This window comes from Ornithorhynchus anatinus, chromosome 13 (genome assembly GCF_004115215.2).
Source record: "Ornithorhynchus anatinus isolate Pmale09 chromosome 13, mOrnAna1.pri.v4, whole genome shotgun sequence".
NCBI classification, from domain to species: domain Eukaryota; kingdom Metazoa; phylum Chordata; class Mammalia; order Monotremata; family Ornithorhynchidae; genus Ornithorhynchus; species Ornithorhynchus anatinus.
In genome coordinates this window covers 866,894-920,668 of record NC_041740.1, presented here as the reverse complement: position 1 = coordinate 920,668, position 53,775 = coordinate 866,894, and the positions used below count along the sequence as shown (strand labels likewise).

The following is a 53,775-nucleotide window of genomic DNA, read 5'->3' as shown; positions in this document are numbered from 1 at the left end:
TGAGCCTCGGGTTGCTCATCTGTAAAATGGGGATTAAGACTGCGAGCCCTATGTCCAACCTGATTATTTTGCATCTACCCCAGCGCTTAGAACAGTGCCTGGTACATAATCAGTGTTTAACAAATGCAACTGTTGTTATCACAGAGGGCCACTATAGCTCTATACCTAGAGAGAGAGAGAGACAGAGAGACAGAAAGAGATAGAGACAATTGTCCCTCCTGCAGCCACTGGCCATATGCGATTCAGAAGCCGCAAACGCTGTTCTTATCCGGCCCCTCTCTGGATGGACTTTCTTGGCCTCAGGCCTCCAGACATCCTCTAGAATCACATTTTCTACATTTCCCAGCGTGGTCAATGGGACAACATATGGGGTTGACAGGAGACCCAGCTTCTAGTCCCAGATCTGCCCCTGGCCTGCTGGCGACCTTGAGCAAGTCAGTCACTTGATCTCACTATGCCTCAGTTTCCTCATCCGTAGAATGGAAAGAAGTTAGACTCTGAGCCCAATGTGGGACAGGGATTGAGTCAGATCTGATTATCTTGTATCAGTAACAATAATAATAATAATTGTGGCATTTTTTAAGCGCTTACTGTGTGACAAGCACGGTTCTAAGTGCTATCAAGTCAGATACAGTCTCCATTCCACATGGGGCTTATGATTATCTGTCAAGCTGTTAGATCCTCGAGGGCAGGGATCATGTCTACTAAATCCATTTTATTCTCCCAGACCCTTTGTAGGATGCTCCTGCCTTGACTAGCGCATCAGCCTCCTTGCTGACCTCCCTGCCTCCCCACTCCTCTCTTTACATCGCTCTGCTGCCCAGGTCATTCTAAAATAAGTTCAGTCCACATCACCCCACTCCTCAAGAAGCTCCAGTGCTTTCCCATTCACCTCTGCATCAAACAGAAACTCCTTACCATTACAATCTGCTCACCCCCTCCTCTTTTACCTCCCTGATTTAATAATAATAATGATAATGGTGTCTGTTAAGAGCTTACTATGGCCAAGAACTGTTCTAAGTGCTGAGGTTTCCTACCGTAACCCAATCCTCATATATTACTCCTCCTATACCGACCTACTCACAGTGTCTCGATCTTGTCTACTTCGCCACTGACAATTTATTAGTCCCATCTTCTCCAAGAGACCTATCCTGACCAACGTCTCATTTTTCCTAATTCTCCCTTCTGCATCACCTATGTATGCATCCTTTACCACCTCTGTTGTCCTGTACTCTCCCAAAAGCTCTGCACACAATAAGTTCTCGGTAGATACCATTGATTGCTCAGCACAGAATAAGTGCTCAGTAAATACTATTGATTGACCATATCTACATAAGTGCTTAGCAGGTGATAAGCACTCAATAAATGCCGTAATTGCTCTGGGTTCCCTGGATCAACCCAAATCACACAGATCCACATTTTCTGGAGGGACTGAGCCATCCATAAATACAGCGTGGCTCAGTGGAAAGAGCACGGGCTTTGGAGTCAGGGCTCATGAGTTCAAATCCCAGCTCTGCCACTTGTTGGCTGTGTGACTGTGGGCAAGTCACTTAACTTCTCTGTGCCTCAGTTCCCTCATCTGTAAAATGGGGATTAAGACTGTGAGCCCCAGGTGGGACAACCTGATTCCCCTATGTCTACCCCAGCGCTTAGAACAGTGCTCGGCATATAGTAAGCGCTTAACAAATACCAACATTATTATTATTATTTCCTGGGTCACCCCCGGGGCCCGGTCCTTCATGGGCAACATTTTCTGAATTGACCCCAATGCCTGAGCAATCCAGAACAGTGTTTTCTGAAGAGGCCCCAGGTCCTGAACTACCCAGAGAGGAATTTTCTGGGTCTCCCTTTCTTCCCCATCTCCCCCTGCCCGCTTAGTGCCTGAGCCTTGATGTTTTCTGGATCTCCCTGGCTCTTGTATCAGCCTCTCTGACTTAGCTGGTGGGGATGGTGCGGGGTGACCAGAGAAGCAGTGTTGCTTAGTGCATAGAATATGGACCTTTTCCCAGTTCTGCCCTATGCCTGCTATGTGACCTTCGGCAAATCCCTTCACTTCTCTGGGCCTCAGTTACCTCATCTGTAAAATGGGGAGGAGGACTCTGAGCCCCATGTGGGACAGGGACTCTGTCCAACTTGATTAACTTGTATCTACCCCAGCACTGAGCACAAACTGACACATAGTTTGTGCTTAACAAGAACCATTATCATTATTATTATTATTATTATTGTTAATAAAAGGACAGGACCCCATCCATTACAGCCTGCCTGGCCTTCCTCCAGCATGAGGCAGTGGGTCTGGAGAAAAGCATTGACCACCACCACGTGCTCCTGACCCATCCTCCTTTTGGGACCCTGCCACCAGCCCTTCCACCTGATTGCTAAGTGGCATCAACTAATCAATCAATCAGTGGTATTTATTGAGCACTTCCTGTGTGCAGAGCACTGTATTCAGTGCTTGGTAGACTCGATGCCTGCCCACAAGGAGCGTAGAGCCGCCACTGTCGGGCACGGCCCCAGCCGACTGGGAACCTCGAGCAGGGAACGATAGTGGGGATGGTCTGCCCCATTTGCTCCAGCCCACCCGAGGCCTCTCTGGCTCCACCGGGCTCCATGGTGATGGAGCAGGGCGCTTCCTGCCACCCCCCCCCTCCCCAGGGCGAGCAAGTCCTTGCCCACTTAGCTCTCCACCTGGGGGTGGCTCTGCCAGGCAGAGGGGAGGAACCCCGTGCCCCGGGGGTAAAGCGTGGGAACGGTCCCGGGGACCAGCTGAACTGCCAGGGCAGCCCCGCCGAGTGCCAGGGCGGCTCTGCGACTCCCACAAGAAATAAACGCGGGCTTCCTGAGTTTTCCTCACGTACAAACAATGGGGGCACCGGCTTCCCTTCGGAAAGATGAGATCATGTCTGTGGGGGGGTGGGCTAGGGGCCCCCGGGCCTTGCGAGGGCCGATACAGCTCAAGTCCAGTCCAGGGTCCCCGAGCCCCCCAACTACCCAGGCCTCCGCCACCAACCGACCTGGGCCAATCAGCTCGAGGGAAAAGGTCTAAATTATCCTGCGGATTAATTGTGGCATTCATTAAGCACTTACTACACGCCAAGAAGGTACTAGGTGCCGGGATAGATGCAACATCAACCGGTCCCGCGTGGGGCTCATATTCTAAGTTGGAGGGAGAACAGGTATTGAATCCCCATTTTATAGATGAGGGAACTGAGTTCCAGAGAAATGAAGTGACTTGCCCAAGGTCACATAACAGGCAAGTGGCGAAGGTGGGATTAGAACCCCAGTCCTCTGACTCCCAGGCCCGGCTCCTTCCACTAAGTCACGCTGCTTTTCCGAGCGTGGCTCAGTGGAAAGAGGCTGGGCTTCGGAGTCAGAGGTCATGAGTTCGACTCCCGGCTCTGCCACTTGTCAGCTGTGTGACTGTGGGCGAGTCACTTCGCTTCTCTGTGCCTCAGTTACCTCATCTGTAAAATGGGAATTAACTGTGAGCCTCACGGGGGACAACCTGATTACCCTGTATCTACCCCAGCGCTTAGAAGAGTGCTCTACACATAGTAAGCGCTTAACAAATACCAACATTATTATTATTATTATTGTTGACTTTCTTTTGGCCCAATTGGATGCTGTCTCCATATCCAGGCAGCCACCTCTCTTCCTCTGCTTCAGCAGAGTCTACATCACTGAAAAGCAGAATGGCATAGTGGATGGATCACAGGTTCTAATCCTGGCTCCACCACACGTCTGCTGTGTGACCTTGCGCAAGTCACTTCACTCCTCTGAGCCTCAGTTACCTCATCTATAAAATGGGGATTGAGACTGTGAGCCCCACGTGGGACAGGAACTGTGTCCAACCCCGCTTTGCTTGTATTTCCTCCCCCAGCGCTTAGTACGGTGCCTGACACATAGGAAGCGCGTGAAAGATACTACAATTATTATTATTATTATTACTACTGTGGGGTAGTGTGGAGGAAGCAGCCGCCAGTCAAAAGATACAAGGATCTGAATTAAAGGGATGCATCGGGCGGAAACACCCTCATATGCAAAGGCCCCAGGCGGAGCCTGACTCTCCCCACCATGGTTGGAAACTCATTCCATCATATTTATTGAGCACTGCGTGCACAGCCCTGTATTAAGCACTTGGGAGAATATAGTATAACAATGTTGGTATTTGTTAAGCGCTTACCATGTGCAGAGCACTGTTCTAAGCGCTGGGGGAGATACAGGTCATCAGGTTGTCCCACGTGAGGCTCCCAGTCTTCATCCCCATTTTACAGATGAGGTCACAGAGGCCCAGAGAAGTGGAGTGACTCGCCCACGGTCACACAGCTGACAAGTGGCAGAGCCGGGATTCGAACCCATGACCTCTGACTCCCAAGCCCGGGTTCTTTCCACCGAGCCACGTTGCCTGGCCACCACCACCCCCGAACCTCCACCCCGGAATTCAGACCTGAGTCCTCTGGCGACGGCCGCAGAGGCTGTCGGCTGGTCTCTGTGGCTTCCGGGATCCTGAGGGAAGCCCCCTGTGTGACCTTGGGAAAGTCACTAGGCTTCGCTGGGCCTCGGTTTCCTCATCTGTAAAATGGGAGTTCAATGCCTGTTCCTTCCTCTTCCTTAGGCTGCGAGCCCCGTGTGAGCTAGGGGCGGTGTCCACTCTGTACTGGATTTACCAGAGTGTTGGGGCACATGGGAAGCGTTGAACAAATACCACAGTTATTGTTATTACTGGGGATAATCATGCTAGAGGCAGCAGGACGTTGTCTCCCAAGCCATATTTCCCCCACCTCAGGGTGGGGTGGTCACGTTGAGAGGGAGGGGACCTGGACGGCCCTGGGTAGGGAAGAGCTGGACCAAAAAGAACTGGATCTGATTTCTTCCCCACTTTCCCATCCTCCCATCTTTATTCCATCCCTCTGCCCACCCTTCTCTTAATCCCTCTATCCAGCCCTGCCTCCATCCACCCCTCTCTGAATCCCTCTGTCCATCCCTCCCTCCATCCAGCCCTCCCTCAGTCCATCCATCCATTCAGACTCGGAAGGAGGAACGAAGTGGAGTCACAGCCTGTGACCCGAGATTCCCAGTCACGGCCTGTGCCGTCAGACGGTCGACCTCCAGAAGACCGATAGTAACCTGCAGCATGGCGTAGCGTGTAGAGCATGGAGCTGGGAGTCAGAAGATCACGGGTTCTAATCCTGACTCCGCCATTTGTCTGCTGTGTGGCCTTGGGCAAGTCGCTTCACTTCTCTCTGCCTCGGTTCCCTCATCCGTAAAATGGGGATTAAGACTGCGAGCTCCGTGCAGAACAGGGACTGTGTCCAACCTGATTTGCTTGACGCTTACTACTGTGCTTGGCACATAGTAAGTGCTTGACAAATCACTCATATATAAGGAAAGTTTGCCGTGTGCAGGGCACTATACTTTTCCAAGGGCACTTGGGAAAGCACAACGCAACAATCCAATCAATCAGGACACATTCCCTGCCCCCAGTTTGCGGTCTGTCCAAAACCCTGGTTTTAGGCCTGCCCTTCGGCAGCCTCTCCCCGAGTCCCGTGGATCTGGTCTGGAGCCCTCTCACCCTCCCTGCCTCCTCCGATGGAGTGAGGGCAGAAGCCGGGGGAACGGGCCGAGGAAATGGTCTCAAATGAGGAGGAGCCACCCGGAAAACTGGATAATCCAACCCCCGTGCGATTGGGGGTTGGGGTTGGCGCTCCCTGCCTGGCACTCAGCACCCCGCTCCCTGTTGGGGGGTGGAGGGGGCACGGTGCCCCGGGAATGGTCCCGCAGGAGGCCTGGAAGCCGGTAGGTTTAATAACCTAGAGAGGGGACGGGGGCACCGTGGGTCACTGGTTTCTCATTAGCCAGGACAGCGATACCGTTGTGTGAGAGACTCCACGGGCCCCGGCCTGCCAGGAACGCTGGCTCGGGCCCAGGGGGTGGGACCGCAGTCGGAGAGGAAGGGGAGAGCAGGGCAGGGGCAGCTAGGCGGCACCAGGGGTGGGACTGGGACAGGGGCAAGACTGGTGGAAGGAGAGGAGACAAACTGAAAATCCCTCCAGGACAGGGACAACATCTGTGACTTTCACGGTGCGTTCCTAAGAGGGTCGGGACACGCACACACACACTCACCCCATCACCCCCCGCCCCAATTCCTGCCTTCCGTGAGCTCCCAGAAACCAAGCGGCTGAAGAGCTTCGCCGTTCCCCGCTCCGTCGACGAGGCCGCGGGCAATCCCGCAGGGCCTCCTGGAGGAGGCGCGTCTCGGAGCTTTGTAACGCTCCGAGGGGTGGGGTTTGGGAAAGACGAGCGGGCGAGGCATTTCGGGTGGAAAGAACGACGGGGCCAGCGGCTTGCGGGGCCGGGCAAATGCTAGCCTGGCTCGGGAGGGGCGAGCCGCAGAGGGAAGGCAGGGGACGGGGGGAGGCCCAGTGCAGATCCTGGCGTGCTGCTGTCGGCGGGGCGGACTCTGCCCGCACCCTCCTCCGCCCTGGGATCCCCCGAGACCCCCAGCCCCCGCCCCAGGGACTCCCCGGGGAGCCCAGAGCCGTGCGGGGGCGGGGAGCCCGAGAACCCGACTCCACATCTGGAGAAACGTTTAGCGGGCTGGGCCGCTCCCTCCGGGGGCTGAGCTCGCTCAGTCGGTTCCCCGCGGCCCCGGGCCCAGGCAGGACTCGGAGCCTGCCCTTATTTAGCTCTGTTCCCGCTCACGGCCCCCCTCACGGCCCCCACCGGCGTCCACCGAGGCTGAGGTTGGGGGCTGGAGGCTGGGACTCAACTGGGGGCTGCGACTGAGTTGGGGGCCGGGTGGGAAACTGAGGCCAGGGGCTCCCAGACTAACCCCCACTTTTCCTCATCTCCCACTCCTGTCCGCGTCACCCGGACTCGCTCCCTTTCTTCTCCCCCCCCCCTTCACCTCCCCACAGCACTTATGCATATATTTGTAATTTTATTTATTGATATTCAACGTCTGTGTACTTGCGCTGATGTCCGCCTCCCCCCGCATCTAGACCGAGAGCTCGTTGTGGACAGGGATCGTCTCTCCTCGCTACTATATTGTACTTTCCCAAGCGCTTCATATAGTGCTCTGCACACCGTAAACCCTCAATAAATAAATATGGTATTTTTTAAGCTCTTACTGTGTGCCGAGCACTGTTCTAAGCACAGGAATAGATACAAGGTGATCGGGTTGTTCCACGTGGGGCTCAGAGTTTTAATCCCCAATTTAAAGATCAGGTAACTGAGACACAGAGAAGTTAAGTGACTTGCCCAAGGTCACATAGCCAAATGCGATTGATTGAAATGAATGAATGGGGATTAGGACCGGGGCTGGGGGCTGGGCTGGGAGCCGAGAGTGGTCTCAGCTGGGACTGAGACTGAAGCTGGGGCCAAGGCTGGGCCTGGGATTGAGCTGCAGGAATCTCTGTTGTATTGTACTCTCCCATGCTCTTAGTACAGTGCTCCACGTATGATGATAATAATAATAGTATTTGTAAAGCGCTTATTATGTGCCGGACACTGTACTAAGCGCTGGGGTGGATACAAGCAAATCAGGTTGAACACAATCCCTGTCCCACACGGGGCTCACGGTCCTAACCCCCATTTTACACATGAGGAAACTGAGGCACAGAGAAGTGAAGAGATTTACCCAAGGCCACACAGCAGAGAAGTGATGGAGGCAGGATTAAAACACATGACCTTATGACTCCCAGGCCCATGTTTTATCCACTTCACCAATCTCAATAGACACCGGTGATTAGGACGTTGAACAGGGGCCATTGGCTTTTTTAAATAATTGCCGAGAATGCCCTCCCTTCCCACCCAGGAACCTCCCCGCCGGTCCTGGTCCAGCAGGGGCCGATGGTCCGATTCTGGGTCTGGGCCCGTCCTACCCCGGGATCCACTGGTGAACCTATGGGGGTGTCAGGGCAGATCTATAGGGGCTCCATCAATCCATGGTCCTCCAACACCCCATGGAGGAACCACGGGATAACGGAGAGCAGGCCCGTTCCAGCAGGAGATGGGACGGACTCCTAGGCCCTGCATCGTTGAGGTGCAGGTGAGAACAATCTACTGGAAAGATGGGGAAGGCCGAAAGTCAAGGTACGAAGCAACCGGGGAAGGTTTCCTGGAGGAGATGGCCTTGGGCTGAGGGAGAAAGGAGGACGGTGGGGCTGGTGGACAGGTGCCGAGAGATAGCTCTAAGCATGTAATGGCGTGGGAGGGTGGGATCTGGTTGTGATTCTCTTCAGATGCTGAGAGAAGGGCAGAGGCAGATAGAGACAGAGAGAAGCACAGAGGGAGAAAGAGGGAAACGGGGTGAAGCAGAGAGAGAAAGTCCTCTCACTGTTAACATGACTGCACTCAAGTGTCCGAGTGGAGGGGGGCATAGGTGCATGTGTGTGTTTGTTTGTGTGTAAGAGGGTGTGGTTGTGTGAATGTGCGTTAGTATGTGCATGTTAGTATGTACCATTGGGGATTTGTTTGTGAGCCTGTGAATGCTTGTTTGTAGGAGTATGTATGTAAGGGTGTGTGCGTCAGTATGTGAAAGTGTGTTCTCCCCGCTCAGGCATAGGCCGGGACGCTTTCCCGCCTCAGCCGCTCCCCTCACCCTAATCCTGTCTTTCCCCTAACCCTGACCCTGCCCGGTCCCTAATAATAATAATAATAATAGTTATTATTATTACTGTGGTATTTGTTAAGCCCTTACCAGGCACTGGACTAAACACAGGGGTGGACACAAGCAAATCAAGTCGGACATAGTCCCTGTCCCACATGGGACTCAAAGTCTCAATCCCCATTTTACAGATGAGGTAACATTGAGGCTCAGAGAAGTAAAGTGACATACACAAGGTCACACGGACAAGTGGCGGAGTCGGGATTAGAACCCATGACCTGACTTTCATTCATTCAATAGTATTTATTGAGCACTTACTATGTGAAGAGCACTATACTAAGCGCTTGGAATGTCCAATTCGGCAACAGATAGAGACAATCCCTGCCCATCGACTGGCTTACAGTCCAATCGGGGGAGGCAGATGGACAAAAACGAAACAACTTAATCACGATAAATAGAATCAAGGGGATGGACACCTCATTAACAAAATAAATAGGGTAATGAAAATATATACAAATGAGCACGGTGCTGAGGGGAGGGGAAGGGAGAGGAGGAGGAGCAGAGGGAAAGGGGGGAAAGGGGGTTTAGCTGAGGAGAGGTGAAGGGGGAGCCGAGAGGGAGCAGAGGGAAAAGACTGTAAACCCGTCAAAGGGCAGGGACCGTCTCTGTTACCGGTTTGTACATCTCAAGCGCTTAGTACAGTGCTCTGTACATAGTAAGCGCTCCATAAACACTATTGAATGAAGGAAAAGGGGAAGCTCAGTCTGAGAAGGCCCAAGACTTCCTGAAGACTTCCTCTTCCTGAAGACTTCCAGGCTCTAGCTCTGTCCACTGGGCCTAACTGCTGAGGTCCCTGCCCCTGCTCCACCACTGCCCCCTGGCCGTCCGCGGTCGCTGCTGGGCAGCTGCCCCCGGGGGGAGAACGGTCGAGGTGAGAACACGTGTTCGGACGCGGGAACCGGCGGGGCCCTTCGGTCTGGTCCTTCCTTCCTGCCTGCCTGCCTCTCTCCCTCCCTTTCCCCCATCCTTCCCTTTTCCTCTCCCTCCCTCCGGGAAGGATTTCCTCAAAGTCCAGCGGCACCCCCTGGAGGTGCAGGCGGAGGCTATAACGCGGTCGGGAAGGAGACCCGGCCTCCGGGGGTCGGCGGGGAGGGGGGGCCTCACCTCTTTCGCCCGTGCCGCCCCTCCCCGCCCGGGTGGGGGTCCTGTCTCTCCCAACAGACTAGCAGCCCCTTGAGGGAGGGACCGTGTCTCCTCCCGGGGACTCAGCCCTTGGCCAAGGCTGTACCTCGACGTGCCGGGTGTGCAGTACATCGAGCCGTGCTGTGCCGAACCGTGCTGGGCGGTTAATAGGGGATCCGATTAACCAGGCCGAGGGCGGAGAAGGGCCGCTTCGGCTCCGGAGGCTCATTCCTTCCTCCTTCCCCGCCGACCCCGACAGCTCGTCGACCGGTCGTTGGGCGGAAGGTCAATTCGCGGCCCGCAGGGGGTGAGTCAGGGGGTCCCCCCACATTCCCTCGGGCCTCCAAATCAAGGAGCGGGGGGCCGCTTGGAAAGAACTGGGGCCTTCAGAGCCTGGCCTAGGTTTTCCGGTTGGAGAGGGTGGAACCCTGCTCCCCCCTACCCCGGTCCCGCCCTACCCCGCCCCGGGTCTGCCCGGGGGACGGGGGGTGGGGAGGGAACCGGCCAAGGGCGGCGGTGCGGAAGGGGGGAACGGCTTAAAGGACTTCATTCGCAGCGCACGATCCTGCGGCGTCCCAGGACCTTACCGAGTGCAAAGACCAACGGCCGCTTCCCTCGGCCTCTCGGGGCCTAAGTCTCCCCCGTCTCACTGTCCGCTTCTGTCTCTCGATATCCCTCGGCCTCACTGGGTCTGTTCCTCTTTCTGTCACCCTACCTCTCTGTCGCCCTGTCTCTGTCTCCCTCTGCCTGAGTCTGTCTTTTCTGTCGTCCCACCTCTCTGTCTCCCATCGCTCTCTCTCTCTTTTTGTGCTTCTGTCTGTTTCCTCCTGCTTCTCTGACTCCTGTCTCTGTCTCTTTGTCTCCTGTCTCTGGTTGTCTCCTTGTATCTCTCTCTGCCTCTTTTTCTGTCCCCAACATGCTTTGCTCCTGCCTCTGTGGCATTCTGTCTTTTTAGCATTGCTCTATCCCTCTGTCTCTCTTAAACCTTATCCACAGCATTCGATGTCTGCAGAGCACTGTACCAGACGTCTCTTGTATGCAGAGCACTGTATCGGGCAGCCCTTGTGTGCAGACCGCTGCCCTGGGCTCTTAAGAACAATCGAAAGAGAGTGTTTGGCCCCCGGGCAGAAAAAGTCCCAGTTTCAAGGGTAGACAACGCGTCCATTACACCTGGACGCAAACGGTAAAAGCAACCTAACAAATAAATCAACAGCAACGACTCCACACACAGACAAGTCCAGGGGTACGGCGTGGCTGGAGGTGGCAGGCCGAATCCGGGAGGACGCCCTGGAGGGGAGGACTTTTCAAGAGGATTTGACAGGGACGGGGCGTGAGGGAGGGGTCGGAGATGGGAAAGTCTAGAAAGAGAGAGGACCAGGGAGCTGGGGAGGAGCAAATCTATTCATTTTCGTCTGTTTCTGTGTGTCTCTGACTTCCTGTGACTGAAATTCTGAATTTCTGAATCACTGTTTCTATATTCTCTGCATCTCTGTGTCTGTCGCTGTGGCTCGGGCGGCGGAGGGTTGAGCGGGGAGGGGAAAGGGTCCGAGCTCCAAGCCCCAAGCCAAAGGAGGAAGCAGCAAGCGCCGCCTCCTCCCCTCCCCTAGCCAGCCGGGAGGAGCGAGAAGCCGTCCAGGGGCGGTGGAGGCGAGGCGGGCCTGGGTCCGCGGCGGGGTGGGGGGGTGGGGGGCGGTCAGGGAGACTGTTGACGAGGCGGGACGGGGGGCGGGGGACGGACCCCCCTCCCTCTTTCTCTCCCATCCCTTCTCCCCTCCTCTTTTCTCCCTCCCTCCCTCCCTCCTTCCCTTCCTCCCTCCCTCCCTCCTTCCCTCCCTCCCTCCCTCCCTCCCTCCTCCGTCCTCGTCTCTATCCGTTCCCGCTCGAGTTTTTTCCTTTGAACCCGAGGCGGGGGATGGGGGTTGGGGGCGGGGACAGTCCGGGTTCAGATTACCCACAAGACTACCCTAAAGAGGTGGAGTAAAACCCTCCGGCCCCCCTGTGGGCCTGTTTATAAGAATTTCAGAAAAGCCTATTAAACCCTGGGCGGGGGGGGGGGGGGGGGGGGGGGGGGGTTGGAAGTGAGGGGAGAGCAAGTAAGGAGGGAAGGGGAGAGGAGGGCGAGAAGGAGGAAGGGAGGGAGGGAGAGAAGGAGGAAGGGAGGGAGAGAGGTTGGCGGCGGACGCCGAGTCTTACATCAATCTCGGCCGCCGTCCATGAGGACGTCCCCCCGCCCCCCGCCCCGACTCCACGTTACACCTCTTTCCTCCCCCAGACCACCCAGCGCCTTATAAAAGGGCCCGGCCGGTCGCAGGTCCTGCAGCCCGCTCGCAGCCTCGCCCCTCTCCCGGAGCCCCCGTCCAGCCCTTGTCCAGCCCCTGTCCAGCCGCAGCCCGGCCCGGCCCGGCCCGACCATGGCCAGCGAGTTCAAGAAGAAGCTCTTCTGGCGCGCCGTGGTGGCCGAGTTCCTGGCCATGACCCTGTTCGTGTTCATCAGCATCGGTTCCGCACTGGGCTTCCAGTACCCTCTGGCCAGGAACCGGACGAGCGGCGCCGTCCAGGACAACGTGAAGGTGTCCCTGGCCTTCGGTCTGAGCATCGCCACGATGGCCCAGAGCGTGGGGCACATCAGCGGGGCGCACCTGAACCCGGCCGTGACCCTGGGCCTGCTGCTCAGCTGCCAGATCAGCGTCCTGCGAGCCGTCTTCTACGTGGTGGCGCAGTGCATCGGGGCCATCGTGGCCACCGCCATCCTCTCGGGCATCACCTCCGCGCTCCCCGAGAACACCCTCGGCCGCAACGCGGTAACTGGGGGGCCACGGGGGGGAGGGGGGCAGAGTCGCGGGGCGGGTTTGTCCAGGTGGGTCGCAGCTGGGGGGGCAGGACCTCATCGCCACCACTCGGGCGGACCGCGGACCCCGAGGTGGACGGAGCCCCGGGGCGCTGTCCAGGATCCCGGCTCCTGCCGGACCACCGCCCACCCCGCCTCCCTTCCCCGCCCTCACTCGTTCACTGGGTCGTACTCATTGAGAGCTTACTGTGTGCACAGCACTGTACTAAGCGCTTGGGAGAGTCCACTAGAACAATATACAGACACATCCCCTGCCCGCGGGGAGCTGACAGTCTAGAGGAGAAGACGGACATGAATAGAAATAAATAAATGACAGTCTCCCCCACTCCTCCGAAGGGCTCGAATGGAAATATTAGGAGGAGGACGGGCGGGGAGGGGGAGCCCGAGGACCCGGCCGGATCCGCCCCGCGCCACGGAGCGGTAACGCTAAGCAGATGTTGGGCACGGAGACTTGGGGCACGCGATTGTCTGGAGCCGGCGGCGGCACTTACCATTTTCCAGTCGCTTTGCCAACTGCAAACCTGTGCACAGTTACAGTCCCTTCCCCTACCCCCCGGCCCTGGGCGCCGCTGACGGGCCCCACTGGGGACATGAGGACGGGGGCGAGGTGGGGGGGGTCTCTGTGAGCCCCCCCCCCCCGCCCCCGCAGAGGTTCGGACTGGGGAGACTCCAGTAGGGAGAGGGTAGGGAAAGAGGCAGCGTGGCCTAGTAGATAAAGCACGGGCCTAGGAGTAAGAAGGACTAGTCTGATCCCGGCTCCGTCGCTTGTCTGTCGGGTGACCTTAGGCGAGTCATTTCACTTCTCTGCGCCTCAGTTACCTCATCTCTAAAATGGGGATTAAGACTGTGAGCCCTATGTGGGACATGGATTGCGCCCAACTCGATTATCTCGTACCTACCTCAGGGTTTACTGCGGTGCCCGGACCATAATAAACGCTTAACAAATACCATATTTGAAAAAAAGAGGTGGGGACCTCCAATTCGGCCGTCTTCTCGGGTCCGGAAAGGCCTGATAATAATAACAATAATAATAATAATAATTGTGGTATTTGTTAAGCGCTTACTATGTGCCAGGCACTGTACTAAGTGCTGGGGTGGGTACAAGCAAGTTGGGTAGGACACAGTCCCTGTCCCACATGAGGCTCGCGGTCTTAATCACCATTTTACAGGTGAGGTGACTGAGGCCCAGAGAAGTGAAATGACTTGCCCAAGGCCACACAGCAGATAAGTGGCGGAGCCGAGATTAGAACCCACGACTTTCTGACTCTCAGCCATGTGCTTTATCCACGATGCCATGCTGCCGATCTCATCCCTTCCTCTCCCCACATGCGACAGCAGGGCGGATGGCGCAAGCGACCTTGGGGGGGGGGGGTGGACCGGCTTCCCCGAACCCCTTTAGAGAGGCGAAAGAGGAAGGGACAGGGACGAGGGGCGCCGAGAGGGTAACCCCTCCCCCGTTTCTTCTCGTCTGTTCTCGGGAGGACCAACCTCGTCGGGGACATCTCGTCCCCAAGGCTGCTAGGCCCCTGTCCCCTCCATCAAGAAATGATGGGAGGAGGTTGGGGGCTAAGGCTCAAGGAGCAAGCTGGGGGGCGGGGGGTGTCTTCCCAGCTCCCCGCCAGAGAGGAGAGTCTGGGATCCGAGATCTTCCATCCTGCTTCCTCCTCCCGACTCAAACTCGGGCTACGAAACTTCACTTCCCACGTCGCGCTCTGCGAGGGAGCTCAGAACAGGGCAAGGGGCGGCCGAGGAGGGGCGGGGGCATTAGAGGGGTCTGCCACCAGGTAGCCGGAGGGGGCATTTGGATATTTCTGACCTTCGGGGCAAGTATTTGGGTTCTGACAGTGAAGCCCCATCGCCGCGGGGCCGGGCGGTAGCGGGAGAACAGATTGAGATGAATAATGTCCGCTTCTAGGCCAGGGCTCAGTGCTCGCGGGTCCTGGCTGTGGCGACGTTAGAGCCGGTGTCCCCGGGTTCCGGCTGGGGAGAGATGGAGGGGGGGGGGGGTCCCCAGGTTCCTTCTGTGGGGGCTACGGGGGAGTCATTATTCTCCCAGGTTCAAGATTGGCTCTCCCAGGACCTGCCATCAGACCTGAGAGCTTCTGAGAGATGGGAAAGACCCCAAACTGGATGTCTCTTCTCTGTGAACCTTACTGGTGGCATCCGTTAAGCGCTTACTATGTGCCAAGCCCTGTTCTAAGGCCCGGGGTAGAGACAGGTGATCAGGTAAGACACATGGGGCTCAGAGTCTTAATCTCCATTTTACAGATGGAGATTGCGTTGCGTTGCTTATTTCCCCTTCCCCCTTTGCCCCCTGCACCCCCCGACCGCTTCCGGCTGCCTCCCGGGCGGGTCCGGCTTCCGGGCGTCATCTTAGTACAGTGCTCTGCACACAGTAAGCGCTCAATAAATACGACTGATGGATTGATTGATCTCCAAGGCGCCTGACTCGGGTAGAAAGCTCAGCGTTGAGTGGCAAATCAAGTCTCCTCCTCCCACCCCCTCAGCGCTTAGTACAGTGCCCGGCACATAGTAAGCGCTTAACAAATATTACTAGTAAGCCTCGCCACCCCGGAATATTTCTGCCGAGACTGTCGGGGTCCCTGACGCTTCGTTTGCGGGGGCGGGGGAGGAACGAGCGGGGAAGAAGGGAAGAGAAAAGTTGCTCGGGACAGAAGGGTTAAGTCCAACCGGGATGGACAGAGCAGGTGCCTCTGTCATCTCGGTTGGCATTCCTTCCCGACCCACCCGTCCTCCTCGGAGGGGACACTCAGACCGGGCTTGGGATGGTAGCGTCTCCGCCCTCCCGGGGAACCCACGACACGCGTGGGCTCGGACGAGTGGGGAGGTTGCCGTTGTTTTCCTTCCTTCTGTCTCTCTCCGTGTATTTCGCTGTTTGGCCCCTCTGGATTTGCGTCTCCTGCCTCCGTTTCTCCCTCTGCCCGTCTCTCCCTTTCTGCCCTGCCTCTCCGTAGGTGTCTCTCTCCTCCTCGATGGGTCTCTCTGTCTCTTCTCCGCCTTGTCTCTGTTTCTATTTCTGTTTGCGTTTGCTTCTTCCTCTCTGTCGGTCTCTCTGTGTCTGCCTCTGTTTCTCTCTCTCTCGTACCCTTTGGCCCGTGGTCCCAGGAGGCTGCAGGAACGGAAAGAGAAGGCGCGGAGTCCCGGTTTGTCAATGATTGTCCCGATTCCCGATGGAGACGGTTAGCCAAGGTCCCTCCCTTCTGTCCGAGCCACACCCGACCATGACATGCCGCCCGGGAGAGTGGCCAGCGGGCGGGGAGTGGGCAGAGGGTGGGTAGAGGGTGCTCCCCGAGTCCGCGCCCACCGTGCCCTAGGCTGGGATGGAGCCCCCGAAGCGGAGGGCGCCCTCCCGGGATCCCCGGGCTCTCCTGGGGACGATCAGATCCAGGGTCCCAGGCTTCGGGAATCTCGCTCTTCGTACTGGGACGGCCGCCCGTGGGCTTGGTGAAGGGCATCCTCTTGGATGCCCCAACCCGCCGCTACGGTGCGGGGGCTCCACCAATTTACGATCAGTAATAATTGCTTTCAGAACTGAAACAGCAAACCCGGAGCTGCCCGGGTTGGGGCCCTGTGGGGTCAGCGTGGCTCTGGGAAAGTCGGATTTGGGGGCGGGGGAATCGTCGGGCCTCTTTCTCCAGGCGGGGTGTGTTTGGTGGGGTTTGGAAGAAGCCTGCGAGGTGTTGGGGGGTCTTGGGGATCCGTCCAGTACCCCAGCCCCGGGCTCCAGGCATACAGGACAACGAGACTCCTGGGGCCCCGGGGGCGACTCTGCCAGATTAGGGGTGACTCATTCCTCCGAGGCCTGGAAGGGGTCCCCTCTGGCCCCTCGTCCGGGCGGGCGGGGGCAGGGAGCCAGGAGATTTCCAAGGGAAATCCAGGATGTGGCTTGGGCTGAGTCAGCTGGGAGTGGGGTCCTTTCACTGCCATGGCGGTGCCCCGCCCGGAGGAAGCTGCCAGGACACCCGGGCCCCTCCCCAAGGGCACCCCTCTCCCCCCTTCTCTGTCTGCACAGCGCGCTCCACCCCAGAACAGGCCACCTCCCTGGGTCTATCCGAGCTAACGGTCCTGGACCAGCCCGGAGGGGCCGAAAGGCTGCTCTCGCCAGAGTCAACCAGTCCATTATATTTATGGAGCACTTATTGTGTGCAGAGCACCGTACTAAGCGCTTGGGAGAGTACAGTATAACCCTGTAACAGATACATTCCCTGCCCATAACGAGTTTACGAGCCTAGAGGGAGGGTCCCCCGTCACCTGCTCTGAACATGGCACCGGTCGACTGTCCCCTCTCTTGTCCAGCAGCCCGAGGACGTTTGTGGGATCCCTTGGGTGACCTCATTCTGCCCCAGAGACAGGGATTTTCGGACCCTTGGAGGAACACGATCCCGAGGGGTAGTTGAGCCCCAGAATGGACAGCCGGAGGCCTGGTCCAGCAGGACCCCTCCTCCCGTGCCTCTCTCTTTCCCCTCCCCCGGTCCTTGCCTCCGGGAGCTCCAGAAGGGCCTGTCGGCGGAGGGAGAAGGGGAGCGGGGGCGGAGGGGGGGGACCACCGAGCGCCACCGCCTCAGCCTGTCTCCTGACGGTGAACGGGGGTCAGGAGGGGAGGGCTGCGAGTCCGAGGCCAGGGCGGACCGGCTCGGGCGGACCCCGCTTCCTCAACCGCGGGCAGGGAGGGGCTCTGGCTCCGGGGGCCGGGGAAGGCGATAATTAGGGTTTCCAGGCGGAAACGGAGGAGGGAACGTCAGGCTGGGGATGGGAAAGCCCTGAAGTGTCTCGCCAGGAACGCGCCGGGTTCCCCAGCTTTCACAGCCGCCATTCCCAGCCTGGGAGTGCGTAGCCTCTAAACCCACCCTTCGCTCGGGTCTCTCTCTCTCTCTCTCTCTCAGTGTGTGTGTGTGTGTTGTGTGTGTGAGCAAGCGCGTATCCATGCGCACAGATACACGTACCTAGTGCTTATGCATGTGCTTGTAGGGGCGCACATAGATAAACGCGCGAGCATGCGTGGGCTTGGGTTTTTCGTTGTTTTGACTGGAGGGGGGTGAGGAGGAGCTGGACCGGTTGGGGAGGGCTCCTGAGTCGGCTGGAGGGCCGGAGGGTGGAATTACAGGCTCAGGCTCCTTAGGCCCGGGGTTCGGTCCCACGCGGGGCCGTGGATCAACGCCGCCGCCGCCGTAGTCCCTTAACCGCGCGGGGTGACCTGCAAAGACCGGGAGCTCCACTTTCGGGGGCAGGGGGCTCTTCCAGCGGGGTGGGGGTCTCTCCCGCCGCAGCGGGTCTGCAGACAGGAAGGGTTCGGAAGGGCCCGGCCTCGCTCCGTTCTTCGGGAGCCTCCAGGGAAGGCCACGTGGCGTCAGCCGTGCCCGGTAGCCTGATCTCGGGGGCTGGAGGCGGAGGCCCGGGGACGGGGGGACGAATCCAGGTTGCATCTCCATGACGATGTCCCAAACAGCCGCCTCTGGCCACCTGCCGGGCTTTTTTTTTTTAATAACATTTGTTAAACGTGAACTATATGCCAGGCACTGTACTAAGCACTGGAGTAGAACAAGCTAATCAAGTTGGACACAGTCCCTCTCTCACAAGGGCCTCACAGTCTTAATCCCCATTTTACAGATGAGAGAACTGAGGCACAGGCAAGTGAAGTGACTTGCCCAAGGTCACACAGCAGACAAGTGGTGGAGCTGAGTTTAAAACCCAGATCCTTCTGACTCCCAGGCCCGGGCTCCATCCATTAGGCCACAGTCCTTCTCTTGCCATACCAACCAGCTCTCTTATGAAATGTCACACCGCCCACCGCCCACGAGGGAACCCTCGGCCCCTGGCCCATCCATGGCTCGGGAGGGTCGCTCCGAGGCTAGTCAGCCTTGAATGACTCCCCCACGGTGTCCCCCCCCCCGGCCGGCTCGGAGATGGGTCCCAGCGTCCCCCCCAGCGGTACTCGGGTCCACATGGGGACCCTCTATCCCGGATCCCAACCGCATCTGGATCTGGGGACCCCAGGCCCATCGCTCCCACACCTACAAACCTGGGCCACCCGACCCCACTGCCCGGCGACAGTGGGGTGGGCGCGGCCTCTCCCCCAGCTCCAGGGGGCAGAAGGACTTTGAATTGTGCCTTGTTGGGACACTAGAAGATGAAATGCTCCGCTGTCCTCAGAGCCCCAATAAAACCACACCTGAGACAGCAGCCGCCCCCCAGCCCATTTGGTCGTTTGGGAGATAAGACTGTTGTTTCCCCCCGCCCCTCCCCGTGAGCAGTAAAACCCAACCGACATGTCACTACCTGCAAGGCCAGATTGAGGGTGGCGAGCAGCGTGACGCCCAGTGTTCCGCGCCCGCCCCACCGTAAACAAAGCCATATGTCAATCCTGCCCTTCCCGAGAGCAGATGGTTAGACGTTAGGGGTCAGGGGGCATAATTCTTTATTGCCTAGCTGAGGGCACCATTCATTCATTCATTCATTCATTCATTCAATCGTATTTATTAAGCGCTTACTGTGTGCAGAGCACTGTACTAATCGCTTGGGAAAGTAGAATACAACAATAAAGAGTGACAATCCCTCCTCACAAGGAGATCAGGGTCTAGAGGGGGAGCAGCAGCAGTTCCCCCTCCCCGCCGGGAGGCTCCGATGCCCAGTTTGATTCCCTCGTGATCCAGGATTTATCACAGACCCACCCTCAGACCATGGAAGCTCCAATGTGGCTTCACAAGGAGGGGCAGGGGACTGCTCCCTTTGATTGCCACACCTAGTCCAGAGCACTGGCTCCTCAGAACAAGCCTTCCTCAGAGCCATCTGTAGAGGTCTGACAGTCAGAACCAGTCTCGGGGGGAGCTGTTGGCAGGGTCCCCCTACCCTCCCCATTAGAAAGTTCTTCCCAGTGTCTTCCTTGGGTCTCCTGCTGCAGTGGAATCTGACTTGTTTTGGGTTTTTTTTTTAAATGATATTTGTTCAGCATTTACTATGTGCCAGGCACTGGTGGATGCAAGGTAATCAGGTTGGACACAGTCCCTGTCCCACTTGGGGCTCACAGTCTTAATCCACAGTTGACAGATCAGATAACTGAGGCCCAAAGAAGTTAAAAGTGACTTGTCCAAGGTCACATAGATAACTGGAAGAGCAGGGATTAGAACTGAGGTTCTTCTGACTCCCAGGCTCTACCTACTAGGCCATGCTGCTTTTCAGGTGTTGGTTAGAGGCAGCAACCCCGAGACTGGGCCTATCGGAAGATCTATGTGTTCCATCTGAAAAGCTTGATCTCCTACTATCTCTCAGTCAAATAATGGTACTTACTGCACGTTTTCTGTGTGCAGAGCAGTGTACTATGGTAAGGTATGTACTTGGGAAGGTAAAACACAACAGTTGCCTGCTCACAAAAAGCTTACAGTCTAGAGGGGGAGACAGACATTAATATAAACGATGGGTGTGTACTTTGGTGCTATGGGGCTGAGGATGGGGTGAATATCAAGGACTTAAAGGAGACAGATCCAAGGGTATAGGCAGGGCAGACGGGAGAGGGAATCGGGGAAATGAGGGCTTAGCTGGAGAAGACCTCCTAGAGGAGATGAGATTTTAATAGGTATTTGAAGATGGGGAGAGCGTTGGTCTTTAGGATACGAAACAGGAGAATGTGGACAAGGAGATGGTGGCGAGATAGACAAGATAGGGCCACGGCGAGTGGGTTGGCGTTAGATGAGTGAAGCGAGCGGGCTGGTTTGTAGTAGGAAATTAGTGAGGTAAATTAGGAGGGGCGAGCTGATTGAGTGCTTTAAAAAAGATGGAAAAGAGTTTCTGGTAGTTTTTCTAGTAGTAATAGTAGCAGTGATATTTATGGAGCGCTTACTGGATACAATACTCTGTACTGAGCACTTTGAGATACCACAGAATGTTCCCCGCCTACAAGGAGCTTCCATGTTAACCTGGGAGGAAGGCTTAGAAGTATTTATAAATTTCCTCCTACTGCACCGTGAACGGCAGCTCAAAAACAAATGTCTCCCTTCCTTGCTACCCCAAACTCTTCCTGCCTGGATATCCCCAGGGGACCTGGTCCTGAGGCTTCATTTCCTGGGTCCTGTTGTCTCAAGGCTTTGTGTCATGGATCCTCATGTCCTGGATCCTCATGTCTGTGTCCTGGGCCCTGATGTTCTAGATCCTCATGTTCTGGGCCTTCGTGTCCTTGTTTCTTGTGTTCTGGACCCTTGTGTCCTAGAGCCTCGTGTTCCAACTCTCAGGTGTGGAGCTTCACTTTCTGGAGCCTCATGTCTGGAGTTTTGTGTCCTGGGGCCAGGCGGTCAGTTCACTCCCTGCCCATGGAGTCACCAGCTGGTTCTCACAGGGCAATGGGTGGGGGATCTGGAAGTGTGAAATCTGCCAGGGCGATGGGTCGGGGGTAGAGGGAAACTGGGTTCTCACTGCAGCAAAAGGGCTACAGGTTAGACTTCGCAGCGGTCACTACCCTGCAGGGAGGGCTGAGGCAGGGGAAGGGACGAGGGTCTCTGAGCACCTCGAAGACTCACAACAGGTGTCTTCCCCACTGCCCGGCCCCTCCCCATCCGCCTGGGGTGTTTAGGGCTAGCCCGGCCGAGAGGCAGGGGGATGGCCCAATTGGCCAGCTCTCCCCTGTTGCCTCCGCCCTCTCCCGGTGGACATCTCCTGGTTTCTGGAGCGCTTTGCGTTGATGGAAGCTCCTTGGAGTAAAGGACACCGCCCGCATCCACCCGCACCTGCACCCGCCCGCCCGGAGAAAGAAGGGAAGATGTGACGCGCCCTTCCAGGAAGCGAACAAAGGCGGGAAGGGGCAGCTGGGGGCCGGGCGGAGCGGCGCACTTACAGGCCCCGGAGGGCAACGACCTCGATCATTCCGAGCAAAAGCCCCCTGCGGAAATTTCCCCTCCCCGCTGCCCCGTTAACCGCGTGCGGGGATCAGGGCCGTCCGCGGCGACTGGCCGGTGCGGGCCCGGCTGCGGGGCGGTGGGGCGGGGCGGGGACGGGACGGGCTATTCTGAGCCCGTGATTCATGCTTCTAAAAGTGTCCGGGAACCGGCCGCGTGGGCGTTGTTTCCCTCCCCGAAGGGTTGTGTCTGGAGGCGGGAGTCCCGTTGGGGCGTTCCCTCCCCCCGTCCCTTCTTCCCTCCTCCCTCTTTCGTCCCCCCTCTTTCCCCTCTGCTTCCTTCCTCCTTTTCCCTCTCTCCCCTCTCTTGCCCCACTTCCTCTTCCCTGCTTCTCCACCTCTTCCCTGGCTTCTCTCCCTCTGCCCCTCTCCTTTCTCTTTCTCTCCCCCTTTCTGCCCACTCTTTCTCTCCCATGCCCTAACGAATCACAACTTTCTGTGTGTTTCCTTCGGTCAGAGGGGCTCTAGGGAGCCCATCCCCTCTGCCCCCTAGGAATAATGTCACCCACTCACCAGCCCCGCCGGCTCAGGCTCCAAACTCCACTGTCCAAGCCCTAAAGCGGGTTCCCCTCGGTTCTCCCCAGCGTGGGCCTGCTCTCCACCCCCTGGGTGGGACAACGGTGGAACCCTAGGGCCGGAGCTGTGTGACTTCGGGCTGGGCACATGCCTTCTCTGAGCTTCAGTCTCCACACCTGACCCAGGGAGATAATCACCCCTTCTTCCCATCCACCGGTTCATTAAGATGAGTTCCATCTGCAGCAGGAAGGAGGGTGGTTAGATCCAGGTAAGAACTTCCTGAAGGTCAGAGGAGGATTCAAGCAGCAAGACCTAGTGGAAAGAGCCCAGGACTGGGAATCGGAGAGTGGGGTGGGGTGCTCTAAGCCCAGCTACACCATTTACCTGCTCTATGACCTTGGGCCGGTCACTTAGCTGAGCCGAGCCTCAGTTTCCCCATCTGGAAAATGGGGATGAAATACCTGTTCTTCCTCCCCCTTAGACTGTGAGTCCCACGTGAACCAGTGACTGTATCTGACCTGATAATCTCGTATCCACCCCAGCACTTAGTACAGTGCCTGGCACAGAGTGAGTGCTTAAAAAATACCACCGGGGGATTGAAGCAGGGTACCGGGACTCCCTTCCTGGAGGTACCTCTCTGAGCCGGCTGGGTCGATTGTCCATTTGCTCAGAGGCAGGGGATTGAACAAGATGAAGCATCCCAGGTCTGACCAGCTCTGGATTTTGACTTGGGGTCCCTCCCACCCAAGTCTAGCCTACCTGCCATCTCCCCCTCCTCCCCCGTCCATCTTCACTGCGTTTATCTCTCTCTTTCCCCTCCTCCCCCCGCAGCTGGCGGAGGGGATTAACTCCGGGCAAGGCCTGGGCATCGAGATCATCGGCACGCTGCAACTTGTGCTGTGCGTCCTGGCCACCACGGACCGGCGCAGGAACGACGTGGGTGGCTCCGCCCCGCTGGCCATTGGGCTGTCCGTGGCGCTGGGCCACCTCCTCGCGGTAAGCAGTAGCTTTCTCCCCCACTCCCCACCCCTCACCCCCACTGGAGGGGAGGGGCAGGGGCTGGGGGCAATGCGGGGACGGCGAGGAGGTAGTGGGGAAGGGAGAGGGAGAAGGGGAGAGGCTCCGTCTGCAGGGCCCGGGGGGAGGAGCAGAAAGGGGCCTTCCCCTGGTTGTAAGATTGACTCTTATATGGGCCAAATTGTCCAATATTCAAGTCAATTTATTTCCCCCCACACACACTAAATATCCAAATGTGCAGATGGGCTGATGCCCGCCCTTTTGTCCGCACTGCTCTGGCCTTGCACTTCCCATCCCTGCCCCTCTCCCTCCAGAGCTCCCAGCCTCAATTTCACCCCTGGAGCCCATAGTTGACTTCTCGCAGAAAATACCACCGGTTCTCTCATTTCCCGTCCTGGTGGGCAGACTGGCCTGTGTACCCCAGAAAATCCATCTCCTTACACAGGGGGGAAAAATAAATGGAATTGGAACTGCCGAAGGAGGTGATGGGCTGACAGCTTTACCCCTGCCCTGGAGTCCCTCAATCACCCTCTCTGAATGGGGATGGGGGCTAAGGACAAGAGGGTGGGTCTGAGTTGTCGTGGCGGTGGGGGGCGGCTCTGGTTCACACGCACCCCAACCCCGGGACCAAGGCCGGTCAGAGGTGTCCCAGTGTGAGGTGCGGCAAAGAAAACTCCTTGTTTTCCCTCACCTTTCTCTCCTCCCTCCCCTGCCCCTACCTCTTTTCTACTCCCCTTCCCCTCCCCCCTTCCTCTTCATCCTCCCGGCTCCGCCCCCCCAGATCGACTACACCGGCTGCGGCATCAACCCTGCCAGGTCCTTCGGCTCGGCCGTGATCACCAACAACTTCACTGACCATTGGGTAGGTGCCCGCCAGGTGGCCAGCACCAGCCCAGCTCCTCGCCCAGCCACTGCCACTGAGAACCCACAAACCCACCTCTCCCCTGGGGATGGAGGACTTGGGCGGGGGGACACGAGGCTAGGGGTCGGAAGGGTCAGGACTTCCAGGTCACCACTGAGAAATCCTACCTAACGTCTCATTCAGAGCACCCAGGACCAACTAGGGATGATTTGAAGGCAGGTGAGGGAGATAACAGCAAGTTTATCCTGGACAGATGACGCAGGCAGAGGTTCAGAAAACAGCAAGCTCGTCCTGTACAGGCAACTCGGGAAAGGATGCAGAAAGCCAAAAGCTTATTCTGTTCAGGCAGGGCGGGCGGAAACACTTAAAATCAGTCAATCAAACAGTTGTTTGAAATCAGTCAAACAATTTATCTGCTAAGAGCTCGGGAGAGTACACTATAAAGGAGTTGATAGACAAGTTGCCTACCCCCAACGAGCTTGCGGTCTGCAGTCTGAACAGGCCTTGCGCGCAGGGGACCAGAAAACCGACCTAGAGGGAGGGGCTGCGGGAGGACGGACCGGCCAGAGAGCCCGCGGGTGAGCGTTTTGGGGGAAGTGGAGGCCGCACGTCCCGTCCCCCACTTAGCCCCCATGTCCGGGGTCTCTCGCAGATCTTCTGGGTCGGCCCCTTCCTCGGGGGCGCCTTAGCTGCGCTCATCTACGACTTCGTCCTGGCCCCGCGCAGCTGCGACCTCACCGACCGCGTCAAGGTGTGGGCCAGCGGTCAGATGCAGGAGTACGACCTGGACGCCGAGGAGATGAGCTCCAGGGTGGAGATGAAGCCCAAGTAGAAGGGAACGGGGTCCGGCGGCGGGAGGGGGGTAGGAGGGCTGGGGGGCGGGGGGAGGAGGTCCCGCTCTGGGAGATTTAATCAGTATTATAGACTCTTTTATAAACAGCCAAGCACCGTTTTCCCAAGATCCCCAAATCCCGGAATTCCCCTGCTCGTTCCGTTTGTGTCCTCCGCTATCCTTCTTGTCCCCTCCCTTTAGCCACCGCTCCGGGGGTCTCCGCGACCCCCTTCCTACTGCAAACGACTCAAGAGTCGAAGAAGGCTTTCAGAGCCCGGGTCTACATGGAGTTCTTTTGGTGTATGGGGGGCGGGGGACGAGGGAGGTCGCTACGGGGGCATCCAGGAACACCCCCCCCCCCCATCCTCCGGCTCCGCCTGTATCTTTATGAATCAGAATTCCATTTGGGCTTCGAGTCTCTGATGAGGAGGGAAGGGACGGGGGGTCTCCTGGAGACCGAAGACTCTCCCTAATCTAGGAATCCTAGATTCCAGCCTCTTCAGGAGTTGGAGGGAGGGGAGGAAGACAGCAGAACAGAAAGCCCGGACCCGCGACCAGCCGGGGTGGGGGCGGGAAGGCCGGAGGGAGAAGCCGCGGAGCCCAAGGCCCCGGGAGAGACCCTCCCTCTGTCCCCTGCAAAGGACACACACCTGACCGTCAGACCCGCATCCCTCCAGCCACTAAGGGGGCTTATCGGGGTCCGTATAACACAGAGAAAAGCCTAGTCCGTGTATAGTCTCCGTGGACACAAACAATAAATACCTGTACTCAAACTCACTGGCCGAGTTTTTTCCCTAATAATGATAATAATAATAACTGGGGTATTCATTAAGCGCTTATTAGGTGTCAAGTACTGTTCTAAACTCTAGGGTAGATACAAGTTAATCAAGTAGGACACAGTCCCTGACCCATATGGGGCTCACAGTCTAAAGGAGGGAGAAGAGGGATTGAATCCCTGGTTTGTAGATGAGGAAACTGGGGCACAGAGAAGTTAAGCGACCTGGCCGAAGTCCCACAGAAGATAAGTGGCAGAGGCCAGCTCCTCTGACTTCCAAGCCCCGGGCTCTTTTCACTAAACCACGTCGTTCCTCCCTACTGAGCACATTACGGTGTTTGGAGCACTGTACTAGCCACTCCCTGTTCTGTGTTGCCTGTTGCCTGCCTAAAGGATGTAGGGTATTCCTGCTCATTCCCCAAAAATCCACTTTTCTGCCTCGCCCGCCCTTCCTCTTCTCTCTCCAACCATGTCGCTCCCCTTGTGAATACCACTGGACACACCTCCTCCACGGACCTTTCTCGGAGAGCCCCCATCTGACTGGTCACTCCAGCTCTCCCAAGTGCTGGCGTTCGATATACAAGCATCGACCCCCGAGGGACTCCCCCCACCTCCTCTGGTCAGCCCCCGCTCCCTACCTCCGGTCTGGAGCCCCCAAGGTCAGACTATCTACATGGGCCCAATTATTCGAGAACCTCTTCACCATCTTGTCCGTGCCCCGCAGTACCAGAGCTCCTGCCCCTCCCTGGCTCAACCCCACGGGGAGGCGGAGGGTGGAGTGGGGGCCTCAGGACACCTCCATTTCCAGATCTTTCCTTCTGTTCGTTGTCAGAGCCCCGTCCCCAAGAGAGAGGGAGGAGGGAGGGGAGGAGAACCCACGATAAAACAAAGGGGGGTGGGGGTGCGGGGGAGAGGGATTTAAAAATAGTAGTAATAATAATAACAATGATTGTGGTATTAGATAAGTCTCTACTGTGTGCCAAGCTCTGTGCCAATGTACAGCGTGCTATGCTGGAGAACATATGATATAATCAGGCCGGACACAATCCCTGATCCAGGATCGAGGGGAAGGGGGGAGAGGGAATTAAGATCAGGAAAAAAGGAAATGTGGCCAAGGGGATGAGGGGAGAGAAGAAGGGCAACTGCGGGAGGGGTAGGGGGACTGAAGGAGGAAGGACGAGGGGAGCCGGGAGGGGGCCCGGAGGGGGCCGGCTGGTGGGAGAGAAGGCCGGGAAAATCTAGGAAAACTTCCCTGACGAAGAGTCTCCCAGAACTACTTTTCTTTCTTTCTTTCTTTTCTTGCTTCCGGCCTTCCTTCCTCTCTTTCTTTCTGCTAACAAAGCCCTCCGTCTCCCACGACTGCCTCCCGCCCCAGGTAATGTTGGACGCCGCATCCCGCCCCTCCCCTTTCCTCCCTCCTCCCAAACCTCGAGACAAAGAGGGGAGACCGAAGAAAGGGGACGCAGAGGGGAAGGCCGGCGGCCGTGGCGGGCTAAAACTCGCCGCTGGGCACGGTGCGGCCTCCCGGCGCCGTGGAGGAGGGGGACAGGGGCGGGGTGGATGGGAGGAGCGTCCGGGATTCCCTCCGTGCATCCCCCTGGACAGCCGGGAACGGGCTGGACGGGGCTCGGCGGGAGGAGCACCGGCGGGTGGACAGGAGGAGGATGGTGCTGGGAGGCCCAGGTCCATTCTCCCTTACCCGCCTTCTCGGCCCTGATTCCCGTCCGGACTGGGGCTCCCTCTTCCCTTGACCCTCTCCCAGTGACCCAACATCCCTTATTCTCCCTCTCCGTCGCAGGCTCTCCTTAGTGGCCCAGCACGGACCATCCGACGCCCCTTATTCTCCCCTCTCCATCCCTGACTCTCCCCCAGTTACTCAGCACGGATCACCCGACACCCCTAACTCTCTCCTCTCCATTCGTGACTCTCCCCCGGTGTCCCAGGATGGACGCTTGTTCATGGATCTTCCCAATCCCCTGAGGGTCTGCTGGTGTTCCTCGGCCTCACAGCTTCCTTTGGGGATGGATCCCCTTGCCCAGAGAGAGGTCAGGCACGGGACGGGAACGAACCAGGAACGAACCAGGTACAGCCCAGGCAGGGGGCAAGCACAGAAGGGGCACGGACCAGATGAGGACCACACGCAGCCCAGGCACGGCCCAGACACGGACTAGGTCCGGGTAAGACACAAGGCAGACGTGGACCAGGCACGGACCGGGCACAGATTAGGCACGAGGCAGGCACGATCCTGGCACCTAACAGGCATCGATCGGGCACAGTCCAGGCGCGGACCAGGCTTTGCTCCGTGATGATACACGGAAGTGCCGCCATGGAAAGTCCCCAAAAGCCGGCCCTCGGGGGAGAGGGAAGAAAACTTTCCAGCGAGCAGAACCGCTGAGGAGCGACGCCGCTCCTCGAGGGGCTGCCTGCGGGGGGCAATCCTGGGGGGCGAGAGGGAGAGGCCATGTGTGCGGAGCGTGGCGGCCGAGCCAGTGACCCATGGGGGCTTTTCCATCCGCTGGGATGGGGCTGTAGTCTACCAGAGAGATAAGATTAATGTTTCCTAGAGGGGAGGCCGCAGAGGGGCGGGGACCCTTCCTCGCCCCGGCCTGGGCGGGGTGGGGCTGCGGTGGGCCGAGGTAGGCCGGGTTGGGCGGTGAATCTCCCTGGGCCCCGGAGCCTTTTCACAGCGCTCTCCGCTGGGCCTACGACACCCAGAGCAGGCCAGCCCTTCCCCGGTGGTCCAGGCATCGTCCACCAAGAGGGTGGGTGACAGGAGGTCCGGAGAGCTGGTCTCGACCCGCAGCCCAGTCCGCATTAATTCAACAGCAGGTATAGATCCCAGGCCTCACCTCTGTGGGCAGGAGCAGAGTGGGGAGGAACACAGTTCCTGCCCTCGAGGGGCTGTCACTCTGATGGAAAGAGCCACACACACACATATTCACACACGCACACAAACACACACTCACAAACTGTGTTTCTGTTTCTTCAAACAGCAGGGGGAACTGTTAATTCTCAGCCCAATCGACATTTATTCACTACTCGGTACAGAGCTCAGTCCTCACGGCTGTGGGCAGCGGCAGAGCTAAGAGGAGACACGGTCCCTGCCCTCGAGGTGCTGCCAGTCTGATGGCAGCCACACACAAATACACACACATACTCTCACACACACACACACTTGCAGTCCTGGCCCAGGGGGGAAGAACAGAGGGAAGAGGAAGAGACATGGTCCCTCCACTAGACTGTGAGCTCACTGTGGGCAGGGATGGTCACTCTTTATTGTTGCATTGTACTTTCCCAAGCGCTTAGTACAGTGCTCTGCACACAGGAAGCACTTGATAAATACGATTGAATGAATGCCCTCGAGGGGCTTGCCAACCTGATGGGGAGACCGGACACACAAACACACACATACAGAATCACCCACCCTGCTTCTGTTTCTACCAACAGTAGTGTGAACTGCTAATCCTTAGGTCCTGGATACTGACCCCCTCGTAAGGGCCCTCCCGCACCTCCCGGGCACGCTAACCCCGGGAGTTAGGCGCTCTAATGATTGACGGAGAGGGGCCGGGCCGGCCGCTCCGAGGCCCCGGACCCAAGGCCCCTGGATCCCAGCGCCCGGAGGCATCAGACCGTACGGAGCCTGGCATGGGGCCCGCTGGAAGGTGCCGGGGCACTGACAGGGTCACGGAGCCCATTCGAGGGCTGGTGCGGGCGGTGTCCTCCCTGCCTAGTCGTGAATCCTCCGGGCGTCGGCCCGCCAATCCCCAGCTCTGCCCTTGGCCGGATCCCAGGCTGGGGAGGGGGACGCCTGGGTTCAACCCCCTAGTCAGGCCGGCGGGGCCGAGGCGGGGGGTGGGGAGCGAGGCAGGACTGGCCGCGCCCGGCCGTGCCAACGAAAACACCTCCGTGGGAGGTTAAGACACCTCCAGGAATTGTTTGCTGCCCATTGTCCGCTCCCCACCTCTCCTCCTCCCGAGGGATAGAAAGAGAGAGAGAGGGAGAGTGTCCGCTCCTGGCCCCGGCTTCCACGCTGACCTCACAATCCGGAGCGGCCTGACTCAGCCTCCCTGCCCCCCTCCCGACGCCCCCAGCCCGGCCCCTCGGGGGATTATCGCCACGTGCCCTGGAAGCCGCCGGGCCCTGCCCACGGACTAAAGCCAGGCGGATTACTGGCCGCCTGCGTCAAAAAGCCTAATTTAATTATACTTCTGGCCGGACCCACATTTCTACCCCGGGAGACACCCCCCCACCCCCACCCGGCCTTGGCAAACGCTAACCGGTGAGAGGCTCAGGCTAATCCCCTCGCCGGGGGTGGGGAGGGGGCCGGTGCTCTGGTGATATTTGCCCACAGTGTTGGCCGGGTCACCGAGTCTTCCTAGATGACCCCGATGACGAGCCCCCCCTCTAGACTGTGAGTTCGTTGTGGGCAGGGATTGTCACTCTTTACCGTTGTATTATACTTTCCCAAGCGCTTAGTACAGTGCTCCGCACACAGTAAGTGCTTAATACATACGATTGAATGAATGAATGATGAGTCTTTAGCTCCCCGGGAGGGGTGGACCCGATCCAGAGTGGACCGGATCCAGAGAGGCCAGGCCCCTCTAGATTGTAAATTCGTTATGGGCAGGGAATGTTTCTGTTTACTGTTCTACTGGACTCTCCCAAACGCTTAGTACACAGTAAACGCTCAGTGAATACAGCTGAACGAGTGAATGAATGAATGAAAAGGTTGGCACAGCACAGCACTTTGGTTAGCCGCCACCCCCCACGTGGCATGCCCATGGCTCTCTATTATATGTGGGGGATGCCACAGATGTTTGAAATAAGCCGAATGATCTGATTTGGGCCCAGAATTTCAACTCCTATCCTTCCTAGCTATTGCCAAGAAACCCCATTAATCAGTCAATCAATCCATGAAATTTCCTGAACGCTTACTATATGCAGAGCACTGTACTAAGCGCCTGGGAGTGTACAAAACAACAGAATTAGTGGACACATTCCCTGCCCATAATGAGCTTACAGTCTAGATGATACATTAATGTATGACTGGAGGGTTGTCTCCACTGGTCGGGGGCGACCCTGAGCGGTAAGAAGGAAAAAGAGGACAAAGATCTGGAGTAGTGTGGCCTAGTGGAAAGAGCTTGAGTCTGAGAGTCACCAGATCTGGGTCTTAATCTCTCCCATCAATTGTCTGCTCTGTGACCTTGGGCAAATTATGTCACTTCTCTAGACCTCAGTTTCCTCAACTGTAAAGTAGACATTCGATACTTGTTCTCCCTTCTATGTAGACTATGAGCCCATTGTAGGATGGGGTCAGTGTCCAATCTGATTATCTTGTACCTACCCCAGTGCTTAATACAGTGCCTGGAAGATAGTAAGTGTTTAAGAAATGCCACATTATAGATTTGTAAAGCCGGAAGGGATCTCGAGAGATGGTCCTTTTCCAGACTGGAAGCCTTCTAAACCATTCAGGACAGACTATAGGGAAGCTACATGGCCTTGTGGAAAAAGCATGGGTCTGGGTCTGGGTTCTAATCCCCGCTCCACCACATGCCTGTTGTGTGATCTTGGGCAATTTACTTTTCTGTGCCTTTGTTCCTTTCCCTGCAAAATAGGAGTTCAATTCTTATTCTTCCTCTTATTTAGACTGTGAACCTCATGTGGGTCCTGACTGTCTTGTATCTACCCAGCACTTATAATAATAACAATAATAATAAAAATTATTAAATTCTTACTCTGTGCCAAGCACAAGTACGGTGCTTGGCACAAAGTAAGCACTTTAACAGTTATTTGTGGGTTTTCCCTTGGGGGTAAGAGGACATCAAGGGAAATTGGGGAATTCATTCATTCATTTATTCAATCGTATTTATTGAGCACTTACTGTGTGCAGAGCACTGTACTAAGCACTTGGAAAGTACAATTCAGCAACCGATAGAGACAATCCCTACCCAACAACGGGCTCACAGTCTGGAAGGAGGTGACAGACAACAAAACAAAACAAGTAGAGAGTCAATGAATGAAACCAGCTGCTTATTTGCAAGGGATACAGGATTTGGAAGTGTTGGCTGAAACAACTAATCAATTGATCTGTGGTATTTTTTGAGTACTTTGTGCAGGGAGTACAATGTGATTGGTAGACCTGATCCTTGCCTTCAAGATTCCACTAGATTAAATTCGCAGAGAAAAGAAATTTTGTCTCCCAACTCTATTGTGTTGTTCTCTCCTAGGTGCTTAGTACAGTGGTCTACACACAGTAAGCACCTGATAGACTGAGGGATGTTACAGTCTAAAATGACCTTTTCCCAGGCCTGCCACTGTTAAACACTATTGACCCCTATAGGGTGTACAGCACTTGTGATATTCCAAAGCACTTTTACATCCTCATGGCATCTCTGGAAGGTAAGGAGAAGCAGGATTTCTTTGATTTTAGGGGAGGAAAAGGCAACTTAGAGCAACTTGCCCTAGGTGACCCAGCAGGCTAAGGCTAAGACCCCAGTGTAGGGGTCTTTGGGCTCAATCAGGATTCCAAGTGCACACTGCTCAACCTTCCTCCACCTTGGGTAATAATAATAATAACAATAATAATGGCACTTAGTGCTTGCTATGCGCCAAGCAGTGTTCTAAGCACTGGGGTATATACAAGTTAATCAGGTTGGACACAGTCCCTGTTCCACATGAGGCTCACATTCTTAATCCCCATTTTAAGGATGAAGTAACTGAGGCCCAGAGAAGTGAAGTGATTTACCCAAGGTCACACAGTAGACACATGACGGAGCAGGAATTAGAACCCAGTTCCTTCTGATTCCCAGGCCCATGCTCTATCTACTAAGCAAATGGCTCACTGAATTGTGATTGTCTACCAGCTCAAGCCAGTTCTACATTTTCCGTGGTGGGAAAGGGATAGTACTGGAAATGGAAGTTCACAGATGATCCACATTGTCTCTGCTTCCACCTAACTGCTTATCCAATCAGTCATCTCCTAGATAACCAGTAGAACAAGGGAAGGGGGAACAGAGGCGCAGGGAGGGGAAGTGTCTTGCCTGAGACACATAGAGGAGTTCTCAATGGAGCTGGAACAACAGGTAGGTCTCCAGGGAAGCAGTGTGGTCTAATGGATAGAGCATGAGCCTGGGAGTCAGAAGGTCATGGTTCTAATCCCAGATTCTCCACTTGTCTGCACTGTGACTTTGGGCAAATCACTTAACTTCTCTGTCCTCAGTTACCTCATCTGTAAAATGGGGATTGAGACAGTGAGCTCCATGTGGGACGGGGTCTGTGTCCAACCTGATTTTAGCTTGTATCTACCCCAGCGTTTAGAACAGTGCTTGACACATAGTAACTGCTTAACAAATACCATGATCATTATTATCCTCCTCCCCGAGGCACCTGTCTGCCCCTGCCCCTACTGCCCCAAGGCATCCAACAGACCATTAGGGGAGGGTAGGACCTGCAGGCGGGGGGCCTAGGAGGTCCACCAGACAGCTGGCCCAGAGGCTCCCTGACCTCAGGCTGGAAAAGTACAGGTGTTTGTTATTCTTCCTCAGGCACTTTGCAGCCTAAAAATACATTTCCTGCCGGCACAGAGAAGATACAGCTTCAGGCTGGGGTCCAGGCCCACAGCTGTTGATTGGAAAGCCACTGGGGCCCAGATTCCAGCAGAGGGGGGCATGCTAGCGGTCAGCGGCCAGGCATGCCAGCGGTCATGGGCTGGGCGTGCCGGGGGTGGTGTCAGTGAAAGCCTGGACAATCAGCAACCAGGACATGGGGTTGCAGCCCATCCCATCTCTGGGTGTTGACCAAGCTGGGGTCTGACGTGGCTGGGGAAGGGTAAGAGGGGGGCAGGAGGGAGGTGTTGGCTACCGTCCTGTGCAGAGACAGCGCCTGGCTCCTGGCTCCCGTCTGAGCATCCTTCCATCTCCCTAGGCCGCTTTGCCGAACCACTGAGGTCAAAGGGGATTGGTGATCTCCTCCTCCGCAGCACCGGTCACAGTCATTATCAACCGGCCGTAATCAATCGATCGAGCAATCAATCGTATTTATTGAGCGATTACTATGTGCAGAGCACTGTACTAAGTGCTCGGGAGAGTGCAATATAACAGAGTTGGTAGACACATTCCCTGCCCACAAGGAGCTCACAGTCAAAAGAAAGAGACAGACATTATTATAAATAAACTGTGGATATGGAAGTAAGTGTTGTGAGGCTAAGAAAAGAATGACTAAAGGGAGCAAATCGGAGAGACGCAGAAGGGAGTGGGAAAAAAGGAAATAAGGACTTAGTCAGGGAAGGCCTCTTGGAGAAGATGTGTCTTTAATAAGGATTTGAAGGTGGGAAGAGTAATTGTCTGTCGGAGATGAAGAGGGAGGGTGTGCCAGGTCAGAGGCAGGACGTGGGCGAGGGGCTGGTGAGGACATAGACCAGATCGAGGTCATCATCGCCATCATCATTTCCATCTGTATCCTCCCCCCTTTTTAAAAAGTGTATTTGTTAAGCGCTTACTATATGTCAGGCACACACTGTTGGACAAAGTCCACGTCCCACAGTGGGGCTCACAGATTTAATCGCCATTTTACAGATGAGGTGACCGAGGCCCAGAGAAGTGAAATGATTTGCCCAAGGTCACACAGCCGACAAGTAGCAGAGCCGGGATTAGAAACCAGGCCCTTCTGACTCTCAGGTCCATAGTCTATCCACTGGGCCACACTGCTTTTCTTCCCTTCCTCCTCCTTCTCCTTCTCCTTCTCTTCCTCCTCTTTTCTCTTCCTTCTCTTCCTCCTTCTCTTCATTACCATGACCATTTTCTTCCTCCTCGTTCTCTTCTGCTTCCCCCTCCTCTCTCTTTTCCTCCTTGTCCTCCTCCCACCACCCGTTTTGCATTTTTACTCTTATTGCAACTTCCTCCCTCTCTGGCCAAGGGTACGGCTCTCTGAGGCAGTGCCCGGTCTTCTGAAGGGGTGCTCTGGTGGCCCTGGCCCTGCGGGGCTCTGGGTCAATATTGAGGGGGGATGTCATGGCAGTGGAGTTCCAATCTGAGGCGTCCCCGGCCGCCTGCCATTTTAGGTGACCGGTGACTGGCGGTTCTAGAAGGTTTGTGGGAAGCTTGGGTTTCCAGCGCTCGGCTTTCCAGAGGCCGTGAGCCCCTGACAATGCTTGGCCCGATGGTTGGGTGGCTCCCCCGACAACTTGAGGTGACTCAAAACGTGGCTCCAAGGCTGCATCATCTCCCTTCAACGTTGACACAGCCACGCCAAGACCGAGATCCCTCCGAGCGGTCTCTCCTCCCCTCTATCCCCCGCTCCAGCCTGCCTTCAGTGCCATCCGATTTTGGGGGTGGGGGAAAGGCCGCGGAGCAGCGGGAGGGGGAGCGGTGAGGGGGGTGGAGATTGATGGCTGGGGCGAAGTGGGGATAATAATATAAATAATCGTGGCATTTGTTAAGCACTTACTCTGTGCCAGGCACTGTACTGTGATACAAGCAAATGGGGTGGGCCGGAGTTTCTGTCCCGCAGTGGGCTCACAGTCTCAATCCCCATTTTACGGATGAGGTAACTGAAGCCCAGAGAAATGAAGTGACTTGCCCAAGGTCACACAGCAGACAAGCAGCAGAGCCAGGATTAGAACCCATGATCTTCTGACTCCCAGGACTGTGCTCTATCCACTATGCCGTGCTACTTCTCCAATAGTAGAGGGCTGTAGGAAGCTGGTGGGGGGCGGAGGGGTGGAGTGGGACGGCGGAATGTGACGGGCAAGGAGAGAGGCGGGGGAGGAGGGGGAAGTCAGCACGTGGGGGAGCAGCACGTGGAGGGGAGGAGGAGGGCGGGGGTGGAACGGTGCTCCCTTGGTTAGAAGAAAACCACAAATGAAGGTGGAGTTTTCTCGCCTGGGTAACTTGTCGGCTTTTAAACCGTAAACTGGACCCAGACTTTGCCCCGAGCCGCCCTCAAGGCTGCGGGGACTCGTGGGTCAGGAGAACGCGGAGGGGAGTGGGGAACCTCGTGGCGTGGGAGAGCGTGCAGGCCGCCCGCGAGCGGGGAACGTCAGCCAGTCTGGGTAGCGGGAACACGTTCAAGCCCCGGGAAAGAAGGAAATTAGACTCGGCCCAACGAAAATCGGACTGCAACCGAAGGAAGCAGTTGATAAAAAGGGGAAAAAATTGGGGCGCCCTGCCCCAGGCCCTGACTTCTGTAACTGAACCACCAGGCGAGGGCTGGGAAAACCGAGTAAAATGTCCGGAATGGGAGTTGGGGGGAGGTCGCGGGGAGGAGTGAGATGTCAGCTAGGGTTCAGTTGGCAGTAAATTTCATCTGAATTGTCCAGAGCTTTTATCAACAACAATAGCAACTACAAGGGTAACGATAATGTCGATTATAATAATATCAATAACAATATTGTTTGGCGTTCACTCCGTGACAAGCCCTGGGGAGATTTAAGAGAGTCAATTCGAACACACCCCCTTTTCCTCCGGGTTCACAGTCTGGACCTTATCTCCATTATACAGAGGAGAACGCGGAGGTCCAGAGAGGGTAGGTGCCTTGCCCAAAGTCGCCCAGTGGGCCAGGAGCACAGCCGGGACGAGGGCCCACTTTTCAGGCCTCCAACAAGGACAGGCAGCCCTGCTTGCTGATGCTGGTGCCAGGACGGCCTGTGGCTCGTCTGACCCCGGGAGCTGGTCAGATACACAGGCAGTATACGAAAAGTGAAAACGAGAAAATACACAAATGATGACGGAGGAAAAGGAAACCCAAATGAATCAGTGGCATAGAAAAATCAGTATATATAAACAAGGGCTTAGCGGAGCTAATAGGGTGGCTGGTCGGGCAGGTGGAAGTGGGTGATCAGGGAAGGCCTCCTGAAGGAGGTGGCTTTCTAGGAGACTTTGGAAGGGAGAGAGCGTGGTTTATCGGATTGGAGGCGCGGGGAGGGGGGACAGTCGAGGGGGGCTTGGAAGGGGGTTTATGGGGAGTGGATGTGGTGGAAGAGGGGCAGGAAGACCATTCCAGGAGGTGTAAAGTTGTGAGTCCATGCTCGGAGGGTCGCTTCGAGTACACATCAGGCCGGTCAAGGGCTTCCGCCCCGTGGCCGCTCCGACGTCCCCGGGCCGAGCGGCCCGATGGGTGACCGGGACAGATGGAAGGGAGGAGGCAGCCCGCCCCTCCCCTCCTCGTGAATATGTACTCTCTGGAACGCTTCGCCGGCTGCGCTTGGGGTCGCTTCGAGGAAATTATCCTTCGGAGCGGCATCGAACGGACGGGGACCCCCAGGAAAGGGAAGAAAGAGACAGAAGGAGGAGAAGTAGGAGGAGGATAAGGAAGAGGAAGAGGAGGCGGAGGCGGAGGAGAAGGAGGAAGAATAAGGAAAAGGGATCGGGGAGGTGGAAGGGGGGGAGGAAAAAAAGGAAGAGAGGGAGCAGGAAAGGAGGGGGGAAAGAAGGAGAAGGAAGGAAGACGAGGAAAAGGAGAGGAAGGATCAAGGAAGGGCGAAGAAGGGGAAGGAGGAGGAAAAGAAGGGGAGAGGAAGCAGTGAAGGAGGAGGAACTGGGAGGAAGAGAAAGAGGAAAAAGGAGGAGGAGGAGGAGACGGAGTACGGGGCACTGGTGTGGAGAAGGAGTGAGCCCGGCTGGTCCTGTTTGTGATGGCGGGCTGCTGGTGCTGGGTCGCCGCCTCGGTGTGGGCACTGGCCGCTGCGGTGAGTCCCCGCGCAGTCGGGACGGGACGGCATGGCGCTGGGCGAGGCTGCGTCCTTACACCAACCAGAGGCTTTCCAAATCGCCAACTGAGATTTTATTTCACTTTTCTGAAGAGAAGTGGGGGCCGTGGGCTACCGATAGCAGAGGTGTCGGGGGGTGGGGGGGCAAGAGGGACAGCGAGCACGTGGCTGGGGTGTTGGAAGGGGTGGGAAAACGCAATGGGCGGGTCGGGGCCGAGCGAACAGGGCGAACGGGGGCGCCTCCGACCCCCTGGGCTCCTCTGCCAGGTCGCCCAGGGGCCGCGTGGAGTGGAGGAGGAGAAGGGGGGGAGGGGATCCTTCTAGGGCCGAGGGCGCAACCCAACTGAAGACCCCAGAACTCGCCCACCCCCCACTGCCCTCCTGTCACTGCCCTTCAGCCGCCGAGGTGCCCAAGTCCCTCGCTGAGGCCCCGAAGCCAGGCCCTTCGCGGGACAGCCGGGACTATAGATGAGGCTTGTGGGTCCTGCTGGTCTGGAGAGTCGGGGGACCGTTTCTGGAGGGAGGTGGGGGCGGTTTTTGGAGGGAGGGGGGTAGTTTCTGAAGGGAGATGGGGTGATCTCTGGAGGGAGGTGGGGGCGGTTTTTGGAGGGAGGTGGGGGTAGTTTCTGAAGGGACATGGGGTGGGTTTTGGAGAGAGGTGGTGCGGTTTCTGGAGGAAGGTGGGGCCGGCTCTTGGAGAGAGGTAGGGGCGGTTCCTGAAGGGAGGGATGTGCGGAGCTGCTGGGTGCAGTCCCCGCTCTCGCCATCCCAAAGTCCGAGATCAGGTTCCTGCTTTGCCTCTGACTATTCATCTCCCGGGGGGACCGGGCAGGGGCGGACTACAGCCACCTGTCAGCGGTTTCCTCTGTTTTTCTCGTCGGAGAACCGAGTCCAGGACACAGAGTTCCCTCCGCCCACCCCCTGCGCCCGAGATGGTCACCCCGGGGCAAACAGTCAGTCAGGGTGTCCGGGATCCAGCCGCTCAGACCCGAACCAGGCCCTGGGAAGCTCGGAGAGAGAGCAGGCGCGACCCCGCCCTTAGGGAACCCCGGCCTATCAATCAATTACTCAATCACTCGTATTTATGGAGCGCTCACTGTGTGCAGAGCCCTGTACTGAGCCGTGGGGAGAGTACAACAGAACGATATAGCAGTCACATTCCCTGCCCACAACGGGCTTACAGTCTAGAGGGAGAGGCAGACATTAATATAAATAATAATGGCATTTTTTAAGCGCTTACTATGGGCCAAACATTGTTCTAAGCGCTGGGTGGATACAAGGTAACGGGTTGTCCCACGTGGGGCTCACAGTCTTAACAGATACCCCTCACAGTCTTAATCCCCATTTTACAGATGAGGTAACTGAGGCACAGAGAAGTTAAGTGGCTTGCCCAACAGCAGATAAGTGGCGGTGCCTGGATTAGAATCCACATCCTCTGACTCCCAAGCCGGTGCTCTTGCTACTAAGCCACGCTGCTTCTCCCTAAATGACAGATATGGACATAGGAGGAGAGTCAAGTTGGCGTCCCGAGAGAGCAAGAGAGGAGAGAGGAAGCGACCGAGAGGGATCTGGAGGTCTGGTCTGGAGGGAGACGGGGGTCCGGCCCGGGACTAGGTGTCAGCGCTGTTCCTCCTCGGACACAGGCCCCACCGCCCCCCGCCCCTGGGCAGGGCAGAGAGCCGAGGCGGCGTCCAGGCCGCAAGTGCTGAAACCTGGCGCCTTCACCCACATCAACGCCACTGCCCGGGCCCGTCTGGGGGAGGGAGGAGGCGTCTTGGAGCCGAGTTGGATCGAAGGGGAAGGAGCGGCGTTAGGGGAAGAGGAGCGGGGGAGGGAGGAACATTCCAGGTGTGTGTGCGGGGGCGTTAAATGTCTCGGGACGGGGAGTGTTGAGGGAAGGAGAGAAAGAAGAGACCTCCGAGGGCAAGGGAATGCAGGGGGCCTGTCCCTGGGGACTAGGAGGGAACGGCCTTGGGGCCGGGAGTGGGCGGAAATATTGCAGCGCAGTGCAGCCCCGCTCCCCTCATAGGCAAACAGGGGAGATGGATGCAAGGGCGGGGGGCCCTGGAGCAGGGTTCGGAGTCGGACTGGAGGGTCTGCACGGCCTCAACTCTCCGGTTAATTCCAGCCCATACCACCCGTCTTGCTGGGCAGCCATCTGCCGGCGGGTCTCGCCGAGGTCTCCAGAGGGGCCGAGCCACAGCAGAGTCCCCTGGGGCGTCTTGGACCCGAGCCATCTTCCTTCTTTCCGGACAGGTCGCCGGCCTCGTGCACCCGGAATGCGACTTTCTCGCCGAGCTGCAAAGGGGCGAGCGTGCGTGTCTGGAGGCTCCCGGGGAGCTGGAGAACGGCAGCGTCGGTATCGAGCTGGAGGAAGGGACAACGCGCCCCCTTCATTCATTCAATAGTATTTATTGAGCGCTTACTATGTGCAGAGCACTGTACTAAGCGCTTGGAATGTACAATTCGGCAACAAATGGAGACAATCCCTGCCCAACGACGGGCTCCCTTCTTCTGCCTGGCAGCCGGGATGCCCGGCTTCTAGTCCCAGCTCTGCCTCTGAGCTGCTGGGATCTGGGGGAGCTCGGATCGCGGGTGGGAGAAGGGGAGGGAAGGGGAAGGGAGGAAAGCGCAAAGGGGGAAGGGGTGGAGGGGCTCATCAAGAAAGGAGAACAGGGATCGGGGTTGGGAGGAGGGGGAAGGATGCATTTCAGGAAGGGGGAGAAGGCGGAAGGGGGAGGGGAGGAGGAAGAGACGAGGAAGGAACGGGGCCCCTCCCGCCTCGTCCCACCCCGCCCCATCCCGCTGGTGGAGATGGAGAAGAGTCCCGTACAAATTGGGGATGGGCACGACCCCTTCCGTCTGAGTGCCGAAGGGGGTGCTGGACTGTGGGGGCCGGAGACCTCTTGTCCTCCGGCCGTGAGTGGAGTGGTCAGCCCCGGGGAAATCCCCAACTTGCCCTCCTGGCCCTCGCCTCAGTGGTCAAATCAATCAATCAATCGTATTTATTGAGCGCTTACCGTGTGCAGAGCACTGTACTAAGCGCTTGTCAAATCCTTTCCGACTCCCAATCTCCACCTCCCAGACCTTCAGCCCCCCAACCCCCTCCCCACATCGGTGTTTCCCGCCCCCCGAGGCTGTCCGACGGCGTGGGACCGTCTGCTGTGCTGGCCAGCCGCGAGGCCCGGGGACACGGTGACCTTGTGGTGTCCGGATTTCTTCCTCCACTTCAGCGCGGAGCTGGGTGAGGGGGCTGGGGAGGGGGACCAGAGAGTGGGGAGGGGGGCCGGGCATCACACGGAGAGGACTGGGACGGCGCGATTCACACCTAGAAGCAGCCCAGCCGGGCAGGGCCGCAGAAGGCGGGGAGGGGTCGGGGAGGCAGAAGGGTAGAGACGCCTCTCGGTGGGAGTCGTGGGTCCGGAGTAGGGGTGGGGGCGAAGGCCGGACTGACCCCACTTCGTCTTCGTCACTACGGGTAGCGGGGGTGCGGAGGGGGTGTCGATTTCCACCCTTCATCATTACCACCCCCCACCCCGCCTCTTAAGTGTAGCAGGATTTAGGGTGGGGGTCCAGAGGGTGGGAGCAGGGCGAGACCAGAATTGCTGCCTCTCTGTTCCCACCCGGGTGAGGGTCCCCCGCTGGAGCTGGAGGGAGGCAGAGCTATTGGATGGTCCGTCCCTGACCACGCCGGGGGATGTCCGGAAGGGTGACCATCACTGGGGTCCCGCGGATCTGCTGGGGACAGAGGCCCGGGCAGGCCGGGTGAGGGGGCGACCGGGGCACGGGGCGTGGGGTTGAGTGGCAACGTCGCCCTGGGCTGGACTATCGTGGGGGCTTCTGTTTTCGCAGGATCGGTGGGAAGGAATTGTACGGAGAGGGGCTGGGCTGACCCCTCCCCGCCCTACGCTATTGCCTGCCCCGTGGACCTGGAGGCCCCCGTTGGAGATGCAAGTAGCCTCCGGCGGGACGAGGGGTCGGGCAGCACTGCCCCTTCCCTTCTCCTGCGCTGACCGCGGCCCCCTGGCCCAGGCGAGGGACCGTTGGGTTGGACGGGGGCCCAATGGGGGGTGGCGTGGGGCAGAATCCGCCTCCCTTTTCCTCGCCTCGCCCTCTCCTCCACCCGCCATGAGAGTAGCCCCCGCCTCCTTCAATGGGGACAGCTCTCTTTCGCCTCCCCAATCCGTCCTCTCATCCTCCATCTCCATCTACTCTCACCCATCCCATCGGACCGAAGAAGAAACTGAGGCTCAGAGAGGTTCGGTGACTTGACTGAGGTCACACAGCGAGGCAGAGCTGGCGTGGGAACGAACTATCCTGGTTGGGGAGGGGGGCGAGTCTGCCGTCTCTCCCCGGCCTTCCTCGCCCGGGGGGAGGGAAGGGGGCCCGGTGCTGGTCTGAGCCTATAATGGGCTACCTCTCCCCTGGACAGCGGACTTATTTCTCCACGGTCAAGACCATCTACACAGTGGGATACAGTGTGTCCGTCACCTCTCTCGCCGTCGCCATCGTGGTCCTGGCGGCTTTTCGGTGCGTCCCGCCCCCAGGAAGCCATCCTGGTCTCGGTCCATTCCAGATCTTGAGCTCAAGAGTCATGTCCCCACCCTGCGTGCATGTGTGTGTGTGTATGAGTGTGTTTGTGTGTGTGATTTGATTGATTGATTGAGTAGGGATGTGAGCCATTACCCAGAAAACTGGGTTCTCACCCGGTCACTCACTCAATCTTTCCAGCTAGGACAGCGAACTTTCTGTCCCGTCCCCCACGGAGTCCGAGGCCCCGGTTTTTGGGACGATGGTCCGACCCCATCCCTCTCCTCCAGCCTCTCATTCATTCATTCATTCAGTCAATCGTATTTATTAAGCACTTACTGCGTGCAGAGCACTGTAATAAGTGCTTGAAAAGTTCAATTCAGCAGTAGAGACAATCCCTGCCCACACCGGGTTTACAGTCTAGAAGAGGGGGGAGACAGACATTAAAGTAAACAGGCGTCAATATAAATAAATAGAATGATAGAAATATACATTATATATGTGCTGTGGGGCGGGGAGGTAGAGCAAAGAGAGTGAGTCGAGGCGACGCGAAGGGGAGGGGTAGCTGACGAAAAGGGGGGCTGATTTGGGAACGGCCTCTTGGAGGATGTGAGCCTTCAATAGGGTTTTGAAGGGTGGAAGAGTGATTTTTGGCCGATTTAAGGAGAGAGGGCGTTCCAGGTCAGAGGAAGGACGTGGGCCAGGGGTCGACGGCGGGACAGGCGAGAACGAGGCCCAGTGAGAAGGCCCCGCCTGAGCCCACCCCCGCCCCTGCCCCACCCCCACCCCGCCAGGAGGCTCCGCTGCCCCAGAAACTTCATCCACATCCAGCTGTTCCTCACTTTCATCCTGAAAGCCGCTGCCATCTTCTGCAAGGACGCCGTCCTCTTCCAACAGGAAGACGTGGACCACTGCAACTTCTCCACGGTCAGTCCCGCCGGGGGGCGGTCAGCAGCAGACCCCCGCTGCCCTCCCCCAAACCCGTCAGCCGGCTCCGCATGCAGGCCTGGGGCAGCCCTTTACAACGGTCTGGGGTGGGGGCAGGAGAGGACCCCGGATAATTGACACCCGCTGGTGACGGTTTGAACCAAAATCTTCAAACTCTCCACCCTCTACTCGCCCCCCAATTCTCGTTGGAGGGGCTGTAAAGCAGAGATATAGCCAGCAGCGCAAGGAGGAAGGGAATGGAAGGAGAATCTAGAGCAGGCCCCTTCACGGATAATCCAGCACACGGGTCATCCATGTCTAGACAACTCACACCCCGTAGAACCCAGACGACAGCCCCCCGCCACGGATTATCCATGGGAAGCAGTATGGCATAGTGGATAGAGCATGGGCCTGGGAGTCAGAAGGTCATGGGTTCTAATCCTGACTCCACCATTTGTCTGCTGTGACCTTGGGCAAGTCACTTCACTTATCTGTGCCTCAGTTACCTCATCTGTAAAATGAGGAATGAGACTGCGAGCCCCACTGTATCCCACCGGATTGGCTCATACCCACCCCAGAGCTTGGTACAGTGTCTGGCACGTAGTAACCCCTTAACAAATACCACTATTATTATTGTCATAATCCACCCCGCAGAAACCCCAGGCGGTTTACACCCTCGGGTAATCCAAAAGGGACATTCCCCTTCTCTCTCTCTCCCCCCGCCCCCCCCCGGTTAAACCACTTCCCCACTCCGGGTAACCCATATGCTCTCCCCGGAAAGGGAAGGAGTGTCTCCCACCCTGCCCGAAGGCTTCACCCTGTGGTCTGTTCTCTGTCCCCTCGCGGAGGTGGGATGCAAAGTGACCGTGACGCTGGGCCACTACTTCACGATGACCAATTTCACCTGGCTCCTGGCCGAGGCCCTGTACCTCAGCTGCCTCCTGGTGTCGTCTTTCCCCAACGGCCCACGGCGCTATCTGTGGCGGCTGGGCCTCTTCGGCTGGGGTGAGGGTCGGGGGGTGAGGATCGGGGGGTGGGGGGCAGGGACAGACTCGGGGGGACGACTCCCCCCTGCCCTGCGGATGGGGGGCGGGAACAACACCGGCCAGGCAACGGGACGGGCTGGGCCCCGTCCCGCTCCCCCCTCCTCCATTCTTGCCTGCCCTCGGGATCATAGAGCTCATTTGGTCCAACCCCCTGCCACCGACCCGCTGGTCCATCCCCCGCCCCCGCCACCGAGGCCCCTCTCAGCGATGCTATTCAGATAGTTGGGAAGCCACACTGTGTAGTGGAAAGAGCACGGGCCTGGGTGCCAGAGCACGTGGGTTCTAATCCAGGCTCTGCCACTTGCCGCTGTGTGACCTTGGGCCAGTCACTTCACTTTTCTGTGCCTCGATTACCTCACCTATAAAATGGTGACTAAGACTGTAAGCCCCTTGTGGGACAGGGGCTGTGTCCAACCTGATTACCTTGTATCTATCCTAGAGCTTAGAACAGTGCTTCACACATAGTATGCGCTTAACAAATATCACAATTGTTATTATTATTAGTTTTTCAACCTCCTCTTCCATTCACCCCCAGACTTCTGTCCTGACTGTTCTCGCCCCCCTCGATATCCCCCCCTCCCCCGCCCAAGTTTTGTCCGGGGCTAGCCAGACCCCCACCCTCACCCCCCGCCCTTACTCTGCTGCTTCCCAGGATTTCCAACGGTTTTCGTTGCCGCGTGGGTGATCTCCAAGCTGTACCTGGAGGATACTGAGTGAGTCGACTCCTATCAGTCAATCAGTGGTATTTATTGAGCGTTTGCTGTGGGCGAAGCGTTGTACTAAGAGACCCATCCGCACACCGGCCTAAGGCTGGTGTGGATGGCCCTAGGACTCACTGGGGCTCACCGCTCTTTCTCTTCTACCTTTCTCCCCTCTCCCCGTCAGGTCCTCCTCCCCCTTTCCCTTCCGATCTTTCCCCTCCTCCCAGCGTCCTTCCTTTGCTCTTCTTCTCCCCCACCCAGGGACGGGAGTGGGAGTGGGGGATGGGGCGCTGGGCGGTATGGATTGTTTCTCTCCAGGTGTTGGGAAGTGAACGACAACTCTACGTCGTGGTGGATCATCAAGGGACCCATTGTCTTCTCGGTGGGGGTGGGTATAAGGGGTCCTCTCTCCTCCTCCGCCCTCCCCCGCCCCCTCTCCTCTTCCCCCGCTGACAGTGAGGGCTACCCTTGTGTCTACCCCAGGGCTTAGAACAGTGCCCTGCACATAGTAAGCGCTTAACAAATACTAACATTATTATTACCCTCCCCGGAAACTCTCCAATCCAGGATGGGAGTCGCGTCCCCTCCCCCGGCCAAAACGTGAGGGTCTCCTCCCTTCCCCGGATCCCGCGCCCACCCGACCCTGTACCGTCCCCAACCCCCTGGGCCCCGTTGGACTCTCACCAGCCCCTTCTTCCCGCGCCCGGGGTCCAGGTGAATTTCCTCCTTTTCCTAAACATCGTCCGGATCCTCCTGAAAAAACTGGACCCGCGACAAAGCAACTTCAACAACTCCAAGCATTACAGGTGCGGGTGACGGCGGGAGAAGCTGTGGGCCCGACTGTGGCTGTGCGTCTGTGTGACTGCGCGTGGGCCTGTGTGGGAGTGTGATTGTGAAGTTGTGTGTGAGACTGTATGAGTCCGTGTAGGTGTGAATGTGTGAATAGGAGTGTGACCGTATGTGACTCTGCGTCTCTGGGAGTGACTATGTGACTGTGTAGTTGTGCGTGAGTCTGTGTAGGTGGGAATGAGTGACTAGGAGCGTGACCGTGTGTCTCTCCGTTTAAGTGGGTTTCTGTGTGTATGCGACTGAGTGTCTGTCTGTCTGTGTGAGCCCGAGTGAGAGCCCGAGCCGGTCCTCCGAGACGGGGGCTATGGCGTGATTGAGGGCGGGCTTCCTGGAAGAGGAGGAGGGGCTGGTGCGTGGCTTGCGGTAGCTCAAGGTGGCTCAAAGGCCTCTATCCTCCCTTTGGGTGGCCTAGGCGCCTGTCCCGTTCCACGCTGCTCCTCATCCCCCTCTTCGGGACTCACTACATCGTCTTCAACTTCCTCCCGGACTGGGCCGGACTGGGCCCGCGGCTCTACCTGGAGTTGTGTGCTGGTTCCTTCCAGGTGACTCTCGCCCCTCCTCAGATCCCACGGACCCCCGAGAGCCCCCCCCCCATCCCCCCGGCTGTCGGGGCCGGTGTCCCTGTGTTCCAACTGAGGGGACGAAGTCAATCAATCAATCAATCAACGATATTTATTGAGCGCCTATTGTGTGCAGAGCACTGTACCAAGCGCTCGGGGGAGCACAATACAACATAATTAGCAGGCACGTTCCCTGCCCCTAAGGAGCTTCCGGCCTAGAGCCACGGTCCCTTCTTCTGATCCCAGCTCCGCCACTTGTCTGCTTTGTGACCTTGGGCAAGCCACTTAACTTCTCTGTGCCTCAGTTACTTCATCTGTAAAACGGGAATTAAGACTGTGAGCCCCACGTGGGACAATCCGATTACCTTGTATTTACCCAAGCGTTTAGAACAGTGGTTGGTACGTAGTGAGGGATTAAAGAATACCATAATTGTTATTCTTCAACGTCCTTCTCCGGCTCGTGACCACCGGCCCATTTTGTGTCCCCTCAGGGTTTCATCGTGGCAGTGCTGTACTGTTTCCTGAACCAAGAGGTGAGACGTCCCCCCCCCCCCTCGCCCTATCCTCCAGCCCCAGGAACACCCAGGGCTTTCAGGGGGTGGGCGCTGAGGCCGTGGTCCCCTCAAGGCGCCCCCCGCCCCAACTCCGGACCGCTGACGGGCTCAGATTCACTCTCCCCTTCACCGGCTAAATTAGCTGGGGGGGGGGGGGTCCTCGTCGCTCGTCCCCAGAGACTCAGCGTTTAGCCCACCCTTGACAAGAGACCAACCCCACCCCTTTGCAGCCACTCCTGAAACTGTCCAGCCGGGAACCCGCAGTCCGGCCTGGGAGCGGCATTTTTCTAGTGAATAGAGCACAGGTCTGGGATTCAGAAGGACCTGCATTATAGCCCCTGCTCCGCCACTTGTCTGCTGTGTGATCTTGGGCAAATCACTTCTCCGTGCCTCTGATTCCTCATCTGTAAAACGGGGATTAAGACTGTGAGCCCCACGTGGGACAGGGACTACGTCCAACCCGATTAGATTCTACCTACCCCAAGGCTTAGTACAGTGCCTGGCACATAGCAAGCACTTAAATTCCATAATTACTAATATCATTATTATTACTATTTTTGAGAGAAGGGCACCACCTGGGGGCCGCGGGCTCACTGCAGCCTCGAGTAGACGGTTATCAGCACTCGCGGTCGTGCAGAAGTAACCATAATAATAATAATCATAGTATTTGCTTAGCGTTTACTATGTACCAAGCACTGTACTGAGCACTGGGGAAGATAGAAGATAATCAGGCCCCACTTGGGCTTTTCAGTCTAAATAGGAGGAAGAACAGGCGCATTGAATCCTCACTTTGCAAATGCGGGAACAAAGGGAAAGAGAAGTTGGGTGAATTGCCCAAGTTCATACACAGGTGGTGGGGCTGGGATTAGAATCCAGATCCTCAGATTCCCAGGCCCCTGCTCTCTCCACTAGGTCACACTGTTGCTATACTGCAGTAGTACTCAAGGTCGTATGAGCAATGAGGTGTTAGTTCAGAGTTCACTGAGAGGATTTTTTTTCACAGGAGAAAGGGGAGATGGGTTTTTGAAGTCTGTAGTCCCCAGCCCTTTAAAGCCCAGACCCCAAAAGCAGTGCGGCCTAGTGACAAGAGTTCGGGACTGAAAGACAGAGGACCTAGGTTCTAATTCCCCATCCCGTTCCCTCTGGACTCCAGCCGACCCCAGCTTACCCTGGCCAACTGCTCTGACTTCACATCTTCTTCCTGCTCTTTCCAAGGTGCAAGCGGAACTCGACCGCCTCTGGAGAGGGCACAACTATGGGCTGATGCCGGTGCAGAGGGTCCGGTTCCGGTGGAACTGGCCACCCAGTTCGGGAGCTAAGAGGACCACATCAGTGTGCTAGCAGGCCATCCCTGCTGCCCTCTCCTGCTGGAGACATCTGCCAACACCATCTCCCTGGACAGAGGAGAGAGTCCACACTCCCCTCCTCTCCCCCCGCCCCCCTTTTCCTCCTCATCTTTCAGCAGTGAGCACCCTCCTGGACCCAGGGCAGACTGGGAGGCCAGGCTCAAGTCCCAGCCCTGGCCCGCTGTGTGGCCTTGGGCAAGTCATTCTACCTCCCTGGGTCTCCATTTCCTTCTCTGTACAATGGAGAATAAGGTGAACATCTTCATCCAGCTCCACAGAAATATTGTGAAGATAAAATAGCATGTTGGTGTGAAAATGGTTGGGAAAATAAAATGGTAGACAAAGTCAAAGTATGAATTATTATCCTTTGTAAATTTCAGACAGGAATTCTTCAAAACTGTGCGCTTTTACTTTTGAAAAGAGATGGTGTTCTGAGCTAAAAGTCCAGAAATCGGGTTTCTATTTCTGTCTCGATGTCTGATTCGCCATACGACTGTAGGATTGTCGTTTCCCTTCTGTGGGCCTCGGTCTCCCCTCCTGTGAAGTAGGAGGAATGATGTTTGCATACTTTGGCGGTGGCAGCAGCCATGGAGAGGATGGGAGTGGAGGCGGGGTAGGTTTCAGAGTGAGTTTGAGAGCAGATAAGGAGAGCCCTTAAACTAAGCCCTAGTGAGGGATTGGCTGGACCAACCTCGGGGTGGCCAAGTGCCTAGACTCCAGACTGAGGCTACCCCAGGTGGGGGAAGTGGCTGGGCAGAGGGATGGAGGGAAAGAGAATGGGAAAGGAGAATCCATAACCCATCAATCATATTTATTGAGCACTTACTGTGTGCAGAGAACTGGACTAAGCGTTTGTGAGAGTATAATATAAAAGAGTTGGTAGACACAGTCCCTGCCCACAATGGTCTTGATCTAGAGAGGGTGACAGACATTAATATAAATAAATAAATGATGCCTATGGATATAAGTGCTGTGCAGCTGAGGTGACATTGGCTCAACTCTGGCCCATCCTGCTGCACCAGGCCAGAGCGGGAGGGGAAAGGGCTGGGGGATCTGAGAGGAGAGGGTTGTGGAGAGGTGTGTATGTGGCCGGGGGTACAGTCTGTTTGTTGGGCTTGAGAATAAGATCGTGTTTCTGAGGGTTTGTTCCTTTATAATTATGGTATTTGTTAAGTGCTTGCTATGTGCCAAGCATTGCTCTAAGCCCTGGGATGGATACATGGTAATCAGGTTGTCCCACATGGGTCTTACAGTCTTAGTCCCCATTTTACAGATAACTGAGACCAGAGAAGTGAAGCGACTTGCCCAAGGTCACAAAGTAGACAAGTAGCGGAGCCAGGATTAGAGCCTACATCCTCTGATTCCCAAGCCCGTGCTCTTGCCACTAGGCCTTGCTGCTTGTCTTTGTCCCTTGAATCCTTGTGGCTTCCCTGCTTCCTTTCAGAGGTCCACTGGGGACAACTCTCCTCGCCCCAGCTCTGTTCCCTCCCACTGAGTTCTGTCCCCTCACTACCCAGCTCTGTCTCTTCACTCCCAATTCTGTTCCCTCTCCCCCAGCTCTGTCCCCTCTCCCGTAACAGGATGACCAGGTCACTGGGAGGAACGAGATGCCAGTCACCCTCCCGGACAAATCCCCCCCATGCTCTCCCCTCTGTCCAGTGCCTGATAGCCAGTGCAAGATAATCCCTCAAATGAAAAGATGCCACCAATCCAAGCAAAGAGAGGTTCTGAGGCTCTAGCTTCTCTTCGGGTTGGTAATGGGGTTCTGCAGACTCCAGAACACACCTCAGGATGAGGGCACAGTGTGGTTCTGCCATAGCATCAGGCCCTTAGCTCTTAGAGAATTGTTCAAAAGATCAAAAGTGGTTCAAAGTGGAATTTACTTTGGTTCAGACACCTCACTGAGTCCTGGGGTGGAAAGCAGCATAGGCTAGTGCATAGAGCATGGGTCTGGGAGTCATAAGGACCTGGGTTCTAATCCCGACTCCGCCACTTGTCTGCTGTGTGACTTTGGACAAGTCGCCTCACTTCTTTGGGCCTCAGTCACCTTATCTGTAAAATGGGGATTAAGACTGTGAGCTCCATGCAGGACAGGGACTGTGTCCAACCTGATTAACTTGTATCTACCCTGACACTTAGAATAGTGCTTGACACATAGTGAACGCTTTAAAAATGGCATTATTATTACTATTATCTGAGAAAATTACATTGGATTCAGTCCCTGACCACAACAGGGTTCACAAGACTAGGAAGAGAAGATTGTAGGGATTTTATCCCCAATTTTTTTTAATGATGTTTAAGCACTTACCCTGTGTCAGGGTTGTACTAAGCGCCAGGTAGATACGAGCAAATCACGTTGGACACAGTTCCTGATGCACAGTTTTAATCCCCATTTTACAGATGAAGTAAACGGAGACATAGAGAGGTGAAGTGACCTGCCCAAGGTCACACAGCAGACAAGTGGCAGAGCTAGGATTAGAACCCAAGCCCATACTCTATCCACTAGGCCATGCTGCTTCCCATTGTACAGAGAAGGCCACTGAGGCCCAGAGAGGGTGTGTGCCTTGTCCGAGGCCACTCAGCAGTGGAAGCTCTCTGTGAGCAGGAAATGTGTCTGTCAGCTCTTTTATATTGTTACACTGCACTCTCCCAAGAGCTTAGTACAGTGTTTTGCACACAGTAAGTGTTCAAAAAATATGATTGATTGAACCAGAACCTGGGACTTCTTACTCTGTTCTCTTCCCAGTAGGCACCCACAGCCAGCACAGCCCAGTACAGTACTAAGCATTTATTGTGGTACTCTGTACAAAGTATGCGCTCAGTAAATACTACCGATTGCTTAAAGCCAAGGCTAGATTAACTGTCCCGGGGCCTGGGGCAATTAGATTTTACAGGGTCCCAGGATACAAGTCTTGTTCCTAATTTAAAACAAAATGATCCCAATTCTGGCACAGAAGCTATTAGCGGCTTGCCTTTTAATTAACATAAAGCCATTCTGTGCTTCCATTTGAGTCTTGAAACATGTAGAAAATACTTTTAAAGCAAAATAGCCTACTTCTTATCTTGGAACAGCTATCACATATGAGATCATAGATCATGCATTATATATATACATGCATACATATATGCATATACATATATTCATCTGTGCAATTATGGATTTGTTTTTCTGAGGCTCCTTTTAGCCCAAGGCCCATGTCTGCAGCTCCTCGAGTCCCTGAATCGATCTATTCCAGTTTAGAGCGTTTTGTACTCAGCAGGCACCCGATACAGTGCTCTGCAAACAACAGGCAGGCAGTGGTCCGCACACAGCAGGTGGCCGGGAAAGATCTATGAATTAATGAATGAATGATATTCCTCATCTCCATTCCCCCCCGCCCCCCTCCCTCGGGGAAAATGCCATCTGGTCTCAGAAACTAAAGTTTTCTTCAGGGGGACTCAGAGAGAAGGGTCCCCTGGGGCGGCCGTCCGTGCTCTAGCCTTGTCAGGAAGCAAGGGAGTCCCCAGAGACTCCAGGTTGCTCCCTTTGCTTACTGAAGTCGCCCTGCAAGGCCGCAGGGGATGGGGCGAGCACGAGGGGGTCTCTCTCCGGCCTGAGCTGCAAAGCAGAACCTGCCCACTAGGTGGCAGTCGGAAATCGGAGGCCCAGTCAGTCCATCGTATTTATTGAGCGCTCACTACGTACAGAACACTGTACTGAGCGCTTGGGAGACTACACTAGAGCAACGTAACAGACACATTCCCTGCCGCAACGACCTTACGGTCTAGAGGGGGAGACAGATTAATTGGAGAGCCTGGGAGAGGCGGGGGCCAGCAGGGTCACAGCTGGAAATCCTTTAGACGGCCTCCCTGATCATCCACGAAGCGATTAGTTTACTTGTGGATAAGCAGCGTGGCTTACTGGATAGAGCTCGGGGCTGGGAGACAGAAGGACCTCGATTCTAATCCTGACTCTGCCACGGCTTTGCCGTGTGGCCTTGGGTAAGTCACTTAACTTCTCTGGGCCTCATCTGCACCTCGTTTTAGCTCGCCTGTAAAATGGGGGTGTGTGAGCCCCATGTGGGACAGGAACTGTGTCCAACCTGATTAACTTGTATCTTCCCCACTAATTAGAACGATGCTTGGCACATGGTAATAATAATAACTGAGGTTGTATTCCCTCCACAGTATACTCCAACTCCTGCTGTAGGGCGAACAGAGACGGGGAAACCCAAAGCAAGGAGAGCAATGGAAACGTTTTCAGGCACAGTCAAGTAAAATCTCAGACAGTGCTGACTCCCAAACTAGCCCACCGTTAGCCCCTTTTCGAGCAAAATCGATTGTTGCAAGCGGAGCAATAAGCTATGCTCCCGGGAAAGCACAATTCCTTGTTCACCGGGAGCTTACGATCTAGAGTAAAAGCGTCCTAAGGAGCCAGAGATAAGTAAGCAAAGGTGAAAACAGCGTCGGGAGCTTCAAACGCCAATCGCGACAACACGACCAGGGCCAGTCCTTGTGTTATCCCGGCTTTGGGCCCCACGTGGGATTTTCTGTCTACACTCGCCCCCGCGGTTGCCTCTGGCTCTTGGGGGCCGCTGACTGTTGTATCTGTTGATTCAGTAGCGGGCGACCGGGCCCCTGGGTTCTGCTCAGTCACTGAGCTTCCTCACTGCTCCTCATCCACCCTCTTCCCCTTGCCGGGTTCACCCTCAGGCTCTCCTTCCTTCCTGCCAGCTCGTCTGGTACCCGAAGGGCCCTGGTTTGGAGAGGGCCAGCGCGGTCTCATCCGCACCCCCGCTCCTGGAGGTTTCTTTTCGAGATTCTTGGGGGCGGAGGCAGACGTCTGCTGCCAACCCCTCTGTCTTTTCCCCAAAGGTCCTTCTCCCGGCCTTTCCACTTCTCGGCTCGGAGCGTGACCGGCCAAACGACCCCTCCCCTCCTCCCGCCCCCTCCTCCGCCCGAGACTGGGAGCTTTCTGAGCTCAATCCATCTCTTTGCTTTCAGAGAAAGCGGGGGAGGGACGTGATGGGGAGCGCATTTTCGGCGTTGGTAACTGCCTCCCCTGTCTTCCAGAGAGGGGAAACGGCTGTAATTTTATTTGACTAATTTGCAGCTCCAATTTGCCAAGCCATTTTCGGTCTCCCCGGAGACGCACCTGCTCGAAGGAGGAGAGAGCTCGGTCCCAAGCCCCCATCCTTTGCGGCCCTCCCCGCCCCCAGCAAGAAGCGGGGGGCGGCACCTAGCATAGCCAAAGGGAAGCGGACGAGGTTTGGGGGGAAGGGAAGGGGAAGGGCTCCATTCAGGCCTGCGGGCACAGGGATCCCAAAAGAAAGGAATTAGAATCCCACGACCCGCTCTGTTCTCCCCAAGGGCTTTCATCCCCACCAACCCTTCGCTCTCCGCCACCTGGGAGAGAACGTGGGGCCAGATCCACGATAGGCCCAGGTGGGGAAGGCGCCGCTCCCAGGGTGGGTTCTGCCAAACTTGGAGAGGTCACAGCGCGTTGCTATGAGCACATCTGGACAACAGCTGTCAGTCTTGCAGAACCTCAGCCAATCAAGAGATACACATGAGGGAACACACCTCTCTTTTGCCTGCATGAAATCAATAGCTGCAGTCTGAGTGCAGGGGATCAAGCAGAAGTAAAAGATGGCTTATCTGTCATTTTCTTTGCCAAACTCCACCTCCGCCCGATAGACTTCGCCCCCTTCCCAGTCCCACATCCCACAGCCTCCAGTTTGATGTTGTGTTTCGGTCCCTGGCGCGGGCACTGTGGCTAGGGTTAGTGTTTGTAGAATTAACCTCCTCGGTCCACAGGACACTCAAATTCGAAGAGGTGGGGTAGTGAGGGGAGGGGTGAGAGACACTGAGATCGCCAGGTAACTTCAGGACAGGGTCTTGGCTAGAGGGTAGGGGGATGGAGCGGGGATCCCGAGGAAGCCAATTGCTGGAGGGATTGGAACTCTCCTTTTTGAGCTGTGCAGACCCCTCTCCTAGGCAAGCAGAAGCCATCATTAAAAAAAAAATAGTATTGGTT

At 56.6% G+C, this 53,775-nt stretch overlaps 2 protein-coding genes across 2 annotated transcripts; both read left to right on the top strand.

Annotated features, from left to right (window-relative positions):
- Positions 1 to 10,037: 10,037 nt before the first annotated feature.
- AQP1 (aquaporin 1 (Colton blood group)) lies at positions 10,038 to 25,544 on the top strand. The gene is made up of 5 exons (XM_029078335.2): positions 10,038 to 10,097; positions 12,063 to 12,591; positions 22,888 to 23,052; positions 23,855 to 23,935; positions 24,588 to 25,544. The coding sequence occupies exons 2-5, from the start codon at positions 12,202 to 12,204 to the stop codon at positions 24,765 to 24,767; spliced, it is 816 nt and encodes a 271-aa protein (XP_028934168.1). The 5' UTR covers positions 10,038 to 10,097; positions 12,063 to 12,201; the 3' UTR covers positions 24,768 to 25,544.
- An 11,627-nt stretch (positions 25,545 to 37,171) lies between these two features.
- GHRHR (growth hormone releasing hormone receptor) lies at positions 37,172 to 48,109 on the top strand. Its single transcript, XM_029078065.1, has 13 exons — positions 37,172 to 37,225; positions 39,503 to 39,605; positions 40,383 to 40,490; positions 41,099 to 41,196; positions 41,679 to 41,776; positions 42,571 to 42,703; positions 43,552 to 43,708; positions 44,402 to 44,462; positions 44,769 to 44,838; positions 45,165 to 45,256; positions 45,712 to 45,841; positions 46,351 to 46,392; positions 47,629 to 48,109. Exons 1-13 carry the CDS (start codon positions 37,172 to 37,174, stop codon positions 47,752 to 47,754), a joined length of 1,272 nt encoding a protein of 423 aa, XP_028933898.1. The 3' UTR covers positions 47,755 to 48,109.
- Positions 48,110 to 53,775: the final 5,666 nt, after the last annotated feature.

What these genes read in the sequence shown, in the direction of transcription:
- AQP1 (XM_029078335.2), top strand. Translation starts at nt 12,202, where the DNA reads ATGGCCAGCGAGTTCAAGAAGAAGCTCTTCTGGCGCGCCGTGGTGGCC. An exon ending in ACACCCTCGGCCGCAACGCG is followed by an intron (nt 12,592 to 22,887) that starts GTAACTGGGGGG and finishes CTCCCCCCGCAG; the next exon opens with CTGGCGGAGGGGATTAACTC. An exon ending in ACAACTTCACTGACCATTGG is followed by an intron (nt 23,936 to 24,587) that starts GTAGGTGCCCGC and finishes GGTCTCTCGCAG; the next exon opens with ATCTTCTGGGTCGGCCCCTT.
- GHRHR (XM_029078065.1), top strand. Translation starts at nt 37,172, where the DNA reads ATGGCGGGCTGCTGGTGCTGGGTCGCCGCCTCGGTGTGGGCACTGGCC. An exon ending in CCACTTCAGCGCGGAGCTGG is followed by an intron (nt 40,491 to 41,098) that starts GTGAGGGGGCTG and finishes CTGTTTTCGCAG; the next exon opens with GATCGGTGGGAAGGAATTGT. An exon ending in GTGGTCCTGGCGGCTTTTCG is followed by an intron (nt 41,777 to 42,570) that starts GTGCGTCCCGCC and finishes CCACCCCGCCAG; the next exon opens with GAGGCTCCGCTGCCCCAGAA.